Below are 72,089 nucleotides of genomic sequence, written 5' to 3'. Positions count from 1 at the left end.
CTACTAGATGCTCATACACTTGTGACACCAGGTCATAGTACACACTGTCACAACCCAAATTAACCCTCCGTAAGGTGTCGTGATGGCACCTAGTTTTTACGACTAGGTAAGCCTAATATTACGAAAAATATAAAGAAAACACAACATTTTAAAGATAAACCGCATATTGTGAATAGCCAAGAGTAGTACCACTCGGCATATACAAAATAATTTTCCAAGACCCGGAATATCACTAAGTCACAAGCTGCTATAATCTATGTAGCTCTATACAAAAGTCTAAAGGTAATAAAGAAAGCCTCTAGGCGAGGGAGTAGAAGGGGACTTCGAAGATCTGCGGACGCAAGCAGTAGTACCTTGAAGTCTCCTAGAATCAGCAACACGCACTAACCCCAAGGCTGATAGCTCGCACCTGGATCTGCACACTAAAACATGTGCAGGGAAGGGCATGAGTACACCACAATGGTACCCAGTAAGTGCCAAGCCTAACCTCGGTCGAGTAGTGACGAGGTCAGGTCAAGGCCCTACCGGAGTAAATATAATAAATTAAACAGTAAAAGATATACATAAAATTTACGTTAACACAGTTAAAGAAATTCTCAAAAATTTAACAGTTAAGGGAATCCTCGGCTCATAACAAGTTAAACACGGTGGGGAATCTCCCGGGATACCGTCCCGTAGTTCCAAATGAATATCCAGTACATGGGGATCTTCTGGAATACGTCCGTAGTCCCAAAGTAAATATGCAGTGATGGGGGATCTCCCGGAATACGTCCGTAGTCCCGAAGTAAATATACAGTGCTGGGGGATCTCCCGGAATACGTCCGTAGTCCCAAAATAAATATGCAAGACAGGGGGATCGCCTGAAATACGTCCGTAGTCCCAATTTAAATATGCAACGCAAGATGAAATGACAGGTATGGCATCGAGTTATACAGCTTATACTGAGCACAGATAAGGAAATTAGGGACTTAACAAAGCATGGCGCACAGAATGTCAAATAGGCAGTTAGAACACGTAAGCATGCTTCTCAAGTTTAAGCTTAACAATTAAATGTATTAGTGCAATTTAATAAGGAAAAACAGTTTATGATTTAGAAAGGAAAAGCAGGATTTTTGCAATAATAGCCCGTGTACGTACTCGACACCTCACGTACACGACGCCCACATATAAATTAATATCAAACATTCTAAGGGAAAGTCCCCAACACAAGATTAGACAAGCCACTTACCTCGAACCGCTCAAATAAACACGATATCACATTCTTGCCGCGAGTATCCGACTCCAAATGGCCCGAATCTATTCAAATTAATTGCATAATATAAATATAACTACAAGTAACTAATTTAGCTAATTAATTCAAAGCTAAAGCGTGAAATTAGGAAAAGCGCCCAAAAAGTCTCCCCGGGCCCACGTCTCGGAATCGGATAAAAATTATAAATTTTGAACACCCATTGACTCACGAGTTCACTCGAACAAAAATCATCTAAATCCGACGTCAAATTCCCATTCAAATCTCAGATTTTCAATAGGGGAACCTTTTCCCCCATTTCCAAACTTCTACCCTCAAATTCCTTAATTAGACGAGGAAAACAATAATAGATTAATGTATTATGATCAAAATAGAGTTAGAATTAGTTACCCAATAGTTCTCCTTCAAAATCCCTCGAGAAGTCGTCTCCCACCGAGCTCTAAATCGAATTGGTGAAAAATGAGGAATGAACCCTCGAAGCTGCCTCTTCAACCCAGCGATTTTCGCACCTGCGCTCATGGGGCCGCATCTGCAGTCACGCACCTGCGGAAAAATCATCGCAGGTGCGAAGGTCACTTATCCGGGCTGGGGCCGCATCTGCAGGCAATTTCTCGCACCTGCGGTCCAAATTGGCGCATCTGCGCATTTCACTAAGGCAGCTAGGCTCCGCACCTGCGCCCACGCTACGCACCTGCGGGCTCGCAGGTGCGGTCAAACTTGCGCACCTGCGCTCCATCACCAGCCCCACTAGTTCCGCATCTGTGCACTCCCTCTGCACCTGCGGCTCTCGCACTTGTGGCCTCCCTTCCGCAGGTGCGAAACACCAGAACCAGCAAAGGCACCAGATTTTTTTAAAGTCCAAATTCATTCCGTTAAGCATCTGAAACACACCCGAGGCCCCCAGGACCTCAACCAAACATACCAACCAATCCTAAAACACCATACGAACTTAGTCGAGCCTTCAAACCACATCGAACAACACCAAAATCATGAATTAAGCACGGATTCAAGCCTAAGAATTTAAAATTTTCCAAATTCTACAAACGACGCCGAACCACATCAAATCTAATCTGAATGACCTCAAAATTTACACACAAGTCACAAATGACACTACGAACCTACAACCACTTTCAGAATTCCATTCCGAGCTCGATATCAAAATTTTCACTATCGGCCAAAATCGCCGAAAAACTAACTTTCGCCAATTCAAGCCTAAATCTACTACAGACCTCCAAAACACATTCCGGACACGCTTCTAACCCCAAAATCACTCAACGGAGCTAACGGAGTTGACGAAATTCTATTCCGGATCCGTCTTCACATAGTTCCAACTACGGTCCAAACTCTAAGGCTTAAACTCATAACTAGGGACTAAGTGTCCCAAAACTCTCTGAATTCCATAACCAATCACTCCGGCAAGTATCAATAGCGGAAACAAACGTGGGGAAAATAGTTATTAGGGGATCGGGGCTCTAATTCTCAAAACGGTCGGCCGGGTCGTTACACACACATTGGTAGAATTTGGTGTCTTATTATTTTTCTTGGATTTAAATTTTATCGATATATGTCTAATTTATTAGTTGGCTTGCCTAGATATAGTGTTGGGCACCATCATAACCTATAGTAAAATTGAGTCATGACAACATGGTATCAAAGCACTAAGTTCACGTAGGTCTCACAAGTTATGAGCAGGCTTAATAGAGTCTTGCGGATCGCTACAGAGACGTCTGTACTTATCTTCGAGAGGCTATGGGGTGTTAGGAAACTACCTTTCTACATATTCCATCGTGCAATTAATGTAGTACTAAATATCCTTCTCTTATTCTCTCACAGATGGTGAGAACGCGCTCTAATGAGGTTCCAGATCAGGGAAGAGCTACTCCCCCAGTTGCTAGAGGCCGAGGCAGAGGCCTACGGAGGGCTCATGCCCGTGGTAGAGGGAGAGGACGTCCCAGGACTGTTCTAGTTATGCCACCAGTGGGTCCAGCAGAGAACTCCATTGTTGAGGAACAGGATGAAGTGCATGTGGCAAAGCCAGCTCCGGTGGATTTCACATCTGCACCGGAATTTCAGGATGTCATGGGTCGTATGCTGTGGTTCATGGACAATATGACTCAGGCCGGTTTATTTCCGGCAGACCCAGCCACATCTCAGGCGGGCGAGGGAGCACAGACCCCTACCGCACATGCTCATGGACAGGCAGCTGATGTATATCAGACCCAGGGTGCACTACCCGTGGGTGGAGCCCAGCCAGTGGCAACAGCTACACCTGAGCCCAGGCTAGCTATAGCCGTTGATCCGCAGAAACTATTGGATAGATGGACTAGACTACATCCTCCTATTTTTGGGGGTGAGCAACATGAAGATCCCCAGGATTTCATTGATCGGTGCAAGGAAAGACTATACAACATGAGGATATTGGAGACTCATGGGGTAGACTTTGCAACTTTTTAGCTAGAGGGCAGAGCACGTAAATGGTGGCAGTCTTATGTTCTTAGCAGACCAACAAATTCTCCTCCCATAACTTGGGACGTGTTAACCCGTATCTTCCTGGATAAGTATTGTCACGACCCGAAATTTCCACCTTCGGACCGTGATGGCGCCTAACATTTCACTTGCTAGGCAAGCCAACGTTAGAATAATATTATCTATTTTTTTAAAACAATTTTTAAATTTATTAATAACAAAGAACAAATGCGGAAGTAAAGTCTAAAATATAGTGAATAATCCATAAAAACAACGGTGTCTAAATACTATCCCAGAATTGATGTCACAAGTGCACGAGCTTCTAACATAATACAAATAAGGGTCTGAATAAAATAAAGATGTCTGAAAATAAACACACAGCTAAAGTAAAGTAAATGGGGACTTCAGAAACTGCGGACGCCGTGCAGTTATACCTCAAGTCTCCTCTAGTAGCTGAAATTCGAGCAAGTCTATGGTACGCCGCTGGGACCAACTCCGTAATCTGCACAAGAAGTGCAGAGTGTAGTATCAGTACAACCGACCCTATGTACTGGTAAGTGTTGAGCCTAACCTCGACGAAGTAGTGACGAGGCTAAGGCGGGTCACTTACATTAACATGTACGCAATATTAGTAACAACAACAAATAATAGAAATAAATCAGATAACTCATTTATAATAATTGAAGCCAACCCAGCAGTCATAACCGATTATCATTTCCATCAATTTCCGTTGCAACGTGCAACCCACTCTCACAATATATTTATATTCAATTCTGTTGCGGCGTGCAACCCGCTCCCACAATATATATTCATTTTCAATCCTCTCATATAATTATTTTTAATCAAGTATATATATTGACTTTTAAATAAGTCTATTGCGGCGTGCAATCCGATCCCCCAAATATTGACTTTTAATAAGTCTGTTGCGGCGTGCAACCCGATCCTCCAATATGGACTTTTTAATAAGTCTGTTACGACGTGCAACCCGATCCCCCAATATATATATATATATATATATATATATATATATATATATATATATATATATATATATATATATATATTCCTTTTCATGTTTCGGCGTGCAACCCATTCCCCCAATATAACTTTAACAACTCATAAATGTAATAAAAATTACTCCAATAAATACCACGTCCAATGAAAAACTATTAAGCATCAAGGCACACAATAATTATAATTTATCTATGAGCAAACAATGGCAATTATCAATTAATTGTGAAAATCATGGAGAAAATAGGCAGTTAATATTTAGTATGCTAAATGTCAAATAACAATTAAGACACATAAATCAAATAGCATGTAACAATTATTGCAGGAATTCAAGAATTAATATTTGACAAAGAATATGAGAGAAACAATTATTATAACAATTAATTCATGATTTAAAACGATTTATGATTTTTCAAATAATTATGCAAATAATTAATTTGACGACGTATAGACACTCGTCACATCGCCTATACGTCGTTCACATGCATTTCACATAACAAATAGTTTAAGGGTCTTATTCCCTCAAGTCAAGGTTAACCACGACACTTATCTCGCTTTGTAAATTCCAATCAATTACTCGACCACAGCTTTTCCTTTTAAATTTGTCCCCAAAAGCTTCAAATTTATTCATAAACAATTCAATATACTCAATACGAATCATAGGAATTAATTCCATATGAATTTATTAATTTTTCGGATAAAAATCTAAAATTTATTAAAATATTTGACAGTGGGACCCACGTCTAAAATCCCAAAAAAACTTGTGAAATCCGAACACCCGTTCCGCTACGAGTTCAACCATACAAAAATTATCTAATTCCGATATCAAATAGACCTTCAAATCTTAAATTTTTATTTTTGGAAGATTTTAGAAAAATCTAATTTTTCTTCCATAAATTCACGAATTCATGATATAAACGAGTATGGAATCATGAAATATAATCAATATAGGATAAGAAATACTTACCCCAATGTTTCCCGTGAAAATCGCCCAAATATTCGCCTTAGCCGAGCTCAAAACGAGCAAAATGTGAAAATTTTATCGGACTCTTCGATATATATACTGCCCAGGCATTTCCGCACCTGCGGTGCCTGGACTCGCACATGCGAGCTCGCATCTGCGAGAAAAATCTTGTATCTGCGAAATTGGGCTGCCAGGCGAGGCCTCGCACCTGCGGAGGAAAAATGTGCACCTGCGCTGACCTCCGCTTTTGCGATTATTGTGTCCGCTTCTGCGGACGCGCGGGTGTGTGCAGGTTTTCGCACCTGCAGACTTTTGCCCAGCCACGCCCGAGCGCATCTGCAATCGAAGTCTCGCTTCTTCGAGCTCGCACCTGCGGTCAAAAATCCGCAGGTGCGATTACACTAGAAGGCCAAATTTCAGATTTTTTGCTTAAGTCACATTCTTGTTCCAATTTCGGTTCGAATCACACTCGGGGTACTCGAGACCCCGTACGAATATACCAACAAGTCCCGTAACATAATACGAACTTACTCGGGGTCTAAAATCACATCAAATAACATCGAAATTGCAATTCACACCTCGATTCGAACTTTGAATTTTAAACTTTTCCATTTACAAATCTCGTGCCAAAACATATTAAATGAATCCAGAATGACTTCAAATTTGGCACACAAGTCCTAAATGACATAACAGAGCTATTCAAATTTCTAGAATCGGATTCCGGCTCCGATATCAAAAAGTCAACCCCGTAGTCAAACTTGAAAATCTTTAGCCTTTAAATTACTAGTTTCCGTTAAATGGTCATAACTTGAGCTAGGGACCTCCAAAGTAAATTCCGGGCATACGCTCAAGTCCCAAATCACGATACAAAGCTACCGGAACTGTCAAAATACTGATCCGGATCCGTTTGCTAAAAATGTTGACCAAAGTCAACTCAATTGAGTTTTAAGGCTCTATTTCACATTTTAATCCATTTTTCACATAAAAACTTTCTGAAAAATTTTATGGACTGCGCACGCAAGTTGAGGAATGATAATTAGTGCTTTTCAAGGTCTTAGAATACAGAATTACTTATTAAATTTAAAGATGACATTCTGGGTCATCACATTCTCCACCTCTAAAACAAAAGTTCGTCCTCGAACGGAGTTAGAAAAAGTACCTGAGCTGGAGAAAAGGTCTGGATATTTACTCAGCATGTACGACTCAGACTCCCAGGTAGATGCCTCTACAGGCTGACCTCTTCATTGCACTCGAACTGAAGGATAACTCTTAGACCTCAATTGTCGGACCTGTCGGGCTAGAATAGCCACCGGCTCCTCCTCGGAAGTCAAATCTTTGTCCAATTGGACTGAGCTGAAATCTAACACATGGTATGGATCATCACGATATTTTCGGAGCATAGACACATGGAACACCGGATGAACCGCTAATAAACTAGGTGGTAATGCAAGGCTGTAGGCTACTTCACCCACCCTTTCAAGAATTTCAAAGGGCCCGATATACCTAGGGCTCAACTTGCCCTTCTTTCCGAACTTCATTACACCTTTCATAGGTGAAACCCGGAGCAATATTCTTTCTCCAACCATGAATGTAATATCATGAACTTTACGGTCGGCATAAATCTTTTGCCTAGACTGAGCTGTGCGAAGTCGATCCTGAATAATCTTGACCTTATCCAAGGCATCCTGTACCAAATCGGTACCCAACAACGGAGCCTCTCCCTGTTCAAACCAGCCAACTGGCGAACGGCATCGCCTTCCGTATAATGCCTCATATGGAGCCATCTGAATGCTCGACCGGTAGCTATTATTATAAGCAAGCTTTGCAAGTGGCAAAAACTGATCCCAAGAACCTCCAAAGTCTATAACACAAGTGCGAAACATATCTTCCAATATCTGAATGGTGCGCTCTGACTGTCCGTCTGTCTGTGGATGAAATGTTGTACTCAAATAAACTAGCGTGCCTAACTCACGTTGTACAGCCCTCCCGAAGTGTGAGGTAAATTGCGTACCTCAATCTGAAATAATAGACATGGGCACACTGTGTAGGCGGACAATCTCACGAATGTAAATTTCAGCTAATCTCTCTGAAGAATAGGTAACTGCCACTGGAATGAAATGTGCTGACTTGGTCAACCTGTCCACAATGACCCAAACTGCGTCAAATTTTCTCTGAGTCCGTGGGAGCCCAACAACAAAATCCATAGTGATACTCTCCCACTTCCACTCAGGAATTTCTAACTTCTGAAACAAACCACCAGGTCTCTAATGCTTGTACTTAACTTGCTGACAATTCAGACACCGAGCTACATATGCAACTATATCCTTTTTCATTCTCCTCCACCAGTAATGTTGCCGCAAATCTTGATACATTTTGGCGGTACCTGGATGAATAGAATACCTGGAACTGTGTGCCTCTTCAAGAATTAATTCACGAAGCCCATCCACATTAGGCACACAAATACGACCCTGCATTTGCAGAACTCCATCTTCCCCCACAGCAACCTGTTTGGAATCACCCTGCCGCACCGTGTCCTTAAGGACAAGTAAATTAGGATCATCATACTGCCTCTCTCTTATGCGCTCATATAAAGAAGACCGAGCGACTGTACAAGCTAGAACCCGACTGGGTTCTGAAATATCTAACCTCACGATCTGATTAGCCAAAGTTTGAACATCTGCAGCTAATGGCCTCTCACAAACCGAAATATACGCAAGACTGATCATACTCACAGCCTTTCTACTCAAAGCATCGGCCACCACATTGGCCTTTCCGGGGTGATACAAAATGGTGATATCATAGTCTTTCAACAACTCCAACCATCTTCTATGCCTCAAATTAATATCCTTTTGTTTGAATAGATACTGAAGGCTACGATGATCAGTAAATACCTCACACGAGACACCATAGAGGTAATGCCTCCAAATCTTCAGCGCATGAACAATGGCTGCTAATTCTAAGTCATGAACAAGATAATTTTTCTCATGAACTTTCAACTGTCGGGACGCATATGCAATTACCTTGCCATCTTGCATTAATACTGCACCAAGCCCAATATGAGATGCGTCATAATATACCGTATACGATCCTGAACTTATGGGTAACACCAACACTGGCGCCGTAGTCAAAGCGGTCTTGAGATTCTGAAAGCTCAACTCACACTCGTCTGACCATCTGAATGGGACACCTTTCTGGGTCAGTCTAGTCAAGGGGTTTGCTATAGATGAAAACCTTTCCACGAATCGACGATAATAATCTGTAACCCCAAGAAACTATGGATCTCTGTAACTGAAGTAGGTCAAGGCCAATTCTGAACAACCTCAATCTTCTTAGGATCCACCTTTATGCCTTCTGCCGATATAACATGCCCCAAAAAGGCAACTGAGTCTAACCAAAACTCACATTTTGAAAATTTGGAATATAACTGATTATTCTTCAAAGTATGAAGCACACTCCGAAGATGTTGCTCATGCTCCTCTCGACTGCTGGAGTAAATCAAGATATCATCAATGAATACAACCACAAAAGAATCCAAATAAGGCTTGAACACCAGATTCATCAAATCCATAAATGCTGCTGGGGCATTTGTCAACCCAAATGACATCACTAGGAATTCGTAATGCCCATACCGAGTCTGAAAAGCTGTCTTAGGGACATCAGATGCCCTAATCTTCAACTGATGGTAACCAGACCTTAAATCAATCTTCGAAAATACCTTGGCACCCTGAAGTTGATCAAATAAATCATCAATTCTTGGCAGCAGATATTTGTTTTTGATAGTGGCCTTGTTCAACTACCGATAGTCTATACACATCTGCATATAGCCATCTTTCTTCTTTACAAATAATACTGGTGCACCCAGGACGAGACACTGGGTCTAATGAATCCCTGATCAAGCAAGTCTTGTAACTGCTCTTTCAATTCTTTCAACTCCGGTAGGTCCATACGGTATGGTGGAATAGAAATGGGTTGAGTGCCCGGAGCCAAATCAATACAGAAGTCAATATCTCTGTCGGGTGGCATCCCCGACAGATCTGCAGGAAATACTTCTGGAAATTCACGAACAAGTGGTACTGAGTCCATAGAAGGAACATCCGCACTGGAATCGCGAATATAAGCCAAATAGGCTAGACACCCTTTCTCTACTATACGCCGAGCTTTCATATAAGAAATAACCCTGCTGGCAGAATGACCAGGAGTTCCTTTCCACTCTAACAGAGGTAACCCTGGCATAGCTAGGGTCACTGTCTTGGCATGACAATCCAATATAGCATGATAAGGGGATAGCCAATCCATACCCAAGATGACATCAAAATCTACCATATCAAGAAGTAGAAGATCCACACTAGTCTCAAGATTACCAATAGTAACCACACACGAACGATAGACATGATTTACTACAACAGAGTCTCCCACCGGTGTAGATACAAAAATAGAAGCACTCAGAGAATCACAAGGCACAACCAAATATGAAGCAAAATAGGAGGACACATAGGAATAAGTAGATCCTGGATCAAATAGAACTGAAGCATATCTATGGCAAACTAGAATAATACCTATGATCACAACATCAAATGACTCGGCCTCAGGCCTAGCTGGAAAAGTATAAAATCAGGGCTGCGACCCACCACTCTGAACTGCGTCCCTGGGACGGCCTCTAACTAGCTGGCCTCCACCTCTAACGGTATGACCTGCACATCTAATGGCCTGACCTCCACCTCTAATGGCCTGACCTCTACCTCTAGCTTCCTGATCCCTACCGCTAACTGGCTGAGCAGGCGATGAAGCAACCAGTGCCGGTATGATGGCACGAGAATCTTGCTAAAATCTGTTACTCACCAATCTAGGGCAATACCTCCTAATGTGACCAATGTTCCCACACTCGTAACACCCATCCTGATGCCGTGGCTGCTGAAGCTGAAGCTGAACCAAATGGGCTGGATAACCGATGTAGTAACTCTGGAGTGGCAGTGCACTGATAGGAGCTGAATGTGCACTAAATGTTAGTTGTCCATAGTAAGGCACAATAGGACCGTGACTCCCTGAAGCACCGGGAGATGCATGAACTGCTGAATGAAACGATTTGGGAGGATGACCCCTACCAAAATTACCCCTGCCTCTAGACGAGGCACCATCGAAGCCACCGAACTGACGAGGCCTCTTATCAGACCTCTGCCCTCTCTCTTGTGCAAGAACTATCCCGATCCTCCTCGCGACATTAGCAGCCGCCTGAAAAGAAATTTCACTTCCGGTCTCCTTGGCCATCTGAAGCCTGATAGGGTGAGTGAGTCCCTCAATAAACCTCCTCACTCTCTCTCCCTCAGTAGGTAGTAAAAGGAGAGCATGACGGGCCAAATCCACAAAACGGGACTCATACTGAGTAACAGTCATACTGCCCTGCTGTAGACGCTCAAATTGCTTGCGAAATTTCTCTCTCAGTATGATAGAGAAGAACTTCTCTAGAAATAGCTGAGAGAACTGCTCCCAGGTAAGTGCAGGCGATCCAACTGGTCGGGTCAATGTATAATCTTTCTACCACCTCTTGGCGAAATTCGTCATCTGAAATACAGCAAAATTGACCTCATTGGTCTCAACTATACCCATGTTCTACAACGCCTCGTAACAGTGTTCAAGATAATCCTGTGGGTCTTCAGAAGGTGTACCACTGAAGTGAACTGGAAAGAGCTTAGTAAATTTATCCAGTCTCAATAAGGCCTCAAAAGACATGGCGGGCCTATCACCGGTCTGTGCCGCAACAACTGGCTGAACTACCCCAACTAGCGGGGCTGCTGGAGCCTGATTCTAGGGAGCCATCTTCTCTGGAGCGGGAGTAGTGGGAGTTTGTGCTCCTCCCCCAGCATGTGAGATGGTTGGTGCCACTAGAAATGTACCATTCTGGGCCACACCCTCCATAAGACTTACCAAACGGACTAGAGCATCCTGAAGTACTGGAGTGGCTATAAATTCTTCCAGGACCTGAACTGGTCCAACTGGTACATTCTGAATTGGAACCTCCTCCTAAAGGTCCACCTGAGGTTCTACAACAGGTGCAGCTGCTCGAGCTCTGGACTGAGCTCTACCTCGGCCTCTGTCTCGGCCTCTAGCACGACCTCTACCCCTGGCCATAGTTGCCACCGGGGGTTCTGGTCCCTTGTCCATCAGTAGAGGTATTATATGTTCTCACCATCTACGAGAGAATAAGAGTAGAATGGTTCAATCATCGATGATAGAATAAATTTGCACGACAGAATAAGAAAGAAGTGATATTGTTCCTAAACTTCATAGCCTCTGAGAGATAAGTACAGACGTCTCCATACCGATCCTTCAGACTCTACTAAGCTTGCTCGTGACTCGTGAGACCTATGTAACCTAGTGCTCTGATACCAACTATCACGGCCCGAAATTCCTACCTTCGGACTGTGATTGCGCCTAACATTTCACTTTCTAGGCAAGCCAACGTTAGAATAATATTATTTATTTTTTTCAAACAATTTTAAAATTTATTAATAACAAAGAATAAATGCGGAAGTAAAGTCTAAAATATAGTGAATAATCCATAAAAACAACGGTGTCTAAATACCATCCTAGAATTGGTGTCACAAGTGCACGAGCTTCTAGAATAATACAAATAAGGGTTTGAATAAAATAAAGATATTTGAAAATAAACACACAGCTAAAGTAAAGTAGATGGGAACTTCAGATTCTGCGGACGTCGTGCAGTTATACCTAAAGTCTCCTTTAGTAGCTGAAATACGAGTAAGGCTATGGTACGCCGCTGGGACCAACTCCGAAATCTGCACAAGAAGTGCAGAGTGTAGTATCATTACAACCGACCCCATGTACTGGTAAGTGCTGAGCCTAATCTCGACGAAGTAGTGACGAGGCTAAGGTGGGTCACTTACATTAACATGTACGCAATATTAGTAACAACAAAAAATAATAGAAATAAATTAGATAACTCATTTATAATAATTGAAGCCAACCCAACAGTCATAACCAATTATCATTTCCATCAATTTCCATTGCAGCGTGCAACCCGCTCTCACAATATATTCATATTCAATTCTGTTGCGGCGTGCAACCCGCTCCCACAATATATATTCATTTTCAATCCTCTCATATAATTATTTTTAATCAAGTATATATATTGACTTTTAAATAAGTCTATTGCGATGTGCAATCTGATCCCCCAAATATTGACTTTTAACAAGTCTGTTGCGGCGTGCAACCCGATCCTCCAATTTGGACTTTTTAATAAGTCTGTTGCGGCGAGTAACCCGATCCCCCAATATATATATATATATATATATATATATATATATATATATATATATATATATATATATATATTCCTGTTCATGTTGTGGCATGCAACTCGTTCCCCCAATATAACTTTAACAACTCATAAATGTAATAAAAATTACTCCAATAAATACCACGTCCAATGAGAAACTATTAAGCATCAAGGCACACAATAATTTTAATTTATCTATGAGCAAACAATGGCAATTATCAATTAATTGTGAAAATCGTGGAGAAAATAGGCAGTTAATATTTAGTATGCTAAATGCCAAATAACAATTAAAACACATAAATGAAATAGCATGTAACAATTATTGCAGGAATTCAAGAATTAATATTTGACAAAGAATAGGAGAGAAACAATTATTATAACAACTAATTCATGATTTAAAACGATTTATGATTTTTCAAATAATTATGCAAACAATTAATTTGACGACGTATAGACACTCTTCACCTCGCCTATACGTCGTTCACATGCATTTCACATTACAAATAGTTTAAGGGTCCTATTCCCTCAAGTCAAGGTTAACCAAGACACTTACCTCGCTTTGTAAATTTCAATCAATTACTCGACCACAACTTTTCCTTTTAAATTTGTCTCCAAAAGCTTCAAATTTATTCATAAATAATTCAATATACTCAATACAAATCATAGGAATTAATTCCATATGAATTTACTAATTTTCCAGATAAAAATCCAAAATTCGTTAAAATATTTGATAGTGGGACCCACGTCTCAAATCCCGAAAAACTCACAAAATCTGAACACTCGTTCCGCTACAAGTTCAACCATACAAAAATTATCCAATTCCGATATCAAATGGACCTTCAATTCTTAAATTTTCGTTTTTGGAAGATTTTAAAAAACTCTAGTTGTTCTTCCATAAATTCACGGATTCATGATATAAATGAATATGGAATCATGAAATATAATCAATATAGGATAAGGAACACTTACCCCAATGTTTTCCGTGAAAATCGCCCAAATATTCACCTTAACCGAGCTCAAAACGACCAAAATATGAAAATAATATCGGACTCTTCGATATATACACTGCCCAGGCATTTCCGCACCTACGGTTCCTGGGCTCGCACATGCGAGCTCGCATCTGTGAGAAAAATCTCGCTCTGCAAAATGGGGCTGCCAGGCGAGGTCTCGCACCTACGGAGAAAAAATGTGCACCTGCGCTGACCACCGCTTCTGCGATTATTGCGTCCGCTTCTGCGGACGCGCGGATGCGTGCAGGTTTCCGCACCTACGGACTTTTGCCCAGCCATGCCCGAGCGCATCTGCGATCGAAGGCTCGCTTCTATGAGTTCGCACCTGCGGTCAAATATCCGCAAGTGCGATTACACCAGAAGGCCAAATTTCAGATTTTTTGCTTAAGTCAAATTCTTGTTCCGATTTCGATTCGAATCACACTCGGGGTACTCGGAACCCCGTCTGAATATACCAACAAGTCCCGTAACATAATACGTACTCACTCGGGGTCTAAAATCACGTCAAATAACATCGAAATTGCAATTCACACCTCGATTCGAACTTTGAGTTATAAATCTTTCCATTTGCAAATCTCATGCCAAAACATATTAAATGAATCTGGAGTGACTTCAAATTCTTCACACAAGTCCTAAATGACATAACAAAGCTATTCCAATTTCCAGAATCAGATTCCGGCTCCGATATCAAAAAGTCAACCCCATGGTCAAACTTGGAAATCTTTAGCCTTTAAATTACTAGTTTCCGTTAAATGGTCATAACTTGAGCTAGGGACCTCCAAATTAAATTCTGGGCATACGCTCAAGTCCCAAATCACGATATGGAGCTACCAGAACTATCAAAACACTGATCCGGGTCCGTTTGCTAAAACTGTTAACCAAAGTCAACTCAATTGAGTTTTAAGGCTCTATTTCATATTTTAATCCATTTTTCACATAAAAACTTTACGAAAAATTTTACGGATTGTGCACGCAAGTCGAGGAATGATAATTAGTGTTTTTTGAGGTCTTAGAACAGAGAATTACTTATTAAATTTAAATATGACATTTTGGGTCATCACAGGTATATTCCACCCTCCTGGAGGGAAGAGTTGAGGTTTCAGTTTGAGCAGCTCCAGCAGGGTCAGATTTCAGTGACCGTTTATGAGGCGAGGTTTTTTGAGTTATATCGCCATGCACTTATGATACTCCCTACTGAGGCGGAGAGAGTGCGGAGGTTTGTTGCGGGTTTACATACTGGCATTCAGGCCACTATGGCTCGAGAGGTTGAAATGGGTACTTCTTATGAGCTATTTGTGGAGATATCCCGCAGGATTGAGGGTGTACGTCGTCGAAGCCGAGAGAAGGGTATGAGAGATAAGCGGTTTAGGTATTCTGGAGAGTTCAGAGATGCTCAGTCTGGGGGCAGAGGTCAGTTCGTGAGAGGTAGTCCAGCAGGCCCCCATATCCAGCACCACCGCCTCCTCAGGGTGCTCCAGTGCGACCTTATCTCAGTGTTATACCAGAGAGTTCTTATCGCCCACCAGCTATTTAGGGTCCTTCCCGTGGGTATTCAGGTCCCTAGGGCCAAGCACTTAGTCAGCAGCCCATCGCACCGAAGAGTTATTACGAGTGCGGGGACCCCAGTCACATGCGGAGATTCTACCCCAGACTGCGAGGTAGACCAGTGCAGCAGGGGTCAACAGCCTAAGATTATCGCACCAGTTGCTCCACCAGTAGTCCGACCACCAAGAGGTGGAGGACAGGTGGGTAGGGGCCGGCTTAGAGGTGGAGGTCAATCAGGTGGAGGCCAGCCAGTTGGCGCTCCAGCTCGGTTCTATGCTTTTTCGGCTAGACCAGATACAGAAGCCTCAGATACCGTGATTACAGGTATTATTTCTGTTTGCGGCAAAGATGCCTCAGTATGATTTGATCCAGGATCTACGTATTCATATGTGTCATCTCTATTTGCTCTATTCCTGGGTATTTCCTGTGAGTCCTTGAGTACTCCTATTTATATGTCCAATCCTGTGGGCGATTCTGTGGTTGTGAACCGGATCTACCGGTCCTATATTATTACATTCTGTGTTTATGAAACTAGAGCAGATCTCCTATTACTTGAGATGACTGATTTTAAAATTATTCTGGGCATGGACTGGTTATCTCCATATCATGTTATTCTGGATTGTCATGCCAAGACTGTTACCTTGGCTATTCCAGCATTGCCTAAGCTGGAGTGGAAGGGTTCGTTTGTTAGTTCATTTAATCGAGTTATTTCTTTTATAAAGGCTCAACTCATGGTTGAGAAGGGTTGCTTGGCTTATCTAGCCTATGTTTGGGATACTACTGCAAAGACTCCGACTATTGATTCAGTGCCTGCAGTTCGGGAGTTCTCCGATGTATTTGCTTCAGATCTTCTAGATACCCAGCCTATATCTATCCCACCATATCGCATGGCTCCGAAAAAGTTGAAAGAATATCTTGAGGAGTTACTAGCCAAAGGTTTCGTCAGACCGAGTGTATCGCCTTAGGGTGCACCGGTATTATTTGTGAAGAAGAAGGATGGAACAATGCGGATGTGTATTGATTATCGTCAACTGAACAAAGTCACTATTAAGAACAAGTACCTGTTGCCGCGTATTGATGATCTATTTTACCAGTTACAGGGTGCTAGGGTATTCTCTAAGATCGACTTGAGGTCGGGGTACCATCAGTTGAAGATTCGGGATTCGGATGTTCCGAAGACTACTTTTCGGACTAGATATGGTCATTATGAGTTTCTGATGATGTCTTTCGGTTTAACTAACGCCCCGACAACGTTTATAGATCTGATGAACAAGGTATTCAGGCCATATATTGATTCGTTTGTCATTGTCTTTATTGATAACATTTTTATCTACTCACGCAGTAAGGAGGAGCATGGGCATCATATGAGAGTAGTGCTTCAGACATTGCGGGAACAAAAGCTATATGCTAAGTTCTCCAAATGTGAGTTCTGGCTAGAGTCTGTAGCATTTTTGGGGCATATTGTGTCGGGCGAGGGTATTAAGGTTGATCCCAAAAAGATTGAGGCAGTTCAGAATTGGCATCGTCCCACTTTGGCGACTGAGATCAGGAGTTTTCTAGGTTTAACAGGTTATTATCGACGATTCGTGGAAGGTTTTTCATCTATTGCAGCACCTTTGACCAAATTAACCCAGAAGTGTGCTCCGTTCCGATGGTCCGATGATTGTGAGGTGAGCTTTCAGAAGCTCAAGACAGCATTGACTATAGCACCAGTGTTAGTGTTGCCTTCCGGTTCGGGTATGTATACAGTGTATTGTGACGCTTCACGCGTCGGCTTGGGTTGTGTATTGATGCAGGAATGGCAAGTTATTGTATATGCTTCACGTCAGTTAAAGCCACACGATAAGAATTATCCGGTACATAATTTGGAGTTAGCTGCGATTGTTCACGCTCTTAAGATTTTGAGGCATTATCTTTATGGGGTGTCTTGTGAAGTTTACACTGATCATCGCAGTTTGCAGCATTTTTTCAAGCAGAGGGACCTAAATTTGAGGCAGCGCAGATGGTTGGAATTACTAAAAGATTATGATATTACTATTCTGTATCATCCAGGAAAAAAAGCAAATGTGGTTGCAGACGCCTTGAGTAGAAAGGCAGAGAGTATGGGTAGTTTGGCTTTCATTTCAGCAGAGGAGAGGCCATTAGCTTTGGATATTCAGTCCTTGGCCAACAGACTTGTGCGGCTGGATATTTCAAAGCCCAGCCGAGTTCTTGCATGTGTTGTAGCTCAGTCTTCACTATTTGAGCAGATCAAGGCTCGCCAGTATGATGATCCACACTTGATGGTTCTTCGAGAAACGGTACTACGGGGTGGTGCCAAGGAAGTTACTATTGGCGCAGATGGTGTTATGCAACTCCAGGATCGTCTATGTGTTCCTAATATAGATGGACTGAGGAAGAAGATCCTAGAGGAGGCACACAGTTCTCGGTATTCTATTCATCTAGGTGCTACGAAGATGTATCGTGATTTGAGGCAACATAATTGGTGGAGGCGAATGAAAAAGGACATAATTGAGTATGTAGCTAGGTGTCTAAATTGCCAGCAAGTTAAATATGAGCACCAAAGGCCAGGTCGCCTACTTCAGCAGATGACTATACCAGAGTGGAAATGGGAACGCATCACTATGGACTTTGTAGTTGGGTTGCCGTGGACCTTGCGGAAGTTTGATGCAGTTTGGGTCATTGTTGACAGGCTGACCAAGTCAGCACATTTTATTCCTGTTGTGACTACGTATATATAACGACCCGGTCGGTCGTTCCGAGAGTTGTAGCCCTGTTTTTCCCATTTCTGCTTATTTATGTGTTGTTCAGTTGTGTTGAGTTGTATCGAGTTGGTAGGTTTGGGTTCAGAGTAGTTTTGGAGTGAAATGAGACACTTAGTCTCTTAGTTAGAAAGCTAAGTTAGAAAAGTCAACCGGAAGTTGACTTATGAGTAAACGAGTTCGGACTTGGATTTTATGATTCGGTTAGCTTTGTTGAGTGATTTTAGACTTAGGAGTGTGTCTGGATTATTATTTGGAGGTCCATGGTAGAATTAGGCTTGAATTGGCGAAAGTTAGAAATTTGGTGATTTTGGTCGGCAATGGAAAAATTAGGTATCAGGGTCGGAATGGAATTTCGGAAGTTGGAGTAGGTTCGTAGTGTCATTTGTGATGTGTGTGCAAAATTTGAGGTCATTCGGACGTGGTTTGATAGGTTTCGGCGGCGTTGGTGAATTTTGGAAGTTTAGAAGTTCTTAGGCTTGAACCGAGGTTGAATTGGTGTTTTGGTGCTTTTTTGGGTGTTCCGAATGTTTGACTAAGTTCGGGTAGTGATATATGACTTGTGGGAAATATTGGTTGAGGTCCCGAGGAGCTCGGGATGATTTCGGATGGTTAACGAGAAGTTTGGAAGTTGGAAATTTCATAAGACTAAAGTTTCAAGTGAGTTCGCACAAGACCTAACTTCAAATGAGCATAAATCTCATGATACGAAGTGTTATATGGTTTGTTACCTATCAAACGAAAGGTCTATGTGTCTAGTTTCCAACACTTCAAACCGTTCGTCATTTGGACATTCCTACAAGAAGTTATGACCAAATTACCAAAGTCTAGAAAAGTGCGATTCTGCGACCACTTCTGCGATCTCAGAATCATTATGCGATCGCAGAAGTAGTTATGCGACCGCAAAATGGTCGCAAACCTGTCCAGTGAAGCCCATTTCTGGGCATCGATTTTGCGGTACATTTTGCGACCCGCATACCCATTCTGCGGTCTATTATTCTACCGAAGACCTGCTTTCTGAGGGTTAATTTTTCTATTTTCATAACCCGAACCCATTTTGATAAATAGGCTTTAGGACTCATTTTGGAAAAAAAATCTGACATTTTTTAGAGAGAAAGGAGAGTGTTCTAGAGAGAGGAAGAAGCTCAAGTGCTTTGTTCATCAAAATCTTGTTCAAGCTTTGAAATCCAACAAGAAAATATCACAAGATCTTCACCCAAGAGGTAAGGTTCTAACCCCTAGTCTTCAATTTCGAGTTTGGGTAAAGATGGGTGATTAAGAGTATGATTCTTGGGTGTAATAGTATCATTTATGCATATCAATAAGGTTTATGGAAAGATTGTTGAGTTCAAATGGGTATAGATTAGGTTGAAAATGATAGAAATCTTTAAGACTTTAATTGAAGATTTGAGGGTCGAGTTAATGTCGGAATTTGGTGAAATTTGTATGGTTAGACTCGAGTGAGGACGAGGTTTGTTATTATTCCATTTTTGACTGGTTTCGAGACATGGGCCCTGGGGCCGGGTTTTGGCCGATTTCGAATTTTTGGCCTAGTTATGTAATTTTTATTGTGGAATTCGATTCTTTAGCCTATGTTGATATTAGTATTCTGATTTTGGTTAGATTTGGAGCTTTTGGAGACCGAGTCCAGAGACGAGGGCATCCCGGAGTAGGATTTTACGCTGTTAAGGTAAGTAACAGTTTTAACTATGGATTTGAGGGTATAAACCCGTAGATTTGACATCACGTGATTATTTGGAAGTGATACCCACGCAAGGTGACGGGAGTGTGGGTGTGCATCGCGAAGGATTGAGACTTGGTCCGTCCCGTGAGGCCTAATGGCTATTATCTGTGGTTATGCGTTCATTTGTTGTTGAACTTGTTTGCCTTCATGTTAGAGATCATACTTAGGCTTTATTCATGCTCACATTATTTGCACTCAGTCATAGATATTATTGTACATGTTTACCTCAGTCCCTATTATTTTGCTGATATGTTGTGATACTTGACGTGGGATGTGTTTCCCTTAATTGTTGATGATGTTGAGGCTAGAGAGGTACATGACTGAGTGAGGCCGAGGGCCTGTTGTGAGGTATTTGATTGAGGCACGTGAGTTATCCGTGCAGCACGTGAGTTGTCCGTGCGGATCCAGGTATTGATACCATAGCGCGTGAGTTGTCCGCGTAGCATGTGAGTTGTCCGCGTAGCACGTGAGTTGACCGTGCAGATCCAGGGATTGATATTATGGCACGCGAGTTGTCTGTGCTTAGAGCTTGGGCTTTGGGAGCCCCTCCGGAGTCTGTACACACCTTCAGTGAGCGCAGGTACCTATTGAGTATTGAGTGTATTAAGTGTTGAGTACAAGTGTTGAGTGCCGAGTGCTGAGTGATGGAGTGACATTCTTGTGAGGTTGCATTTACTTTTGTTGTTGCTGCATTTACCTATTAATTTCTTTGTGTCATTTGTTGGTTTTATGGAATTTACCTGTTTATTCATGTTTATTGTAAATTGTGAAAATAAATAATTGGACTATTTTGCTTAGCTCGTCACTATTACTCAGTTCCTTAGTTATTTCTGTTACTACTGAGCCGGTTGTACTCATACTATACCCTGCACTTTATGTGCAGATCTAGGTGAGTTAGAGCGCGGCGATCGTTGAGTTCAGACCGGCTATCGTTGGAGACTGCAAGGTAGCTGCTAGCGTCCGCAGGACCTTGTTACTCCTTTTATCATTTCTTTTTTTGGACTGTATTGACAGTTAGATAGTTTTATTTCTTAGTTCATAGATTTAGACGCTCATGACTTAGTGACACCCAGATGTTTGGGGCTCGTTTCCGTATTTTCTATAATTATATTTAGAGTTGATTTAGTTTATGAAAAATTTAAATGTTGGAAATGTTTTATTAAATTATTATAATCGATTTAGTAATAATATTTTGGGAAATAGGCTTGTCTTGTAACACGATAGGCGTCATCACGACCATGGTTAGATTTTGGGTTATGACAGTATACTTCAGAGAGGTTGGCCTAGATATATATCCAGGAGATAGTTTGGTTGCACGGTGTGATATATATCCAGGAGATAGTTTGGTTGCACGGTGTGACAATTTCTATCATATCAGATAAAGGTCATCAGTTTACTTCACATTTCTAGAGAGCAGTACAGAGTGAGTTGGGGACCCGTGTAGAGCTCAGCACAACCTTTCATCCGCAGACCGACGGGCAGTCAGAGCGGACAATTCAGATTTTGGAGGATATGCTCAGGGCATGTGTGATTGACTTTGGAGGTCAGTGAGATCATTTCTTGCCTTTGGTGGAGTTCGCTTATAATAACAGTTACCAATCCAGCATCGAGATGGCTCCATTTGAGGCTTTATATGGTCGGCGATGTCGTTCGCCCATCGGGTGGTTTGAGCCCGGTGAGGCTAAATTATATGGTACTGATTTGGTGAAAGATACCTTGGAAAATGTAAAGTTGATTCAGGAGCGACTTCGTACAGCACAGTCCAGACATAAGAGTTACGCGGATCAGAAAGCGCGTGATTTATCATTTATGGTGGGTGAAAAAGTTCTTTTGAAAGTTTTGCCGATGAAGGGAATCATGAGATTCGGGAATAAAGGCAAGTTGAGCCCAAGGTTTATAGGCCCATTTGAGGTGTTGAGACGAGTTGGGGAGGTTGCTTATGAGCTTGCATTGCCTCCCAGCCTATCGGGAGTTCATCCGGTTTTCCATGTATCTATACTCCGGAAGTATTATGCTGACCTATCACATGTGTTAGACTTCAGCACAGTTCAACTAGACAATAGCTTAGGTTATGAAGATGAGCCAGTTGCCATTGTTGATAAACAGGTTCGACAGTTGAGGTCCAAGAGGATTTCTGCAGTAGAAGTCCAGTGAAGGGGCCAACCAGTCGAGGAAGCGACTTGGGAGGCCGAGGAAAACATGCGGAGCACATATCCACACTTATTCAGCACTTCAGGTATAATTCTAAACCCGTTCGAGGACGAACGTTTGTTTTAGAGGTGGAGAATGTGATGACCCAAAATATCATCTTTAAATTTAATAATTAATTATGTATTCTAAGACCTTAAAAAATACTATTTATCATTCCTCGACTTGCGTGCACAGACCGTAAAAATTTTTGGAAAGTTTTTATGTGAAAAATGGATTAAAATGTGAATTAGAGCTTTAAAACTCAACTGAGTTGACTTTGGTCAAAATTTTGAGAAAACGGACTCGGAACAGTGTTTTGACAGTTCCGGTAGGTCCGTATTGTGATTTGGGACTTGGGCGTATGCCCGAAATCAAATTCCGAGGTCCTTAGCCCGAGATATGGAATTTTGATGAAAAATTAAAAGTTTAAGTTCAAATAGTGATCGGATGTCGAATTATGTGCAAACGACCCCGGAATAGAATTTTGATGATTCCAACAGCTCCGTATGGTGATTTTGGACTTAGGAGCGTGTTTGGAATTTTATTTGGAAGTCCGTAGTTAAATTAGGCTTGAAATGGCTAAAAACAAGAATTTAAGTTTGAAAGTTTGACCGGGGAGTTGACCTTTTGATATCGGGGTCGGAATCCAGTTCTGAAAATTTTTTACAGCTCCGTTATGTCATTTATGACTTGTGTGCAAAATTTGAGGTCAATCAGACTTGATTTGATAGTTCCGGCATCGAATGTAGAAGTTAAAAATTCTTAGTTTCATTAAGCTTGAATCGGGGTATGATTCGTGGTTTTAGCGTTGTTTGATGTGATTTAGAGGTTCGACTAAGTTTGTATAATATTTTAGGACTTGTTGGTATGTTTGGTTGAGGTCCCGAGGGCCTCGGGTGAGTTTCAGATGGTTAACGGATCAAAAATTAGACTTAAACAGCTGCTGCAATTTTTCTCTTCTGTAGGAAATTCTGGGCTGTGATCGAGCCCAAGATCGAGCCCAAAAATCGAGGCCCAAGATCGAGCTCCCATGATCGAGCTCCCTGATCGGACTTCCTGACCGAGCTCCCTGATCGGACTCCCTGATCGGACTCCCTGATCGAGCTCCCTAATCGGACTCCCTGATCGAGCTCCCTAATCGTACTCCCTGATCGAGCTCCCTAATCAGACTGGACAAATCTGTAAGTTATAAAAACAGAGGCATTCGACCCATTTGCCATTTTTGACAAACTTGAGCTTGAGCAGAGGCGATTTTTGATAGATTTTCAAGGAAAGATATTGGGGTAAGTGATTCTAACTCGGATTTGGTCTATATACACAAATATATCATTGTTTTCACCATTTAATTAGTGTTTTGAGATTGAAATTTGGAAAAAATTTAGAAATCTCATAGAAGTGAATTTTTGAGATTTCGGTATCGATTCGGAGTCGGATTTGAGTGAAACTGGTATGGTTGGACTCGTAATTGAATGGGTTGTCGGATTTCGAGATGTGAGCCCCACAGACAAAATTTTAATTAATTTCGGGATTTTTATTGAAAATGTAATATTTTCTTTTAGAATTGATTCCTATAAATTTTAGTGATTGTATCGAATTATTGTTGGTTAGATTCGAGCCAATCGAAGTTGGATAATCGAGGAAAAGGCCTATTAGTGGATTAAATTGGAGCAAGACGAGTTAAGTCTCTTGTCTAATCTTGTGAGGGGGAAATTACCCCATAGGTGATTAAATTAAGTAATTATTGCTAATTGTGGGGGCTACGTACGCACGAGGTGACGAGAGTCCGTGCGTAGCTACTATTAATGCTAAAGTCCGGGTAGTTTAGGACTCAAAAGCATGAATTACTTGTATAAATTGTATTCTTTGTTTAATTAATATTTTTTGATATATATATATTGTGAACTGTTAGATAAAAATATATATATATATATATATATATATATATAGTGAATTGTTAGATAAAAATATTAAAGGATGGAAATCTTATATACTTGATTTTCTGTTTAAATTAATTAATTGTTAAGAGAAATTGTTCTTCCTCGTGAATTTATCTTATAATAAATATACTCTCATTCCGGAGGTACATAAGAAAATGTCCTCCTTTTCTTGTGGAGCAGGCCGAACGCCTCGGCAGGATAGATGCATTTATGGATCGTGTCGCTCGTCCCTCGGCAGTGTACACGGCATTCTGGATCGGGCCGAACGACCTCGGCAGAAATCGTGCTTAATAATAATAATTACACGATACTTTGATAGTTTATTGTAGCTTGTGAAGTTAATTGATAAATTAAAAATCTTTGAAATTTAAGAATTATTATCCCTGCTTGCTAAGGAATTATTGTTATTTCTGTAAATGAGATTAATTGATAAATTAAAAATTTATTAGAATTGAAGGAATTTAGTTAATATATTGAGAATTGTTGCATTTGAAGGAATTTAATTATTTCTGTTGGTTAAATAAATTATTGTTATATTCTGTGAATCATGCTGAATTATATATTCTAGTTTTATTTCAATTATTATTATTGACCCGTAGTGAGTGTCAAAGTCGGCCATCTCGTCTCTGCCGCTTCGAGATTAGGCTTGATACTTACTGGGTACACGTTGTTTACGTACTCATGCTACACTTGCTGCACTTTTTGTGCAGGATCTGAGACAGATACTAGTGGAGGACCTATCATAGCACATCCTCGTTATCCAGGGGCGTAGTGGTGAGTTGCCTTTCTGAGCCGTCCTGCAGCTACCAGTGCCTCTTCTTGTATTTTTAATTCTGTCTATTTTCATTTCAGACAGTATTTGAATTTTTGTATAATTTACTAGATACTCATACACTTGTGACACCAGATCTTGGCACACACATTGGTAGAATTTGGTTTCTTATTATTTTTCTTGGATTTAAATTTTATCGATATATGTCTAATTTATTAATTGATTTGTCTAGCTATAGTATTGTGCGTTATCACGACCTATATGTGAAATTGGGTCGTGACAAATTTGGTGTAAATATGAGAATATAATTTTCACAATCAATGCTAGTGTATAGCTGTATATTGCTTAGGAAAGTAAATTTAGGTCTCTGAAATATTTTTTGGCAGTACCTTAAGGTCCATATTAGAGGAAGACGTTGTGTCACACTTGTCTCGGACGTAAGCTGATACTTTACTGGGGCCCAATTGACATGAAAGTATTCCTAATGTTTCCGCCACGTGTCAGAAAATCCAGTAGTGGACCCCACAGTTAATTGCTGCAAAATTTCAGTATATGTACCTTCCTTCTTCCTCACGAGACGGTCGTGTTCCTTCCTCTGTCTCTCTCAACAAATTCTCCATAATTTGCTTTTTAAATAAGAATATCAATTCTTTTTCTCTTTTCTCCATTCTAATTTCGCAAATAATTTAAAACCTCTATTTTAATCTCTTAAGATTTAATAACTAAAATAAAAAGAGTTAGGTATATTCCAATATTAAATTTTTAAATATATCTGAAACTTAATTACTCTGTGTCGAGGACCAGATATTTTGATGGTCGTTCACAATCTTAGGGCTTTCTCAGATCCGAAAATCACTCTATTTGTAGCTTCGAACTAACCCATTTTGAAATTTTTGTTTTTTTTTTCTTTCCGGTTATATTTCTTGTTGCATTTACTGTGTGATTTGAATTGAAATCATTGGCTTTTGCATCAAGATTCTAACTTTTTGAATCATCTTATCTGTACATTTTCTCTAGTTGAAAATATAAAATTGTACAGTATTTGGTTTGTTATTCTCTTTTTAAATTACATTAATTTCACTTACATTCTTGATTTTATCTTGCAATGTGGGTTGGTGTTAGGTGAAGGTCCTTAGATTCTGGGATCTGGGGTTGGTGAGATTCTTGTTTTACATTGTTCTTGCAAATTTTTCTGACCCCTTTTGGATCCTAAAACGTACTAGTCTCTCTTTGAGTTATTGGGGTTCCGATCCATTCATTGTTTGTCAAGAAATCTAGTATAATAATTTTATACTGATTGGCATTTAAGAGAAATGCTGATTGGAATTCAGCTAAATGTCAGAGACATTGAGTGAAAATGGATTGGATTTTGTGTTAAAAATAGGATCTTGTGGGGAGTCCATAGAATCCTATTTAGGAAGAGGAGGAGCTTTAAATTTAGGATACCATGGGCTGTGTTTGCTCAAAGGGGGTTTCTATTAAAAGGCATGGCAAGAATCGAACTAAGGATAAAGAAAAAAAGAAATCTTCTTCCGAAAGGCTTATTGCATCAACCAAGGAGGATGTTTTAGTGGAGGTTGATAATGGTGGCATTGATGCGAGGACGAGGCTTATATCAACAGAGCCAATTGAGAAAAGTGCAGGTTCCACCCCACCAGCTTGGGATGAGGGAGAGAAGAAGCCTATAGTTTTTGAGAAACCTGAAGTGCCACAGGTGCAAAGACGGGCAGCAACAGATGCCGCTGAGGTTGGAGGACAACCTCAGATCAATAGAATATTCAGTGTTAGGAATGGAGTTGACGGTGCACAAGTCGTTGCTGGATGGCCATCATGGTTGACAACTGTGGCAGGTGAAGCTATTAAAGGCTGGGTTCCTCGGAAGGCAGATTCATTTGAGAAGCTGGATAAGGTGAATTTTAAGCAAGCAATAGCAATTTCATTTTGCTTCCAAATAAGAATTATTGATACTCATTAGTATACCTGCTTTTTGTTCCTGCAATTTCTTTCCGTTCCAATTGATTCTTATCTATAAAAATATCAATGCAGATTGGCCAAGGTACATACAGCAGTGTATATCGAGCCCGAGACCTGGAAACTGGAAAGATTGTTGCATTGAAGAAAGTACGATTTATCAACATGGATCCAGAAAGTGTTCGCTTTATGGCTAGGGAAATTTTAATACTTCGCAGGCTAGATCATCCAAATGTTATGAAGCTTGAAAGTCTTGTGACCTCTCGCGTCTCAGGCAATCTGTATCTTGTCTTTGAATACATGGAACATGACCTTGCAGGTCTTGCGGCATCACCAGCTGTCAAATTTACTGAATCTCAGGTGTGTTCTTTAATTTGCAGTCTGAGTCACTTAGATATCTTACCACAGGAGGCAATGCTGGATGTTACACACCCACACACACAAATACATATATGTATATCTTTGTGTATGTATATATTAACATCACATGCAATTAAATAGAATTACTTGAAATTTCAACGATGAACCGAAATAGAGATGCATGAACTTAAGGATATTAGATCTGATCTCGCTGGTACAAATAGCCAAATAATCTATTGTGCTTGAGTTCTACCTTGGTTAAATTTTTTTTTTTCCGACTCCCATCATCCCTTTTTGTTCAAGGGAAAGTATGTTCAATTTTCTGGCAGTGTGTTGTAATGATTGATAATTCAAATTTGGAGAGAGGCAGCTAGATACTTGTCCATGAATAACTTAAAAGGATCAGTTATGCACGACATTCATCCTGGTAATAAAGTTGCTAAGGTTAGACCTGATGGAATAATGAAAAGTTTTCACTTTCTTTCTTATCACCTTTTCATTTTTATATATATCTCAGATGAAAAATTAAGGGATGAAAAAGGGGAAACACATCACTTTTTGGACAGTTGGAAATATGCACGATTCGAGTAATTTGGCATCTGCCTGACAGTTGTATAATTAATTTTTTAGAAGTTTTATTTATTTTTAACCCTCTATGTAAAGACTCCTTGTTTTAAGTATAGGTGAGAAGCTATTTATTTTGTGTAAAATGGTGAAATCTCGGTAGTCGTGGAAGGCATGTTAGATGGCTATAATTTTGAGTCTATAGACTAAATGCAGAAAGTCCTGAGAGAAGTGGCTTGACCTTGCTCCTTCCTCTCTCGTCATTTGAGGAATAAATGGTAAAGGGAAAAGGGTCAAATTTACCCCTCTACTTTTAAATATTGTTTATATTTGTCCTCCGTTATACTTTGGGAACAAAAATACCCCTACCGTTACAATTCTTATCAAATATGCCCCTATCTCTAACAGAGGTCCAATGTGACAATGACTCAGCGATTAAAATTCCATGTCGGTTGACATTCGAGTGAGGTGGATGCCACGTGACATGCCACCTCACCACCCTAACCTTATTTTACCCCCTTTCCCAGTAGGACAATACTTTCTCTAGATCTTCCCATTTTTCCTTTTTTTTTTTTTTTTTTTTTTCCTGGCATCTTCTCTTCCCCACCCAAAGCTACAAACAACCACTAACAATTGCGTTGGGGAAATAATCGTTTTAGGTAGCCTCTAATTTCTTATGGTGATTTTAGTTTCCATTTTTTAAGCCGAAAACTTTACAACTACAACAACAACATACCCAGTATAATCCCACATAGTGGGGTCTGGGGGTAGTGTGTACGCAGACCTTACTCCTACCTTGTGGAGGTAGAGAGGCTGTTTTCAATAGACCCTCGGCTCAGGCAAGCATAGGTACCCCAATAATAACAAGAAAATAAGACGGGACAACACCGAAAAACCATGTAAAAGCAGCATACATAACAAGATAGTAAGATGATCGAAATGCCAAAAAATAAAAAACGACAGGTATTCAAATAAGCCTACTACCAACCAAATGTGAGAGTACATACTAACACTACCGATATGAATAATCTAGACTACCTAACCTAATATCCTAATCTTCAACCTCCACACCTTTCTATCACGGGTCATGCCCTCGGTCAGCTGTAGCTGCGCCATGTCATGCCTAATCACCTCACCCCAACTCTCCTTCAGTCTACCTCTACCTCTCCTAAGGCCGTCTAATGCCAACTTCTCACACCTCCTTACCGGGGTGTGTGCTTCTCCTCCTCACATCCTATCTAATCTGGTGTGCCCACACGTCCATCTCAACATCTTAATCTCTGTTTCCTTCATCTTCTGGACGTAGGAGCTCTTGACTGGCCACCACTCAGCCTCATACAACATAGCCGGTCTGACCACCGCTCTATAAAACATACCTTTCAATTTTCAAATTCGAAATCTGAAAACTGAGTTTGTTGGTTACCATTGTTAGAATCGTTTGGAAAAATCATTTGTTGTGCTTAAGTTTAGATTCACTTACTGATTTGGCAAAATGTAGTTGAAGAGAAACTAAAATCACCATTGAACTATTTGGAAAAGCTTGAAGAACACCCAAATGGGTCTGTTGTGAATCCGTGATTGCTTAAATCTGCCTTTGCCATGGACCCAACTTCTCCAACTTGATTCACTTAAAATTCTAACATATAACGTTTGCAAGATTGAATATTTTGATAAACTAAGATAATAGGTGTGCTTCAAATGAGGAGTTCTCTTAATTTGGAACATGAATCCTAGCCAGCATATGAAGATTTCATCGTTCTTCCATTGTTTGCTCTATTCTTTTCCACAGGCAGATTTTTGCGCGATATATCTGTTTTTGGGATACTTTTGTTTTTAATTTTTGTTTTGGTAGCTTTTATGAAATTAGCTCATATGATTCAGTCTTGAAACTTTTTGATATTTGGGATTTTTTGGATTGTCTTTAGATGGGTTTTTGTTAGTTTTGCTGATTCTTTAATGGATGGATCCGAATGTCAGTTGGGGGAGTGGGCAAAATAAGGTTAGAGTGGCGTGGTGGCATGCCACATGGCATCTACCTCATCCAAATGTTAGCCCACGTGGAATTTTAATAGCTGAGTCATTGCCACAATGGGATTACACTGGGTTTTTTGTTGTTGTTGTTGTAGTCATTGCCACAGTGGATCTCTGTTAGAGATAGGGGCATATTTGATAAGGATTGTAACGGCAGAGGTATTTTTGCTCCCAAAGTATAACGGAGGTCAAATGTAACAATATTTAAAAGTAGAAGGGTATATCTGGCCCTTTTCCCAATGCGGTTGGGTCTGGGGCAAGAAATATTGGAGATGTATGTTGCTCACCAAAATTGTCTTAGTTTGTCTGATTTTTTTGTCTACATGTTTCTGGTTACATATGGTGGTTGCAAATCTGCTGCCCTCTTTGGTTTCAAAAAATGCTTCCTGTAATTTTGCAGATTAAATGTTACATGCGGCAGCTGCTTCGTGGACTTGAACACTGCCATAGTCGTGGTGTCCTGCACCGAGATATTAAGGGTTCGAATCTTCTGATTGACAATAATGGGAACCTCAAGATTGGCGATTTTGGGCTTGCAACTTTATATCAAAACAATCAAAGGCAGCCTCTAACAAGTCGTGTAGTTACTTTGTGGTATCGACCTCCTGAACTTTTGCTTGGTGCTACAGATTATGGAGTGGCTGTAGATTTGTGGAGTTCTGGTTGCATCCTTGCTGAATTGTTTGCAGGGAAGCCTATAATGCCAGGAAGAACTGAGGTATGGCTAAAGTCACTGATTTGTTTTGTGTATTTGGTTATAAATAAGAATAGACTGATATATCTTTTCTTGTTAATAACTGACTAAGAACCTACCAATCAAAAAGAAAAAAGAGAACGAAGAACCTAAGCACATATTAGGGCGAGCCGGCGAGCGAAGTTCATACTGCACCTTTCATCTATCATATCTCTTGATTGAAGTGATACTTCTGAAGAACATCAACCTAGTATTTTTTACCCATATTAGGAATATGTTTCCATGTGTGATCTTGATTGTCAAGTTTCTAATGCCACATGCTACTGTATTGCTGATGAACAATAAGGAATTTTCTTAACTTTTGCTCTTTAGGTCCAGCCACTTGAGCGCACCATATAATTGTTAGTCTAGCAACAATTTCTTTTAGATGAACATTGTTTTCGCCTTTGAGCACTTTTGGACTTAGGATGGTAATAGTGATGGATCTCCAAGGCTACTCTTTCTAGACCTTCCCCAAAAAAGCGTTATCACCTTTTCTATCAAAATCTCTTATATCAAAACAATATGAATTATAATACGCTTGCAAGTTACTCATACAAAATGCACTAGTCTCACTTTACCAAAGAAAGAAATGTATTAGTCGCTTCTGCATTTTGCTAACTGCATTGTACACCATTCTACATTTAAACACACAAAAAGTGCATTTCTCTGTATTATAGCTTATCATTTCTCTTGGTGCATCTATTCTCATTGTGTGCCTATCCGATGTGCATCTGTAAATGTGTTTTAGAAAAGGGGGTGTGCGTGGGCTTGTGATTGTCTCCTGGTCAGCATCCCTTGTGGGTCAGGAAATGAATGACTCATTGTATAAGCTGTTGCAGGTGGAACAGCTGCATAAGATCTTTAAACTTTGCGGTTCACCATCCGAAGAATACTGGAAGAAATCAAAATTGCCACATGCAACGATCTTTAAACCTCAACAGCCATATAAGCGCTGCCTTGCCAACACGTTCAAGGACTTCCCTGTATCAGCTTTAGCACTTTTGGATTCTCTCCTGGCTTTTGAACCTGAGTATCGGGGTTCTGCTACTTTGGCACTTCAAAGTGAGGTAAAGCTTAGTTTCTGAACGATCAATAACTTGTTTTATCAGTTCAGAAAGCTTTTTACACCCTCAAATCAGGAAGTCAACTCATTCAGACTTTTCTTGCCATATTAGCAATCTTTTCCCCTTTCTGGGAACTCACGGTCTTGTCTTCGTTATATCGGATTGTTTCTATGCATAGCGCTAGTAAAATGTTGTATGATGTAGTTTTGGTTACGAAATATGTATATACAGTTATCTGACTGCTAAGCACAGTGAAGAATGTTCTCTTATTGCTTTGATTTTCTGCTTATGGTTTTTTGCCTCTTCTTTATTTCGTTGACGCTGTTTATATAATTATATTGTTTGGGTTCTCTGTTCCAGTTCTTCACAACGAAGCCTCTTCCTTGTGATCCGTCATCTTTACCCAAGTATCCTCCAAGCAAGGAATTTGACGCTAAGATGAGAGAAGAGGAAGCAAGAAGGTACTCATTATCTATTTTTTCCTTTTCGTAAAACTAGTAGATTTATTGACATACAATATCTTTTAACTACATATGCTTTATTTAATCTGATCTTGTCCTTAAGGATGTTTTGTAGATGATGATTCTCTACTTTTTGTATAAATTTGCATGTGGTGGTTTTCCCAATTCAACCAATAAAATTTATTTCTTCATCGAGAAAAAAAAGTAGAATGCCTTGTTGTATTTTCATTTTTCTGTGTATTGGCGATTTGACATCTCTAAGTTCTTACTATAAAACCAGGTCTAGTAACTTTTTCTTTGCCCAAGCAAAGGTGTCCAGATTGCATTTTGCTATTCTGCAGGCGTTCAGGTTTCCTGCCTGGTTTTCAACCATAATTTACCAAAATCATCGAACTGTTTTTTTTCCCCTAGGGATAAAGAACCAAATCAAAGAGTTTATATTGCTGCAGTTGACTCAAAAGGACTTTTACCACTTGTTGCTGATAGCCAATATTTATTCAATACACTTGCTTGAACTGTAGAGCATTTTTTGTTCTCATTGGACTGACCATTTGCTACATTTCTCCTAATTAGCTAATATTCTGTTTTCAGGCAGCGAGGAGGAGGTATCAAAGGATCTGGTGTTGAATCTAATAGAAAGGGCGCAAAACAGTCAAAAGCAGTACCAGCGCCTGATGCTAATGCTGAGTTACCAGCATCCATACAGGTTTTTTCCCCTAAATACCAATAGCATATTTTACCATGTATGCTCACCTTTAAGCTGTGTAAGATTTGCATATAACCTGTATTTCTGTGGCATGTAGAAGTGGAAACAGCTGTCAAATCCCACAAGCATTAGTGAGAAGTACAGTCGTGAAGAGGATGGCGGTTCTGGTTTCCCTATTGATCCCAGCAGAGGATCTCTATATAACGGCCATTCATCACAAGTCAGTGATTCTGGAAATTCCATAAACACAAATATTAATGGACTTGGCCCTCTTATGAGTTCTCAACGAGGATTTGATTCTTCAAGATTTGGAGAATTAAGTGCACGTGGGTCCTTCAGACCTCACGGTGCAGCAGCTCAATTGTCCAGGTTCTCCAATTCAGTTGCAGCTCATGGTAGTTCAAGATTTGATATGAGCAGGGATTCACAGTGGCCTGAAGAGCACATGACTGGAAAGTATAACCAGCTTAATGATTCTTCCTACTCTCTTTTGGGGAAAGACTCTTCCAGTAAGAAGGACAAGCATTCAACAGGAAAGGAGTCTACAGCGGTAAGGAACTTTAAATTTGCTTTACGTCTTGGTTATTTTGACCCATGGCTAGTAGTGGATTAAGGTTGAAATCCTGCACCTCATCAAAAACTTAAGAAAGAAAAAGAAAGATGAAAAATACTATGAAGGAGAAATACTCATAGAAAGGAAGCTTCCGTTTTCCCCTTTGGCTGAAGAAGAAAAAGGAGAGAGACAGAGAGGCATACTGTAATGGGGAAGGGCGGTTGTAAAGTTCTATCCAGATAGAATGCCTTATTGTTTTTATTTTTTTGCCGTAGGGTTATATTCCCAAGAAGAATCGAATCCACTACTCTGGACCATTGATGCCACCCGGTGGAAACATTGACGAAATGCTCAAAGAGCATGAGAAACAGATACAGCAAGCTGTCCGGAAAGCTCGTCTTGACAAAAATAAGATGAAAAAGGAACACAATGGCAATGGGCAAACAGAATCGCTCTTACACTATACAAGCAATGGTCGGTGATTTGTACAGGAGGAAAAAGGATATAACCTTTTGATGAAGTTCAGAACACTAGCCAATGCTAGAGTTTCATGAATCAAGGAAGCAAAAACCAATCCTTCACTAAGAAAATCTCAGAGGCAAGAGAAACAAATGCTTTACTCACATGCAGAATGCACATTATACAGTTCCAGAATCATATCCTAACCTTCTCCTGTAACGGCCCTTAGAATGAAAAAAGAGAGCAGTTTTTTTGATGTTGTATTATGGGGGGAATTCTTTTGGTGGTGTATGTCTTGGGAAGGATTCTTGTACAGTTATACATTGGTCAGTTCATGTAAAGGATAACCTTTTTTCCCAAATTTGTAGGAACTTTACGCCTCAAGCCAGTATCTGGCCTTGGAATACAGATCTACATTAAATGCTCAAGCCTGTAAGATACATTAATTTGATGGTAGGATCTAACATTAAGTATCAACGCATCAAATTATCTGTTCTATAGATTCTTCTCTTGCTTCATGTGACTGCTGTTTCCGCAGCAAGTCTGGAATGTACCCGGAACTTGGTCATTTTCTCTTCTTGCATCCCGGCCATTAAGTGTAATCTCTCTCTCTTTCCCTCTCTCACTTTTTTTTTTTTTTGGGGCTTAAACGCGGATTATCATCACCATGCTAAGTTCTCTTCAATAGAAATGCTCCACTCCTCCCAAAGGGAAGTAAACCAACAAACAAGAGAGAGAGAGAGAGAACATTTTCCTAGAGTAACTGGTGTACTACAAAAGTTCTATGCAGATATAGAGTCGCTTTCCACTGATGAAACATAGCAAATTGTGATTAGTTTGTGATTATTAGTTGGTGAAAGGATGCTACCATTATTGTCTTCAATAAAGCCCCGTTACAAATTGACATGCATTCTCTTAATATCAACAATTCCATCACAATCAAGTAGGGGTAACAGCACTACTCCCCACCCTCACTTTTAGAAACTCTCCACCAAACCCTCTTTAGATCTACCAGCAGAAACTACATTGCTTCATCCAAAATTTTCTTAGTTCTCTTGTCTTCATCAAAATCTTCAGTATATATCTCTCTAGCTTCAAACATAACTTGTATCACTCCCAACTCAAGCATGAGACCTAAAACACAGAGTTCACTTAGCCTAAAGCTTCTTCTCATATGTGTTTTCATAGCTTTCTTACTTCTATTTGTGTTGAGATCAAGATTAGTATCTTCCAACGAAAGTACAACTTCATCTTCTGTTTCTTCAATTTCTCATGCTCTTTTACCAAGATCCTCATCTTCGTCCGAAGACAAGAAAACAAGAACTTGCTCATCACCACAATGTAATAAAATCCCATCTTCAGTAGCCAAATCCCTCATTCACTACACAACCTCAACCATCACCCCTCAACAAACACTCAAAGAGATATCAGTAACATCCAAGATTTTAGACAAGAAATCTCCTTGCAATTTCCTTGTCTTCGGTCTTGGCCATGACAGCCTAATGTGGCACACACTCAACTTTGGAGGGCGAACCATCTTCCTCGAAGAAGATGAAACTTGGATAGAGCAAATCAAGAAGAGATTTCCCATGTTAGAGTCTTATCATGTTACATATGATAGTAAAGTGAATGAAGCAAATGTTTTAATAGAAGCAGGGAAAGGACCAGAGTGTACAGCTATAGCTGATCCTAGATATTCGATGTGCCAACTTGCCTTAAAAGGATTGCCTAGTGAAATTTATGATATGAAGTGGGATTTAATAATGGTGGATGCTCCAACAGGCTATTATGAGGATGCACCAGGGAGAATGACTGCGATATATACAGCAGGAATGATGGCAAGGAATAGAGAAAATGGAGAAACTCATGTGTTTGTGCATGATGTCAATAGGAATATAGAGGACAAGTTTTCTAGGGAATTTTTGTGTGATGGATATATGAAGAAACAAGTTGGGAGATTAAGGCATTTTACTATCCCTAGTCATAAGAGCAACTTAGATATGCCCTTCTGCCCTTAGGTTTTCTTGAAAATATCTTCTTTATTCTTTTATTTTTAATTTCAGTTTTCTTTCTTTATTCTTTTCTTTTGGGTGATTGAGCTGATACTCCTGATGGATCTGATGAGGATATTATTTCTTTACTCCAATACTAAGTCATATATTTGTCATCTAGGTGTAAACTTACACTTAACGAAATTCACTTGAGTTGTTGAAGATTCAATTATAATGGATAGATAATGAGGTAACTATGTGGCTCTTACCTCAATTCAGCAGTTACATTGGCCAGGTACCGATGGTGTTCAAGAGTACCAAAGAAGACAATTTAGTGGTAAAAATGTCACAATTAGATTATGGTGTCTTACGAGTTCTAGTCCCCCTTAGTTTTTGAGAAAAAGAAGGGTGTGATTCGAACGCGTGATCCTAGCTCTGGTGAGTTCTTTCTCTTCTCTTGGCTACTGGAATAGCCAACAACATAGCATCCAAATAGTTTGCTAAACCAGAAGTAGGAGAGACTAAAACTTTCTCCCCCTGCTTCGGCTTGCACACCTGAAAGAATCTACCATATGTTGTAAATCCACTGTATGAATTAAAGGAAGAAAGGGAAAAAAAAGGGAAAAAAACAGACTGCATAAATAGGATATAAACAGTAAAGAGCACGTTTAACAAGAAATAACAAACATTAGCTTAGTCATTGAATGGGAAATAAATACATATATTTTCCTTCCTTTTGAGTTCTGTCCATGTTCAATTAATTGTTGAGAACATGTATTTGAGGCTTAACAAATTGCCATCATTAACCTCTTCAGATCTACCAGCAACTTCATCCAAAATTTTCTTATTAGTTCTCGTCTTTATCAAAATCTTCAATATATATCTCTTTACCTCTGAGCTTTAACCAAAACTTGTATACCTCCCACGTCAAGCATGAAAACTAAAACACAGAGTTCACTTAGCCTAAAGCTTCTTGTCATAAGCGTTTTCATCGCTTTCTTACTTTTATTTGTGTTGAGATCAAGATTAACATCTTCTGGTGAAAATACATCATTATTATTATCTGCTTCTTCAATTTCCCATGCTTTTTTACCAACAAGTTGTTCATCAACAAAATGTAACAACAAGATCCCATCTTCAGTAGCCAAATCTCTCATTCACTACGCAACCTCAAACACCACCCCTCAACAAAAACTCGACGAGATATCAATAACATCCAACATTTTAGACAAGAAATCTCCTTGCAATTTCCTTGTCTTTGGTCTTGGCCATGACAGTCTAATGTGGCACACACTCAACTTTGGAGGACGAACTATCTTCCTCGACGAAGATGTGATTTGGATTGAAAAAATCAAGAAGAAATTTCCCATGTTAGAGTCTTATCATGTTACATATGATAGTAAAGTGAAAGAAGCAAATGTCTTAATGGAAGCAGGGAAAAAACCAGACTGCACAGCTATAGCTGATCCTAGATATTCTAAGTGTCAACTTGCTTTAAAAGGGTTGCCTAATGAAATTTATGATATAAAATGGGATTTAATAATGGTTGATGCTCCAACAGGTTTTCATGAGAATGCACCAGGGAGAATGACTGCAATTTATACAGCAGGAATGATGGCAAGGAATAAAGAAAATGGAGAAACTCATGTGTTTGTGCATGATGTGCATAGGAATATAGAGGACAAGTTTTCTAAAGCATTTTTGTGTGATGGATATATGAAGAAACAAGTGGGGAAGTTGAGGCATTTCACTATCCCTAGTCATAAGAACAACTTGGATATGCCCTTTTGCCCCTAGATTTTCTTGAAAATGTTTTTTTTTCTTTTTCAGTTTATCTCTCTTTAATTTTTCTTCTTCTTTTTTTTTTTAGGGGTGAGGAGGTAGTTTGAGGGTTGGGATTGGGAAATGATGGACCAATGAGGATATTGTTTGTGAGAGAGGCATTTGAGATTGAGGCTACTTTTTCACCTATTGTATTTTGAATTTTGGTACGACGAAAGTCATTATCCATTGGTTATTATTGCTTCTTTTTTTTGGCTTATGAGTTTCATGTCAGCTATACGTGCTTAGAGGGAGGGACTCACCTTGCAAAATCACCAACCAATAATCATTCCTTAGGTGCATTTGTTGGAGCTTGAGCCATTCTTTAGATGCATTTAGTTTAGCTTGACTTGAATGCTTCTATGTCCAGTAAAGTTGATAATTGAATTGAAACCCCTTTTGCTTGGGTCGAAAAACGAAAATAAAAAATCTTAGTTTCAAACTTTTAATAGAGAGATGAGAAAAAGAAATGAGAAAAAGTTATTTCTTGGGTTTATACCGTATCACTAAATGTGAAGAAAAAGTATGCGCGCAAATATTTTTTTCTTCGCATCAAGGGAACAATTAGACTTCCTTTTTGTCTCTCGTTCGTTTCCCTTTCTTACACTTTCCTTCCCTTAATATGTTACTTTTCAAATACCACTTGTCATAACTCAAAAACAAGAAAGATGTCACTTATCTTAAATATTAAAAGAAGGATTTTTTTAAAAGAAAAAGGAAAGGAAAGGAAAGGAGGTAATACAGCAAAACTCGGGGTTTATGAACATTAATCCACTTGAAGCAGCAAGAGAAATCCAAGACTCAAACGTATACACAGTTGGAATATTACAGATACATTTCCAATTAACATCCATGCAAATTAATTTGAATCGCATGGATATACGTGCATAACTCTCTGTATTTAAATTACTTAATAAGTCTTTGATTCAGTGGTAAAAACATCATACATGATGTATTAATTAGACACATATTACGAGTAGCAAATTTTGGTACATATTTAAGTAGTGTAGCAAGAGGAGCACACTCATTACCCATCACTTCGAGCCATGCGTCAGCTTAAAAAATACAGAGAGTTATGTGCATTTAAATTATATATTTTAGAAAAAGCAAATTCTTTGTGAAAAAATATATAAATAAGTGCTTCTAATAAAACTCTAAATCCAGATCTCTTTCTTCAAACACACCATAACACAGCTAATGCATTGATAAGATTTTATCAAGTAGTCGTTGCGAATTAGGAAAGAGATTGAGTTTGGTCATTCCAATTAATATTTGGAGGAGGAATATTGATTGTTGGATATAGTTGGTGCGATGAATGATTGTCCCAACTGAGTAGCTTAGCCTTAGAGTACAAGACAATTTTTCTCTTTTAAGTGACTGCTTTAATATTGACAAGGCACCAAAATTTAAAAATAGTATAATAGTTAAAAAAAAAACTATCAAATCATTTCTTGAAAAATATAATTTAATTATTGTAGCAAAAAATTGGACATGCAGTAGTCATGGCCACCCTATCCACTGCCAATTGAGTAGAAAAATCATTTTCTCATCACATGGAAGACCAAACAAAGATATGGTGTTCGGATTTGGTTTTTGGTCTCTCTCTTTTTTACGCGGGGGGGGGGGGGGGGGGGGGGGGGGGTCGATTAGGTTTGGAAAAACGTTTGGCAAAATTGTTATTTGAATTACCTTTTGAACAATTATTTTGATAATATTTGTGCTATTTCATGTGAAATAATATTATTTTTTTCAAAAGGTATTATGATTTAAAATTCGAGAAATAGTGCGTTTAAAAAAAAAAAAACACACACAATGTTGTCAAAATTTTCGAAAAACTTTCAATCCAAAGCTGATAGTCGATCATTCCTTATGAAAAGTGCAACAACAACAACGACGATCCAGTAAAATCTCACAAATGAGGTCTGGAGATGACAGAGTGTACGCAGACCTTACCCCTACCCTGAGGGAGTAGAGAGACTGTTTCCGGAAAACCCTCGGCTCAAGAAGACGAAAAGAGAGACAATATATCAGTACTATCGAGAATAGATGCAAAGTACTAACAATAATCAGTAGATAAGGTCCGGCACAAAGAAAAACAGTAGAATAGTGTGAACACAACATGAACCACTAACAGTCTAAGACCAAAACCCTATCAGACTAGCCTCACACCTGTACAAAGAAGAACAATGCTCAACTACCTCCTAACCTACAACCCTAATGCTCGACCTCCACACCTTCCTATCAATGGCCATGTCCTCAGAAATCTGAAGCCACGCCATGTCCTGTCTGATCATCTCTCCCCAATACTTCTTAAGTCACCCTATACCTTTCCTCGTACCCGCCAAAACTAACCGCTCGCATCTCCTTAACGGAGCATCTGGGCTTCTCCTCTGTACGTGCCCGAACCATTTGAACCTCGCTTCCCATATCTTATCGTCCATATGTGCTACGCCCACCTTCTCCAGAATATCTTCGTTCCTAATCTTATCCGTCCTAGTATACCCGCACATCCACCTCAACATCCTCATTTCTGCTACTTTCATCTTCTGGATGTGTGAGTGCTTAACTGGCCAACACTCAGCCCCATACAACATGACCAGACTAACCACCGCTCTATAAAACTTACCTTTGAGTGACAAATGTACTTTTTTGTCACACAGTACTCCAGAAGCTAGTCTCCATTTCAACCACCCCACCCCTATATGGTATGTAACATCCTCGTCTATCTCCCCATCCCCTGAATAACCGACTCAAGGTACTTGAAACTACCTCACTTCTGTGCCCGTTTCCCCCGGCTCCATGCCGAACTTGCATTCTAGGTATTCCCTCTTAGTCCTGTTCAACTTGAAACCCTTAGACTCGAGGGCTTGTCTCCAAACCTCCAACCTCTCGTTAACGCCGCCTCGTGTCTCATCGATCAGAACTATGTCATCAGCGAATAACATACACCATGGCACCTCCCCTTGAATGTGGCATGTCAGTGTGTTCATAACCAATGCAAATAAGAATGGGCTGAGCGTGGATCCTTGGTGTAACCCCATAACAACCGAAAAATACTCTGAGTCGCCTCCGTGAAAAGTAATGTAACATAAATAGCTCAAGCTTTATACTTTGTACAAATATGTTCAGTACAAGTTGTGATTAGTAATAGGAATTAAGCAATGCGTTATTTTATCTAAGTTGAATATTTACACTTATGTTCATATTGTATTAACCTAAAGTAATAACCTCTACATTTATTTGCATATATGATAAATACCCACTCGTATCCGGTATTTATACCAAATAACTTAGTTTTACCCGTTAAAATTTAAAATAGTAATAAATCTATATATGAAATACACATATCTTGTATTATTTGTTTGATATATTTTGAGTGCGAGTAATTTTTATGTTGTTAATTATTGGGACTACTTTCCCAATTCTCAAAACAACATTTTTCCTTTTTCTTCCCAAACTATGACTTTTATATAATGTTTGGACACTTTTTATATTTAATTTCTAACTTAAAAATAATAATTAAATTTGAGGATAGATAGAATAGACTCCATTGAGGCTATAAATGCTTTGGAACAAAAGCACCTTACTTATCAAAGTGTTATTGATAGCTTCCGACAAGGAAAAAAGTAGCTCATGTTCTGGCTAAGGAAGGAATCAAGCAAGCCACAAGTGATTATCTGTCTGTCATGGCATCTCCCTCAGAGTATGTGTTATCAACGGTTCAAGCACACAAAGAGGGTTTAACCTCTAATAGAATAGTTTTAGTGTCTATGTGTGATATGCTGGCAAGTCTTGGAAACCTTTGTGTACTCGCTATCTATGATAGTGACTATGTAGCTAATAGTTCTACCGTCACGCTTTAGTGTTATCAATAAAATGTTTTCCTTTAACCAAAAAAACAAAAGAGAAAGAATTATTATCTATCGTAATGCTAAAAAAATTAATGATTTGTATTAGATAAAAATAAAAAGGCAAAATGGTATTGGAGGATCTCAAGAGTTTTTTTAATTTTTAAACTTTTTAACAATTTAATATTAGAAATTTACTAGTCCTATTATTTTATATTTGTTAGTCCCGCCAATATTGCTGTATTTGTAAATAATAATTCTGGAAAATATAAGTTATCGTAATGAAATAGTAATTAATTCGAGCCCACTGAATTCACAGTGTTTTCTTAAGGAATTTAATTCCCTCCTAGTACCCAAGGTTATGGATTATTTCCTCCCAGGATAGAACGAATCACACACTGGTGTACCGGTACTTCAAACCCCAGTGTTTCAGCGAACACAAAGTTCGGTAGCAAATCACACTTACAGCTGCTTTGTTTGAAGTTAAAACAATGCAGAACAAAAGAGTAGAAACTCAGAAAATCGTATGAAAATGCTGAGAGGAAGGAGTGCAATGTATAGCCAAAGTTGAGCGTTTTCAGTTTTGTGTTTGTATGTCTTTCTTCAACAGCTGCTGCACATATTTATAGCAGTCAGCTTTGAAGATGAACGACCCTCCACCCTCCATGGTGGAGCATGCACTAGCTTGTTTGTGGAGCAAGCACTTGGCCATGGTGGGAAGAGCATTAGGCGGCTGCTATTGCAGCTGGTGGTCAATACACGGATTGGAACATATCCGTTACAAATGCGGATAATCTTACGTTAATATTTACTATTAACAAATAAATTTGGTCCAAAAAATTAATCAATCAATCGATCATTTGACCAAATCCGAATCCGAATCCGAAGCCGAGCCGAGAGAGCGACGACGACGACGGCGCGAGGCTTGCTTTCTTCTTAACTCTTTAAGAGCTACAAGAAGAGCAATTATATATATACCCACCAAAAATCTTTTCCTTTTCCAATATGGGACAATGTCTCATTGTCAAGAGGGGAAAACTTAAAATTTTACTCAAAAATTTCATTTTCCCTCCATTTCCCATTCACCCTCATTTTAAGACTATTTCATCTTAAATAACAAAAACCTCAACAATCCCCCACATGAATGGGGAATGGCTATATCATGGAAGTATGCATGGAAAAACTGTGTGATTTACAAGCAAGGATTAATCGCATCTGGATAAGTAGGTTTCCCTTTGAACTTTCCGTAGTAAACTTATGTCGGATATACTCGGTCAATCGGTAGATTTGATATCTTTGAACCGTCGATCTTTGGTGTATACCTAGACAACCATAAGTCACACAATCAACCCTTAACCGTCTTTGGTTCTCATTGTTGTGTTCGTTTCAGCCATGAACACCGCCTGGTTTCATAAGTGCGTAGAGAACTGGCCTTACAAAGTTCTCCTTGAAGCGGCTAACACTTCACACTTACATAGGTGATTCCTAAACGTGTCATCCTGTAGATACACTATTTGATATACCCCGTATCAAATTTAAAAATCATTAAAAAGCCTTAATGCTTTATCCTTGGTACTGAACATTGTCTCATCACGAGAACAGACTAAAATTTTATTTGACAATGTTGAACTGTCATTAATGACTTTGTTTGATATCCTTGAACCTAGATCTTGGGATCTCCAGTCTTCTAGGTAGAGTTACTGCCACAATGACTTGTTCTCGGCCATAGCCCCATTCCCCTTAATGATTTCTCAACTACCTCTCTAGTTAGGCCTTTTGTAAGTGGATCCGACACATTATCACTCAACTTTACATGGTCAATCGTGATAATTCCTCTAGAGAGTAATTGCCTAACGGTTTATGTCTTCATCGTATATGACGAGATTTACCGTTATACATAACGCTCCCAGCCCTTCCAATTGCCGCTTGACTATCATAATTTATGCATATTGGTGCCAATGGTTTGGGCCAAAATGGAATGTCTTCCAAGAAATTCCGGAGCCATTCAGCTTCTTCACCGGCTTTATCTAAGGCTATGAATTCAGCCTCCATTGTAGAGCGGGCAATACATGTTTGTTTGGACGACTTCCAAGATACCGCTCCTCCACTAATAGTGAATACATATCCACTCGTGGACTTAGAATCAGTTGAACCGGTGATCCAATTTGCATCACAGTATCCCTCAATCACCACAGGGAATTTACTATAGTGCAAGTCAAAGTTCTGAGTATGTTCTAAATATCCCAAAACTCGTTTCATTGCCATCCAATGAGATTGGCCTGGATTGCTCGTATATCGACTCAGTTTACTTATAGCACAAGTTATATCTGGTCGTGTACAATTCATGATATACATTAAGCATCCCAACACACGAGCATAATCCAATTGTGATATGCTTTGGCCTTTATTCTTTGCTAATGCAAGATTCACGTCAATTGGAGTCTTCGCAACTTTAATGCCCAAGTGCTTGAATTTTTCAAGTGCTGTCTTAATATAATGAGATTGTGACAATGCCAGACCTTGAGGAGTCTTGTGGATCTTAATTCCCAGAATTAAATCAGCAACTCCCAGGTCTTTCATATCAAACTTGCTATTGAGCATACACTTAGTAGCATTTATGTTGGCAATGTCATTACTCATTATCAACATATCATCCACATATAGGCAAACAATGACTATGTGATTTGGAACATTTTTAATGTACACACATTTATCACATTCATTTATCTTAAAACCATTTGACAATATTATTTGGTCAAATTTCGCATGCCATTGTTTGGGTGCTTGTTTTAGTCCGTAAAGAGACTTAACAAGTCTACATACCTTCTTTTCTTTACCTAGAACCACAAACCCTTCAGGTTGTTTCATGTAAATTTCTTCCTCCAACTCTCCATTTAAGAAGGTCGTCTTAACATCCATTTGATGAATTTCAAGACCATACACTGCAGCTAATGCTACTAACATCCGCATGGACGTAATTCTTGTAACTGGAGAGTATGTATCAAAGTAGTCTAGACCTTCTCGTTGTCTATACCCTTTGACTACGAGTCTTGCCTTGAATTTATCAATAGTGCCATCATTTTTTATTTTTCTCTTAAAAATCCATTTAGAACCCAAAGGTTTATTTCCAGGAGGAAGATCAACCAATTCCCATGTATGGTTGTTCAATATGGATTATATTTCATTATTGACTGCCTCTTTCCAAAACAATGATTCCGAAGAAGTCATAGCTTCTTTAAATGTTTGAGGCTGATTCTCCAATAAGAAAGTCACAAAATCTGGTCCAAATGAAGTAGACGTTCTTTGACGTTTACTACGTCTTGGATCCTCCTGATTACATGTACTTTCTTTTGTTTCTTCCCGAGGTCGTTTAGATCCTTCACCAAACGACTCACATTTCTTTTTATACGGATATATATTTTCAAAGAACTCAGCATTATCTGATTCTATAACCGTATTATTATGAATGTCAGGATTTTCTGATTTATGAACCAGAAATCGATATGCTTTACTATTTGTCGCATATCCTATGAAAATACAACAATGGTTTTCGGTCCTATCTTTACCCTTTTGGGTTTAGGAACTTGCACTTTTGCCAAACACCCCCACACTTTAAAATAATTCAAGTTGGGCTTCCTTCCTTTTCATTTTTCATATGGAATGGATTGTGTTTTGCTATGGGGCACTCGATTTAATATTCGATTAGCCGTAAGAATGGCTTCCCCTCACAAGTTCTGTGGCAAAACCAGAACGTATCAACAACACGTTCATCATCTCCTTTAATGTGCGATTCTTTCTTTCCGCAGTCTCATTAGATTGGGGCGTGTAAGGGGCTGTTGTTTGATGAATAATTCTATATTCTAAACATATTTCTTCAAAAGGAGATTCATATTCACCACCCCTATCACTTCTTATCATTTTTACTTTCTTGTTAAGTTGCGTTTCAACTTTATTTTTGTATTGCCTGAATGCGTCTATTGCTTCATCTTTACTATTTAGTAAGTAAACATAGCAATATCGAGTACCATCGTCAATAAAAGTTATGAAATACTTCTTTCCACCGCGAGATGGTATTGACTTCATGTCACAAATATCTGTGTGAATTAAGTCTAAAGAATTTGAATTCCTTTCAACTGACTTATAAGGATGTTTAACATATTTAGATTCCACACATGTTTGACATTTTAATTTTTCGCATTCAAACTTAGGCAGTACTTCCAAGTTAATCATTTTCCGCAAGGTTTTATAATTGACATGACCCAAACGTATATGCCATAAATCATTTGACTCAAGTAAGTAAGAAGAAGCTGAAATATTATTATTGTTTTCCACAACCATTACATTCAGATTGAAAAGGCCCTCGGTGAGGTAACCTTTTCCTACAAATATTTCATTCTTACTTATGACAACCTTGTCGGACACAAAAACGCACTTAAAACCGTACTTAACAAGAAGTCCAGTAGAGACTAAATTCTTTCTCATTTCGGGAACATGAAGGACATTGTTCAAAGTCATGACCTTACCATAAGTCATTTTCAGGAATATCTTCCCATATCCTTCAACTTTTGCTATTGAAGCATTTCCCATATAAACTGTCTCTCCGGGTCCAGCAGGAGGATAAGTAGCAAAAGCTTCTCTAACTGCACAAACATGGCGAGTGGCTCCAAAATCAAACCACCACTGTTTAGGATTTTTCACCAAGTTACATTCAGAAAGCATGACACACAAGTTATCAACATCATCATGCTTTACTACCATGTTTGCTTGAATCCTTTTCTTGTCTTTCTTCGGAGCACGACACTCCGTAGATTTGTGTCCGATTTTCTCACAGTTGTAGCAGTTTCCACTGAACCGCTTCTTACTTGGGTTGTATTTCGGAACAGAAGCTTTCTTCCTCTTTTTATTATTTTCAACAATATTTACTCCCATTATTGTTGAATTTCCACGGCCTCTTCTTTCATCAGTTTTATTGTCCTCTTCGATTCTCAACCGAACAATGAGATCTTCAAGGGACATTTCCTTTCGTTTGTGTTTCAAATAATTTTTGAAGTCCTTCCACAATGGAGGCAACTTCTCAATCATTGCTGCTACTTGGAATGCTTCATTGATGACAAGACCTTCAGCAAGTAGATCATGAATAATCACTTGCAATTCCTGGACTTGGGTAATAACAGACTTGCTATCTACCATTTTGTAGTCCAAAAATTTTGCGGCAACGAATTTCTTCATCCCGGCATCTTCAGTTTTATATTTCTTTTCAAGCGCATTCCACAATTCTTTTGACGTCTCCACGCCACTGTATACATTATACAGATTATCATCCAGTCCGCTAAGAATATAATTCTTGCATAAAAAATCAGAATGCTTTCACGCTTCAATCACGAGAAAGCGTTCATTCTCTAGAGTTTTATCTAGTAGATCAGGAACATCTTCCTTGATGAACTTCTGTAGACATAACGTAGTTAAGTAGAAGAACATCTTCTGCTGCCAGCGCTTGAAATCAATCCCGGAAAATTTTTCGGGTTTTTCTGCCGGTGCCAACGCCGGTGTTCGGCTTGTCGATGCGTTGGCAGTCACCGTCGGAAGTCGGAACAGCTTGGTTTTCGCTTTCAGTCGTCATTTTTTTCTGTAAAAGAATGACACAAACAAACGTTTAATAAACGTTTTCAAACTGGAGTAAAAATCACGTAGATTTTAATCTCCAACAAAATGCCACAAAGGCTTTACTCTCCAAAACGGGAGTACACAAAACCACAAAGGTTTTAGTTTGCAGAATAATAAGAATAACACAAATACAGAAATAAATATTAAATTTCTTAAGCTTGTTAGTCCCGCCAATATTGCTGTATTTATAAATAATAATTCTGGAAAATATAAGTTATCGTAATGAAACAGTAATTAATTCGAGCCCACTGAATTCACAGTGTTTCCTTAAGGAATTTAATCCCCTCCTAGTACCCAAGGTTATGGATTATTTCCTCCCAGGATAGAACGAATCACACACTGGTGTACCGGTACTTCAAACCCCAGTGTTTCAGCGAACACAAAGTTCGGTAGCAAATCACACTTACAGCTGCTTTGTTTGAAGTTAAAACAATGCAGAACAAAAGAGTAGAAACTCAGAAAATCGTATGGAAATGCTGAGAGGAAGGAGTGCAATGTATAGCCAAAGTTGAGCGTTTTCAGTTTTGTGTTTGTATGTCTTTCTTCAACAGCTGTTGCACATATTTATAGCAGTCAACTTTGAAGATGAACAACCCTCCACCCTCCATGGTGGAACATGCACTAGCTTGTTTGCGGAGCAAGCACTTGGCCATGGTGGGAAGAGCATTAGGCGGCTGCTATTGCAGCTGGTGGTCAATACACGGATTGGAATATATCCGTTACAAAAATTAATCAATCAATCGACCGAAGCCGAAGCCGAAGCCGAGCGAGCGACGACGACGGCGCGAGGCTTGCTTTCTTCTTAACTCTTTAAGAGCTACAAGAAGAGCAATTATATATATATCCACCAAAAATCTTTTCTTCTTCCAATATGGGACAATGTCTCATTGTCAAGAGGGAAACTTAAAATTTTACTCAAAAATTTCATTTTCCCTCCATTTCCCATTCACCCTCATTTTAAGACTATTTCATCTTAAATAACAAAACCTCAACAATATTTATGTTGAGTTTTTCTATTGGATTCGAACACACTCACTAAAGAATTAAAGTGCTGGGGATTTGAGGTATTAAACTAGGTAAATATTTATTCATATACGGTATTTATATCAAACTAATTATACTTATCATAGCTAAATGTTTTAATGAAGTAAAAATATGTATTAATTAATCATAATTAAGTGATAAAATTCTATGTGCAAATAAATATCATGATTATGTTGGTTTGATAGTTAAAGTTTTACCTTCTAATTAAAGACGAAAAGATTCCAAATACCATATCCACTCTGTGATTATCTTAATTGAATTAGTAAGATAGATGTTTAGTTTAGATTTTAATAAAGAATGGAAAAGTGGCGTAAGTGAATGAATTGACAGGTGAGTAAGAATTTTCCTCATTCTTTAACATTTTGTTTCATTATTTTCTTTTATTTTCTTTTTTGGTTTTTTATACAAACAAAACCCCAAGAGTCAAATAAAAACATAGAAATCCTCGCAGAAGAAAAAACCTTTTTTCTCCATTAGCCAAAAAGGAAGAACAAAACATGAGCAACGAATAGTACGGGATTCTGCAATCTACTGTTTCTTACATTCATTCATTTGATTCTTCTCCAATTTCTTTTAATTTTTGTACTAATTTCGTTGTTTTTTGGTTGCAGCGATTACTTGTTCAAGCTGTTATTAATCGGCGATTCTTCTGTCGGCAAATCGTGTCTTCTTCTCAGATTCGCCGTATGTTCACCTCTTTTACTTTGATTTTCTCTGTTGAATAGTCCTTTTGTTTAAAATGCGTATGATATTGTTTGATTTTCTTCGTTAGGGTATGAAATGCGTGTTTTTTAAGGATAATGATTTTTAATTTGGGGATATGATTATCTGGAGATTATGTTATTTTTTTCATTTATAAAAGGAAAAGACAAATGATGTCTGTTTTGGTTTATGTTTTAGGATGATTCGTATGTGGACAGTTACATTAGCACCATCGGTGTTGATTTCGTAAGAATCTCCATCTCTCTCATTGCTTATGTTTCGTGTTGTTTGGGAGCATTTTAAATTTGAATTTTTGGATTGTTATTTTGTAGAAAATTAGAACGGTGGAGCTGGATGGAAAGACAATCAAGCTGCAAATTGTAAGTATAGTCGCGTGTTGCATGCTAGTTTGCATGAATGCTTTCAAGTCTAAGTTATAGTATTGAGCTTATGTTGAAGCTCCTTGGTCATTTTACAAGTCATTTGAACTATGCACTTTATCTTTATCGTTTGAATTCCATAGATCTCAAATCATCCATTTCTGGGCTTCGAGCCGTGCAAGCTTACAAAGTAATGTGAGCATGTGATCGCTTTAAGTCACCAAAATGCATCTTTGATGCAGTGTTTTTTAATTCTTGGTAGTTAGCATATTGGCAAGTTTCAGACCAGCGCAATAAAATCAGGAGTTACAGTTATTTAATTAATTGGCATTGTGTGCTAAAACATTGAATATATCCACTTTAACCTCTCCTTTTTTATCAAGTAATAAATTTTCTTTAACAGTGAGCATATCCACACTACCCTCTTATTAATGATATCAGTGTTGGGAAGCTGGCATTTCCTCAAAAGCATAATGACTAGATTGATCAACTACTCCGTTGATGCTTGCTCTAATCCTGATTTACATGTTATAATACCAGCTTCCTTTTTTTTTTGCAGTGGGATACTGCAGGCCAGGAGCGGTTCCGCACTATAACAAGTAGTTACTATCGGGGAGCACATGGGATTATTGTGAGATATTATATACATTGATTAGAAATTTCTCTGGCCATAAAAAATTAGAAAAAATAGTTTAGATTTGAATTTCATCACCTCCCTAGCCTCTCATTCTGTCTGCAGCTTTTGCTAATCATGTATTGCGTATGATACTTTTTCTTGCATCCTAATGCCTAAGGTTGTAGAATCTTTTGAAAATACAACAATACATGCTTATCTTTCTCTAACTATACCTTTATAAGTTTAAGACGTACTGTCAATCACCCACTCTATGGTTCTGTTGTGTCAATACTGAACCATAGCTGGTTAAATTTCAAGTTTTACTGAAGGTAACTGGTAGGCTAGTGTTGGTTTCGAGGTGTAGTTGATTGACATTTACTATTATTTCCTAGTTAATATTGACTTTGATATTACTCCCTCCATCCATATCATGTCACAGAGTTTGACCTTCCCAGACATGACCAACTGTGAGAAGACTAGCACATCAGAAAAACAAATATTGCTTGCAACATTTTGTCTCTGGACCGATTCTATACCCTTTTTGGCTTTTTGGTTCTCCTTTATCCTGACAACTTTTTAATAGTCCTTTCTCTCACCTCTTCTTGTTATGGCCGTGCGTCATAAGACTTACAAGTCCTTAAATCACTTTTAAATACATGATGATGGAATTTTTGAAGAGGGAAACATTGGATAAGAAGAAAAGCCTAGTTTCTCAAAAATAAAGATTTCAAACTTCTCGTGATGGGCCAAAAAAGAAAAGAGTGTCATGTAAATGAAATGGAGGAGTGATAGATTCTATTTCGTCCCATTATTGTTTTTCAAAGGCACAGAATGTAAAAAATGAGGTATAAAAATATTAATATTGACTGCATATATTTTCTCCTTTTTTGGGGTTGGGGGATTGGGGTAGGAGATGATCTGGTTTTATAGTATAGTTATATTTTCCTAGTTTGCGTACCAATCTGTAATACACGACATCCTCAAATAAGCGCGCCATCGATTTCCTGACAGTTGGTGGATGTTAGAGATTCAGGGCACCCCCAGTTGTAAAGCTTCTTAGCTTTCTTTTCTTGTACCCTCTAGCTTAGTGTCATGGTCTTTTGAACATACTGGTTAAAGAAAAATGGTCTTCTTATTGTGGTTGTATTATGGTAGATTGTTTATGATGTAACGGAAATGGAGAGCTTCAACAATGTCAAGCAATGGTTGAATGAAATTGACAGATACGCAAATGAGAGTGTTTGCAAGCTTCTGGTGGGAAACAAATGTGATTTGGTAGAAAACAAGGTTGTGGACACACAGACGGGAAAGGTATTTTATGTTGCCTCTTTATCAGATAAACCTTTGTTTCATTTGCATTTGTATTGATCAGGCTTAGTTTAGTCATACTATCAGCCCATTGAACTTGGCTTGCTGACAAATGCTGAAAATCATCTCATTTTGCTGTAGTTATTCTAACAATGCTCTCATGTTCTTTTCATTTGATTCCTCGCTTAAACTCACGCTATGTGCCACAATCGTGTTGATTCTTTACTATACTCGATTAGGATTTTTGTTTTCAGGATATACATTTAGACCATAGTGTCTTTTGGAGTGGAAATGGTATCTTCCTGTTTTGGTGTTTGTCTTCTGAATGAAGTTGTTGGACATATCTTCGAGAAAAATTGATCAAGTTGAAAAAGTAAAAACTTTTAATTTGCTTTTGCTACTAATTATAGTGGGCTTATGTTTGGAGTACTTTCTTTAACCATTATCTTTAGTTTCTGTGTCCTCGGTGGAAATTGAAGAGGAACATACTTTAGATGCTACAATTGGCTGGCTCATTATTAGCAGTCATTGTGACTTTGCATCAAACCATCGTTTAGACTTGCCTGCGGACACCATCATCAGTCTGAAACAATTTATACTTGTGACACCAGTGATCCACCAGCAGTTATTCTATCCTCCGTTCTTGTGTCTTACTCGTTTGCCTCATGAAACCGAAGTGTCACTGGAGTTAGCTCTTCATCTCAGAACTTCCTGATTCAGTCACTCTAGCCACACTTTTGTTCGATCTGTGTCCCCTCAATGTACCTGAGTATATGAAGTCTCTGGCTAGGTGCACAAAGTTGTGGTTTTCCTGGTGTCCATGATTGCTCAAGGTATTTGGGCAGTGACTCCAGTTAGGTGTAAATTATATGCTATTATTTTCGGGGTTGAGCAGAAGGGTGGGAGGGAGCACTATAACTTAGTTCACGTGTGCAAATAAACAGCCTAGAAGGTTGTCATAAGTTATTCTTTGTGAACCTTGAGAGCGTAGGCTTTCTGGAGGTGATGTGTGGTCTATAATCAGGTTGTTACATGTGACTATATTATAATTGGTGGTGTTTGATTAGTGTTTGGCTTTTTGCTGTTAAAGATAAATTATTCTGGAAGTTCTTCATTTCCGTGTGCTCTGGGTTCAATTGAATACCTCTGAGTCTCATGATGATAGATAGCACATGAAAATTGTTGTTAATATGTAAAAGTAACCCTCTAGTAAATCTAAACAACTTTAGATCTTTTTAAACATGTTAAAATAGCTTTGGTATATTGAACTTGATGATGCAATTTTTTTGAAATGCCTTTCTTTTGATTATTCTGTATTTCTTGGTTTAGGAAATAGTGACAAACGGAATATGTGATTCTAATAGTTTCCAAATCAGTCTATCAAAGATTGAAACTACCTCGTCTTGATCGATGTATGAACATATGATATATAAGCAGCTTAATTGTCAGTTATGATTTTATTCCCAGTTCAAGCAATTTTGCATTTGTAACATCACTTTAAATTTATTCAGGCTTTGGCAGATGAGCTAGGTATCCCTTTCCTTGAGACGAGTGCAAAAGACTCCATTAACGTGGAGCAGGCTTTCTTAACGATGGCGGGAGAGATCAAGAAAAAGTAAGTGGGCTAATATTTCCTTCCAGGTTTTATTTCTGCAAAAGTCTAGTTCCACTTTCTTCTCCCCATAATTTGTTGATTCTATTTCCGATACATTTCAACATTAGTGATACATTTCAACATATTTATAGCTTACTAAGATATATTGCATTAGTGGGGATAAAATTGTCAATATACGTAGCTATTGTACATAGTCAGACTGCTACTGCTGCTAGTTTTTCTACGAACTAGTTTATATATTACTGAATTCAACATGATGCGAGAAATGTTGGCAACAAGTAAAAGTTCTTTACCACCCTGAACCACTTCTCTTAGTAATTTGTAGTTAGTCTTTTCGTGGTTCCATTTAAGAATTGAACCAAATATTTTATTTTGCAGAATGGGTAATCAACCAGCTGGAGCCAAGAAGACAGGTAGTACTGTTCAAATCAAAGGACAACCAATTGAGCAGAAGAGCAACTGCTGTGGCTAACTGCTGACGCTGTGCTTCTGTATCCCTCTGTTCCAATAGCAAAATGTCGAACAGCTTGTAACTAAACATAAGTTTACTAGAACTAGAATATCCTGTGAATCTTCCGTTAGTTGAAATGTATTTCCAACTTTGCTCATGGTGTTATGTGAACATTGCCTGCCTGGAATGATAAGTAGTCGCTGAGAGGCAAATCTGATATGAGTTTAACTTCGGTGTGATTGTAGCTGACAATTGTAGCTGTTTGACACAAAATAGAGTGACTAAGATTTACACTGTTTGTAAGATGGATCCATCTGGCGATAACCAAGTGAAGAATGATCAACTTGGCGTAGCAAATATCATGTTCCCTATGCAGCCTCGGCTTATAGGATGAACTTGCAATTTATCATTCATTGTTTCAGTAAGTAGTTGAGAAAAGTCGTGTTATTTTCCTCTTGATAATCTCTAGGGTCAATGCCATTAGTACGCCAAGTTTACTTGCAGGTGATTAGTTATAACAGTAACGTCGTATGTTGGGGAGAAAACAAGTAGTATTATTAAAATACATAGTTGGACCGACACTTATGAGAGGACCTTTGCGAGAGATCAGAGAGTAAGGATTACTTCGGTTCTTACGTGAAGAAGAATAAGAGAGATCCTAATAAGTCATTTGGATATTAGATTCTCTAAATTTTAGAGAACCTCATTCACCGGATGAAAAAGAACTCTAGAAATTGCCATCTTTAGACTTCTTGCTATATGGTGGCAAATCATAGTCTTTAGTTATAATATCACACCATACATATTAAATAATTGCTGTCATTTGAAATAACGCTGAAGCATTGAAATAATTGGTTTAATTCTTAAAGAGCCATACTATAACAAGATTTTAACATGTATTGCACATTTCCTTCCTAATGTTGAAAAAGGGTATAATATCTTACCGAGAATATAGAAGGCAAAAAATGATTACTAATTAAAACTAACAAAAGGAACAATATAGGGGCTTCAAAATCTAATGACCATCAAGATGAAGAGCAACATGCCTTCTTGGGGGCAGGCTCCTCTGCCCCAACAACAAGAGTCTTCCCTTCTTTGATGTTAGCAGTTGCTGGTTCCTCGGAAGAAAGTGGCTTCTTACTTATTATCCGATAGATTTCTGAAAGAATCGTCTGGAAAGCCTTCTCTACATTCGTTGCCTCCAATGCAGATGTTTCAATGAAAGAAAGGCCTTCTTTTTCAGCAAAGCTTTGAGCATCCTCTGTATCAACAGCTCGAAGATGCTTAAGATCCGTTTTGTTTCCAATGAGCATAATCACAATGTTCGAATCTGCATGATCCCTCAGTTCCTTCAACCACCGACTAACATTCTCGAAGGTAGTTGGTTTTGTCCCATCATATACCAGAAGAGCCCCAAGAGCACCCCTATAGTAAGCACTTGTAATGGCTCTGTATCTTTCCTGTCCAGCTGTGTCCCAGATCTGAGCCTTGACGGTTCTTCCCTCGACCTAGACACATATCAGAATTAAGCAAACAAAGATTTTTATAACATATACATTTTGCAATTACCAAAAATTGTAGAAGCACGCACAGCAACAAGAACACAAGTGTTATTCAATGGAGTGACAGCAAGGCGAATCTTACAGATAGAATGCACTTAGAGAGTGGTTTCCCAGAATCATGTGTGACCTCATTGAACTTACAAGTTACCTCTTACTCCTTATCTTAAAGATAGAATGCACTTAGAGTGGTTTTCCAGAATCATGTGTGACCTCATTGAACTTACAAGTTGCCTGTTACACCTCATTTTGGATATCCTCGCAACCCCATTAAAGGTAGCTTCTGTGCCACTGCACCAGTTGTGCAGTCAACTAGATCCTTCCAAACTTTGAATGTTAGTAGAATGCCCCTCTTTATTTGTTTCATGAGAAACATTCAACAGGTAATAGAGATAAATGATACAACAACAACAACCCAGTGGAATCCTACAAGTGGGGTCTGGGGAGGGTAATATGTACACAGACCTTACCCCTACCCCGAGGAGATAGAGAGGATGTTTCCGAAAGACCCTCGGCTCGAGAGGAAGGATAGAAACAAGTAAATATCAACAATAAGGCCGGGAAAATGATACTAGCAATGAGTGAAACAGATGGAAGAAAGCAGTAGCAATAGCAACAAGCAGTAACAACGACAAGATACTACAAAACCGAAGCAGAGGATAGTACTAAAAACAACCCTAATACTAGCACTCTGAAAATCAATGACAAGGTACTAGCAGGCTAGCCCTAATAAAACCAGAACGGATTAGAAAAACACACTACGACCTATTACCCTTCTACCCTAATATTCGACCTCCATACCTTCCTATTGAGGGTCATGTCCTCGGTAAGCTACAGTCGCGCCATGCCTGCCTGTTCACTTCTCCCCAATACTTCTTACGCCACCATTTGCCTCTTCTCCTACCTGCTAGCGCCAACCGTTCACACCTCCTCACTGGGGAATCTAGGCTCCTCCGTCTCACATGCCCGAACCATCTACGCATCGTTTCTCGCAACTTATACTCCATAGGGGTCACGTCCACTTTCTCCCGAATATTTTCATTCATAATCTTATCCATCCTAGTGTGCCCGCACATCTATCACAACATCCTCATTTCAGCTACGTTCATCTTCTGCATATGGGAGTTCTTGACTGGCCAACATTCTGCCACATACAACATAGTCGGTCTAACCACCGCCTTGTAGAACTAACCTTTAAGTTTTGGTGGCACATTCATACAACATAGTCGATCTAACCACCGCCTTGTAGAACTGACCTTTAAGTTTTGGTGGCACATTCTTATCATACAGTACGCCGGATGCTAACCTCCATTTCATCCCCCCGCCCCTATACGGTGTGTGACATCCTCGTCAATCTCCCCGTCCCCTTAGATAACTGACCCAAGATACTTGAAACTTCCTCTCGGGGATGACTTGCGAATCAAGCCTCACATCTATATTCGCTCCCCCCGTCATGTCGCTAAACTTGCACTCTAAATACTCCGTCTTAGTCCTTCTCAACTTGAAACCTTTAGACTCTAAGGTCTGTCTCCAAACCTCCAACTTCTCGTTGACATCGCCTCACGTCTCATCAATCAGTACTATATCGTCAACCAATAACATACACTTTGGTACCTCCCCTTGCATATGACGCATCAGTGCATCCATAGCCAAAGCAAATAAGAACGGGCTAAGCGCAGATCCTTGGTGCAACCCCATCCCAACCGGAAAATGTTCCGAGTCTCCTCCCACAGTCCTCAATAGAGATAAATGATAGCTGGGCAGTAAAGGCAGTTGAACACATACTAGAAAAAGGCAGGATTAAAAGATGACATGCAAATAGTAGAAGGTAGCTGTTTGATAAAGAGGTTAAAACTTTTTTGTTCTTGAAATAAGAACCCCAAAACTTCTTTTTACCAGTAAAAAAGCCTTGTGGCATAATAACTTTAGGTTTCCCACCGTTTGAAACTTGTAATACATAGCTGGCATCAAAATCAAGCAAGTGATCCTGCAACAACATTTGCTTTAACCATAATGGCTTTTTTCCCCTTCACTGTTTGTCATTATCTTTCCCCATCAAATGGTCACAAATAGGAGCTTCCATTACAGTAGAAACTCAATCAGATCATGATATGTTTTTAAAACAATTTCAACACCTAGCCTTTTTGCTCATCTTTGTTAAACAGAGAGTAGCTAGCCTTGATGGGGAGGAGGGGGAAATTGAGGTTGTCCATCCTTTAGAACAAGCACACAATTTGATAAGAGTCATAAGACTTGTTTCGCTAAGTGAGAAGGACAACTAGAAGTACTTCTGGCCAGATTGAGCTTTCTGTCTCTTTTACCTCTTGTAACAGTTCATGTCTTTTTTACTAACAAGGAGAATACAGTTCACAAAGATTAAGACCGCAGCACAGATGAGGAACATATCTCAATCAGTTGAATGTCTGAATTGAGAATTTTCAAGACAATGGAACCATTCACAACTTTGATAAAAATGGACAGACACAAGATATTCATTTCATTTCAGCATGAAAGATGCTCTCTTCGTCTTCCCTTTCATTGCACTTACTTCCAACCAAAGCTACACAAATCCCAAAGGGCCACATAAGAAAATCGTACCATGCTAGAAACTGCGGCATGCTCAACGGGGTCAGCATAAGTTTTAGATTATATCGTTCACTCTAAAAGGGACAGCTAAAATTATACTATTTGTGTGGCTATAAATCATTGCATAAAGGTAAATTGTTTACAAATAGGGAAAGTGATCATTCTTTTTGGTATGGACTAAAAAGGAAATAAGTTCACATAAATTGAAACAGAGGGAGTAATAAATAGTACACATATTTTATACTGTCAATAAATAAAAGTTAAACCCCAATAACAATGAAAAGAGTGTATCTTTCCTTTCTTAGAAGTACAGAGAAATAAAAAACCTAGCAGCGCAAGGGTTTCACAGATCTCGAAAGAAGGTCATCTAACCCTGGTCTCATATCACAGCCCATACCCTAACTCCATGCCACCAAGCAAGGAACGAAGTCAGTTCTGGAAACAAAGCAATAAATGTTAAGCAACCTAACGCGTCATTCATTAACATGACAAAAAATAAAATATAAGATCCACGCGACCACAATAAAGAATACTGGCACTCTCCATTAAACTCAATAAACAAGCACATTTACTCTTTGGTAACTTATTTTTAATATGGAGCCCATTTCTCGTAGAAAATAAACTATACACAGATATATCTACATGTACATCTCTAGATCTTAACCACATAGTACTTGAAAACGTAAAATAATTTAAATTTGCATCAAACCCATAACATGTGTCTTTTACATATACTTCTGACACTTAATATACATCGAATTTGCCAATTAATGCAAACACCGGGTAAATTAACACGCAAACACACAAATGCATTTTCTAAATCAAGCAGTCGAGGCAGTGAAAAAAGGACTAATAAGCGAAGCGGACCTGGAGAGTACGAGTGGCGAATTCAACGCCGATAGTGGATTTGGACTCTAAAAGGAACTCATTTCTGGTGAATCGAGAAAGCAAGTTGGATTTGCCAACTCCTGAATCGCCGATTAATACAATTTTAAACAAGTAATCGTACTCCTCTTCCGTTCTTCTCGCCATTTCCTCTCCCTTTTGAATCGCTCCTTCTTCTGATTCAGATTTATGTTAAGCCTTCGATTGATGATCGTTTGATGGTCAGATGAACTTTTATGACGCAAATGCCCCTGATTCTCGGGAGTTTGATTACGAATCTGCCCTTCAGAGACGGATGTGCGTTTCAAATTTGACTTCGGAAATTGTACTTTTATTAACGAAATAATCGCATTTTTGAATTCCCAATTCTTCGAACCGCCAAAGGAAAACCGTTGACGTCTTTTCGAACAAAAAGACTTCCCGTCTACGAAAAACAAAGTGAAAATGTCTCCATACATTTAATTGAAATTCAGACACTAAAAGCCCGTAACTAGTTGAAAACTACTGTATCAAATTAGTGTTGGAAGAAATTTTACTGCAACTTTATTTTAACTTTCTAAATATTTACACGGTCATTCTTTTTGACAGAAGAAGTAATTCTCAAAGGTTTTTTTTTGGAAGTTTCTTTTTTAACTATTTTAAAAGGAAGAAGTATTACTTATTTTTAGAAAGAGACTTTAACGTTAATTATAGGTTTCAATGATGAAAAATAATATATCACATTTGGTGCATGATCAAGAAGGAAACCGAAGGAATCAAGAAGCAATACCAACCAAGAATAAATTAAGGAAATAATCTATTAACGGGAACTCTAAAAGCAACATAAGGAAAAGAATCAATGATTAGCGATGAAAAAGGAAGGAGCAGCGAAGATCCGGAAGAAGAATCAATCAGTAGTTCTATAAAATGATTGACAGAAGTTATTACTAGAAGGTCCCAAATCAAAGGGAAACAAGATCACAAAAGGATGCGTTGGAGATCATTGAAGCCAGAAATCAAGGGATCTAGCGGATATGCCTCAAGTAACGAAGAGATATGCCTAGCGGATGAAAAGCTCGTCAAGACAATAAATCAAGGAAGATCAACGGAAACTTGACCTTATTCTTGGAAAGAATCAATCTATGATTCCTTTCAAGGATCAACTCAATTGGGTTTGCAATCTCTCAAGATCCACGTCATTCAAGAATCAAGAAGGTCTCATGAAGTGTATATATACATATGTTCCAGACTTGAAGAAGGTATACTTTGAACGAACCATTTTCACTCCTTTTGTTCTACTCCAAACAAGCATTGTAGTTCTTATAGATTTGCTGTGTAATTAGTGAGAGAAGAAAAAGAGATAAACACTGGTGAGGCATTGTATCAAGAAGAGAAAAGTGACATAGAGATCAAACTGTTGGTGTAAAGCTACATCGACCATTCTGTACTCAAGAAACTTCGATCACTGAAAGAGAACACCCTTGCAACCCAAGGGTACTGGAGTAAGATTCATATTGAATCCGAGCTAGTATAAAATTCTGGTGTCTTTAATTCATGTACTTTATTTCTGCATTGCTATTATCCTGTTCTTATCTCTAGTCGACTAATTGGCAAACTAGTCAAACTGCTTACAGTACAATTTTTAAATAGGCATTTCACCCTCCCTCTTGTACTTTCAATTGATATCTGAGCTAGTCTCACATTTTTTGCTTAACAGCTTGTGAGAAAAGATCATGGCAAATCAATTAATTGTTGGAGCACTCTTTCAAGAAAGAACATCGCAGGTTAGTCCACCATATTTTAATGGACACCACTTTTTTCATTGGAAAGTGCGTATGTAATATATATGCAAAATCCTATGATGTCAAAGTATGACGCGTTATAAAAAAAAGAAAAACTATCCACTACCAGCAACTACTCAACCACCTGCTGATCCAAAAGATATAGATGAGTACATAGACGAGCAAATGGCAATTGTTCAGGTCAATGCTAAAGCACGAAATTTACTCTATAATCCTATAAGTGGAGAGGAATATGAGAAAATATCAAGTTGTGATACAACCAAAGAAATATGGGATAAACTGGAAGTTACTTATGAAGAAACCAGCAAAGTGAAAGAAACTCATATTAACATGTTGGTTCACGACTATGAACTCTTCCAGATGAAAGAAGGAGAATCCATTGAGGAAATATTTGCAAGGTTCAACAAAATCATTAGCGATCTAAAAGCTTTTGGTAAACCATACTCAAGTGGTGATCAAGTTCGGAAAATTCTGAGGAGTCTACCTACCACTTGGTAGACAAAAGTAGTTGCACTTGAATCACAAGATCTATAACATTCGAGAAAACTCACCGCAAGAAAACAAACCAGGAAGAAAAGAAGAAAACAGTTGCCTTCAAAGCCACAACTGAAAGGCCAGAAAATGATATTGATGATGACCTTGAAGCTCTTGAAGAAGAGATTGCCATGGTATCAAGGAACATGAATGGTTTAACGAGAAGATACTAAAGCACAAGAAGAGAAAGGATACCCCCAGGCGAACCAAGCAATATAATGAACAAGACAAGAATGATGGAAAATATTATGAGTGTGGAAGATATGGGCATGTTCAAGCTGAATGCCTAGATCTTAAAAGAATGGTTTCTTTAGGATTCAATAAAAATAAATCTTTTGGAAGCTGGAGTGATGAAGACATCTCAGAACATGAGGAAATAGAAAATCTATGCTTCATGACAATCCTGAAAAACGACATGAATAAACTCTCCGTCTGCTGGACCGATGAAGATGCATGCGACGATGAATGCAAAGATGATAATGAAAATTGTTTCATGGCATGAGGTGAAACAAGAGAGGTAAGATCTTATAATTGTGATAGATGTAATGAATTACAGGATATTCTTGACCTTACTCTAAAAGAGCCTCAAAAAATGTTGAATGAACTAAGAAGACTCAATATGGAAAAGAAAGATTGGGAACTCAAGATTGAAATATGTGAAATTGAAAAGGAGGTACTTCAAGAAGAAGTTCAGGAATTGCAAATGCAACTTAATGGCATGCACAAATCCACCAGTCACAGTTCTTTCAAGTCTAACCAGGCGACTTACAAGTCAGCTGGAAAATGACCAGTTAGAACTGAGTCCACAAGTACTAACACAAGTGGAAGATCAAAAAAAGGATCAGCACCTATGCGTCACTACTGTAATAAAAGTGGATATAAATACTCTTTTTGTTGATTTCGTAAATCTAATAATTCAGGATGGATTTGGAAACCCCCCAAAAAATCTAATCTTAGTAAAACTAACCAACAAGGACCCAAGCAAGCTTGGGTACCTAAAAGAAAGTGATAATTCTATTTTGCAGGAACACCACATGAAGAGCCGCAAAGGAAAATGGTACTCAGATAGTGCATGTTCCAGTCACATGACAGGTGACAAAAACCTGTTCAAAGAAGTTACAAAGATAAATGGAGGAAGTGTGAAATTTGGGGATGCCTCAAAAGCAAAGATTGTTGGCACTGACACAGTTCTATTCAATAACAATTGTGATATTACTGAAGTGTATCTTGTAGATGGACTCAACTACAATCTCCTGAGTATAATTCAGCTATGTGATTCAGGGTACGAAGTTAAATTCAAGAAAACTAGTTGTGCCATTGAAGATGAGAGAGGTAAAATAATACTGCCAGGAAAAAGGTATGGAAATATTTATATTCTTGATGATTTTGAAAATCTAGATAGTCATATCTGCTTAGCATCTATATATGATGATCCATGGTTGCGGCATAAGAAACTTGGTCATGCAAGCATGCATCTTATTGAGAAACTCTCCAAGCATGATTTAGTTATTGGTCTCCCTAAACTCAACTTTTCTAGAAATCATGTATGTGATGCATGTCAAATTGGTAAACAAACCAGAAACTCCTTCAAAAACAAAGACATTGTGTCTACCACCAAGCCTTTATAATTGTTTCATATGGACTTGTTTGGACCCACCAGAACTGTTAGCATAGGAGGAAACCGATATGCTTTTTTTATTGTTAATGACTACTCATGTTTTACATGGGTGATCTTTTTATCTCACAAAGATGAAGCTTTGAAAAACTTTGAGATTTTCTGTAAGAGAGTTGAAAGATAAAAAGAGTATCTTATTACAACTATTCAAAGTGATCATGGAGGAGAATTCAAAAGCAGCGCATTTGAAGATTTCTGCAATGATCAAGGATATACTCACAACTTCTCAGCTCCAAGATCACCTCAATAGAATGGAGTAGTTGAGTGGAAAAATAGAACTCTACAAGACATGGCCAGAACATGATATTGGAATATTCCTTGCCAAACCATTTTTGGGCAGAAGCAGTAAGCCTGCCACATTCTCAGCAGATGTCTTATAAGACCCATCTTGAAGAAGACTCCATATGAACTATGTAAAGGTAATCAGCCCAACATAGGTTATTTCCATCCCTTTGGTAGCAAATGTTTTATCCACAACAACGGTAAGGATACTCTTGGAAAATTTAATCCAAGAAGTGATGAAGGTATTTTTCTGGGTTATTCCATTAACAATAGATCTTTTAGAGTTTATAATAAACACACTTTATCTGTAGAAGAATCAATGCATATCATATTTGATGAAAATAACACTACTGTCGAGAAAGGAATTATTGCAGGTGATGAAGATATCAGTCAAGAAACACCACAGTCAAGCAAACTTCAAGAGTCGACTGATAGGCTAGACGGGGTCACGGAATCAACTAATGAACCTGTCAACAGTCAACCAGAATCATAAAAGGAGTCAGCTACTCATACGAGTGCAACACGTCCAAATGAGTGGATAAGTGAACCAAAATACCCTCAAAAGTTTATCATAGGAGATCCAAGTGAAAGAATGAAAACCAAGGGAGCTCTCAAGAAAAAGGCAAACGTAGCACTCATCTCCTAGATTGAACCAAAGGAAGTTGAGGAAGCCCTAAAAGACTCCAACTGTGTACAAGCAATGCAGGAAGAACTCGATTAATTTGACAAGAACCAAGTTTGGAAACTGTTGCCTAAACCTGCATATGCTACTGTAATTGGAACAAAATCGGTTTTCAGAAATAAGCTCAACGAAGATGGAAAGGTTGTGAGAAACAAAGCCAAATTAGTAGCTCAAGGCTACTCACAGCAGGAAGGAGTCGACTACGATGAAACCTTTGCACTAGTAGCTCGACTAGAGTCTATACAGATTCTTCTTGCATACGTATCCTTCAAATGGTTTAAACTTTTTCAGATGGATGTCAAAAGTGCCTTTTTAAATGGCTTTATTGATGGGGAGGTATATGTTAAACAACCTCGTGGTTTTGAAGACTCAAAATAGGAACGTGTGTGTGCCAGACGAAATATACAAAACAGCTAATTCAGAAGTTTGGTATGAGCAATGCTAAAACAAGTAGTACACCAATGAGCCCGTCAACAAGACTTGACAAGGATGAAAAGGGAAATCCGGTCGACGAAACCAAATATCGTTGAATGATTAACTCTTTGTTTTACTTAATTGCCAGTCGACCAGATATTATGTTTAGTGTATGTAAATGTGCCAGGTTTCAGTCAGCTCCTAAGGAGTCACATCTGACTGTAGTAAAGAGAATAATTCGTTATCTCATCAAAATTATTTCTTATGGACTATGGTATCCACGCTCTAACAATTTTAAATTGGAAGGTTTTTCAGATGATGATCTTGCAGGTGATAAGGAAGACAGAAAAGGCACTAGTGGAACATATCAATTACTCGAAAAGGCATTAATATCATGGAATAGTAAGAAACAAGTCTCAGTTGTATTATCCACAACGGAGGCAGAATATATTGCCATTGGACAATGTTGTGCACAATCACTATGGATGTCTCATCAGTTGTGTGACTATGAACTATTTTTCAAACCTATTCAAATATTTTGTGATAACTCTAGTGCTATATGTCTCTCAAAGAATCCTGTGCATCATTCAAGGGCTAAGCATATAGACATCAAACATCATTCAATTAGAGATCATGTCCTCAAGGGAGATATAGAATTATCATTTGTTGGCACCACTGATCAATTAGCAAACATTTTCACTAAGCCCTTACTTGAAGATAGATTTTGCTCCCTAAGAGAACTACTTGGTATTATTTCTCTTGATCATAAAGATTAGGACCTATATGTTGGTTTTAATTCTTGTGTGCCTAATGTTTTAAATTTTGTTTTTTTGTGTAAGTACACATTAATTTAGCGCCTCCGATTTTCTTCTCTTTTCCCATCAGTTACAACTTTCAAGAAAGGAAATCAATCATCATGAATAACACCCTTTCCTTTCCTGCACTCAACCGTCATAATCCCGTACTTTTAATCATCTGAACCACTCTTCTATGTCTTCATTGTTCCTATCGCTCAGAAACCCTTCTAAACAATTCTTCAAACTCCTTCTCAAAACTTTTCCATGGCTAAACACTCCAAGAATCTGTTTGCCTCCACTAGAAAAAGTACTCGTTCCAAGGAAAAACCCTCTTCTCAGCCCTCAGAACAAGTAGACCTAGGGACTGACCACTCAGAAGGGTTTGCCTCTTCTCAAGCAGAACTATCCGACCACTCTCACCAAATAGGAGAAAAAGCCCTTGGAAAAGGCCTATGGAAGACCCCCATGAATCTCTTACCCCCAAGAATCCAAAGTAGACCTCTCGAGTTCTCTAGAATCCGACCTCAATTTCTGGGATACTCCAAATAAGGATTTCTTTGTTGCTCTGAAAGTCAAGCCTATAACTCATGGAAGAGTAGTCGACCTTGATGATATGAAGGCCCTCAATTGTAATGTAAAGGATCTGTTTGTTTTTCAAGGATGGTCTAAATTCCTCTTTGTACCCCCTCCCAAAGTCTATGAACCTTTAGCGAGAATATTTTATGCAAATCTTCGCTCTAGCAAGCCTGATAAGTTGGAATCCCTAGTTTTAGGTAAATGCATTGTTCTTGATTGTTCCATGTTTGACTCAATCTTTCAATGTAAGTGCTCCGGTTTTCCTATGCTTTTCAAGAATACTTGGCCTGATAACTTTGAAATTTCTTTTGATCAAGCAAAATATTGTATTGCTGAATGTCCATCTAATTTCCTTCCTAACTAGTTAGGTCCCGGTGATGTTAGTTTTGAAACCCGAGTTCTAGCCCACATTGTTGCAACCACTCTTCTTTCTCGTACTGGATCATTCTCCACCTTCTTTAACGAGATACCTTTCTTGTCTACCGTCTTGTGACCAAACTCAAAGTTAAACTATCTACTTGAGTCATAAATTTCATGATTGAGAGTGCAAAATGATCCCACCAGCTTGCCTTATTGTATGGCTATCAACCACATTGTAGAAGCCCACAACATCCCTATCTCAGAATACCCTTTTATCTCTATTTCAAAATTTTACAACTCTAAATCTTTCGCCAGTATGGGGTATGTATGTGCTAAAGGTTTCTGGGTGAAGAAACAGGAAGGTGAAGTCAAGAACGTTCAATCTGTTTCACATCATAGTGTAAATGATCCCGATCTTATAGAGAAACTAACTATCATTGACAACAAGTTGATCATCATCAGGGACCTTCTTTCTGCAACTCAATCCACTGTTGGGGACATCCATGCGATCTCCAAGGAGACTGAGTCTGATGTTTCAAAGATGAGGGTTAAAATTCTCAAACTTGGAGAGAATGCAGTCAAAGCTTTCAAAGAAGTACATGACAAAATTGATGGGGTGACAGTTTCAGCCAATGCAAGGCGATTTGCAACACTCTTACTTATTTCTTGCATCGTTAGTTGTGGAAGAATCAAATAATTTTTTGCTATTTTGTTGTTTTGGGCTGTATAACCAGTCGCTGGATACTTTTCTTTATTTTTGATAAACTCTACATGCCTATAATGTTTGTCTATGATGTGTCTGCCTCTACTTTGTTTACTATGTATGAATATCCCCTCTTTGCTGATGTCAAAAGGGGAGAGAAAGGAGTTGTACATTGCAGGACTATTGGCAACTCTTGTTAAGGGGAGTCGACTGAAGTATATGCAGCACCTGTTGAGGGGGAGTCGACTAACTATGCAACACCTATTGAGGGGGAGTTGACTAAAAGGATGTAACGACCCGGCCGGTCGTTTCGAGAGTTATAGCCCCGTTTCATCCATTTCTATTTCTTTATGTGTCATTTAGCTATATTGTATTATACCAGGTTAGTTGGTTCGGGTCCGGAGTGATTTCGAAGTGGAATAAGACACTTAGTCTCTTATTTAGAACCTTAAGTTGGAAAAGTTAACCGGATGTTGACCTATATGTAAACGATCTCGGATTTGAATTCTGATGGTTCCATTAGCTCTATTAGGTGATTTTGGACTTAGGAGTGCGTCCGGAATGTGATTTGGAGGTCCATGGTAGAATTAGGCTTGGATTGGCAAAATTAGAAATTTGGCGATGTTTGGTCGCCAGTGGAAAATTTGGTATTGGGGTCGGAATGGAATTCCGGAAGTTGGAGTAGGTTCATAGTGTTATTTGTGACGTGTGTGCAAAATTTGAGGTCATTCAGACGTGGTCTGGTTGGTTTCAGCATCAGATGTCGAATTTGGAAGTTTAGAAGTTCTTAGGCTTGAATCTGAGGGTAATTTGGTGATTTGATGTTGTTTTGAGTGATTCAAAGGTTCGACTAAGTTTGTATGTTGATATATGACTTATTGGTATTTTTGGTTGAGGTCCCGAGGACCTCAAGGTGATTTCGGGTGATTAACGAAACAAGTTTGGATATTGGAGGATTGCTGAAGCTGGAACTCAAATGTCATAATCACACATGCGGATGTCTCATCGTAGGTGCGAGCCCGCAGAAGCGAGCGGGATGTCGCAGATGCGAGGTTGGAGGAACTGGGCAGAAGGCGCAGGTGCGATAAAGTTCCCGCACCTGCAAGGCCACAGAAGCGCACAAGAGGTCGCAGGTGCGAACAATGTCGAGGTAGGCTGGGTCCGCAGGTGTGATGACCCAAAATGTCATCTTTAAAGTTAATAATTAATTTTGTGTTCTAAGACCTCGAAAAGCACTATTTATCATTACTCGACTTACGTGCGCAGTCAGTAAAAATTTTCGGAAAGTATTTATGTAAAAAATAGATTAAAATGTGAATTAGAGCTTTAAAACTCAACTGAGTTGACTTTGGTCAACATTTTGAGCAAACGGACTCGGATCAGTGCTTTGACAGGTCCGATAGGTCCGTATCGTGGTTTAGGACTTGGGCGTATGTCCGGAATCAAATTTTGAGGTCCCTAGCCCAAGATATGATTCCAATAGCTCCGTATGGTGATTTTGGACTTAGGAACATGATCGAAATTTCATTTGGAAGTCCATAGTGGAATTAGGCTTGAAATGGCTAAAATAGGAATTTAAATTTTGAAAGTTTGACCGGGGAGTTGACTTTTTGATATCGGGGTCAGAATCCAGTTCCAAAAATTTTCATAGCTCCATTATGTCATTTATGACTTACGTGCAAAATTTGAGGTCAATCGGACTTGATTTGATAGGTTTCGACATCGAATGTAGAAGTTGGAAATTCTAAGTTTCATTAAGCTTGAATTGGAGCATGATTCGTGATTTTGGCGTTGTTTGATGTGATTTGAGGTTTCAAATAAGTTCATATGATATTTTAGGACTTGTTGGTGTATTTAGTTGAGGTCCCGAGGGCCTCGGGTGAGTTTCGGATGGTTAACAGATAAAAAATGGGACTTAAACAGCTGCAGCAAAAAGCACCTGCAATTTTTCTTTTGTTGAGCAATCGAGCCCAGAAGTCGAGCCCAAAAATCAAACGCCAGAAATCGAGCCCAGAAATCGAGCCGAGGATCGAAGGCAGGCTCGAGAGCCATGATCAAAGACAGGCTCGGGAGCCATGATCGAAGGCAGGCTCGAGGGCCATGATCGAGGCCTTGATCGAAGGCCCAAGCTCGATGCCATGATCGATGCCATGACCGAAGGCCTAGACTCGAGCCTGTGATCGACGCCATGATCGAAAGCCCAGGCTCGATGCCATGATCGAAGGCCTCGGCTCGAGCTTGTGATCGAAGCCACGATCGAGGCCTAAACTCGAGGGCCATGATCGAAGCCACGATCGAGGCCCAGTTCCGAAGGCTGCCTGGGCAACTTTATAAAATAGGGGATTTCGTCCCATTTGCCATTTTTGACGAACTTGAGCTTGAGCAGAAGTAATTTTTGACAGATTTTCAAGGAAAAACATTTGGGTAAGTGATTCTAACTCGGATTTGGTCTATTTACACGAATATATCATTGTTTTCACCATTTAATTAGTGTATTGAGATGGAAATTTGGGAAAATTTTAGAAATCTCATAAAAACAAATTTTTGAGATTTCTGTGTCGATTCGGAGTCGGATTTGAGTAAAACTGGTATGGTTGGACTCGTAATTGAATGGGTTGTCAGATTTTATAAGTTTCGCCGGATTCCGAGATGTGGGCCCCACAGACGATTTTTGAGCTAATTTAAAATTTTATTGAAAATGTAGTATATTCTTATGAAATTGATTTCTAGAATTTTTGTTGACTGTATCGAATTAATTATGACTATACGAGCCGATCGAAGTCGAAAAATCGAGAAAAAGGCATATTACTTGGTTAAATTGGAGCAAGTCGAGGTAAGTGACTTGTCTAACCTTGTGTGGGAGAAATTTTCCCTAGGATTGGTATTGATGTGATAATTGAAATATGTTGAAAGTCGTGTACACGAGGTGACGTGTGTGTACACGGGCTAAATATGAAAGATTATATTTTTAAATTGTGTAGATCACTGTTGCGCATTTATTTAATTATTTTATCTTGTTATATTCTTCATCATTGATCTGAAATATATACCTTAAATTTGTTTGACCTTTTCCTGCTAATTGTTTTACCTGTTTAGTTGAAACTTGGTTTCTTTTATTCTGTGCATTATTTGAAGGTTGATTTTCTTAAAAATAAATATTATTAATATGAAGTATTTGACATTTTTAAATTTGATATTTAAGCAACGTATTAAAGATTTTTAAATATTATTTTCCTGAATTATTTATTCCTGAATATTTTTGTAAAATTTTCGTACTCATTGTGATGGAGCCGTGAGCTCTTTATTGTGGAAAAATATTATTGATGATTTATTTTGGCATGAGTCGTGAGCTCTTTATTGTGAAAAAATATTATTGTTGAATTATTTTGGCAAGTTAAATTATTTGAGCACTTGAGGTGCAAATTGTGATATATTGTGATATTTATATGCATGCTGTGGTATAAGGTCTGGGTATTGAAACACATGCGGTGAGATAAGGGTGGCTTGATATGCGCGGCTAGTAGGGGGAACTACTAGAAGTCATGCGGTGTGATAAGGATGGCTAAAACGCGGGATGCTATTTCGGAAAAAATATTTTCTTTCAAATAAATTGTGAAGGCTCCCGCGGTGAGATAAGAAAATGAGATATTGTGAATTTATTTATGATTTGGGACTACGAGGCGGTACTTCGGGAGTGCCCTTGTTGATATTGATTTATGGCTGCAGTTGCCTTGATTATTTGTTGTGATTTTCTTGAAGTTGAAAGGAAATTTTGCTTTGTTTCCACTAGATATTGATTGCCATTATTTGGTGTAATTAAATGTGACATATTACTTGATTCAATTTCTATTGTCACTTTATTTTATTATATTGTGAAATATTTTACCATGCCATTTATTAATATTTTCCAGTAGAGTCTGACCTGACCTCGTCACTACTCTACTGAGGTTAAGCTTGGCACTTACTGGGAACCGCTGTGGTGTACTCATACTATGCTTCTGCACATCATTTTGTGCAGATCCAGGTACATTTTATCAGACTAGGCATCATAAAACTAGTTGTACGAGGAGACTTTGAGGTATATCTGCCAGCGTCCGCAAACTCCGGAGTCCCTCTCTATCTTATTATGTTGCTTCCTTAATTTCTTTAGACCTTGATATATATAGAGACATTGAGGATAAAATCCTTAGAAGGTTGTGACTTATTTCTACCGGGTTTTGGGAGTTGAAATTGTTTGAATTGTAATTTATTTAATTCATATATTTATTATTATTCCGCATTGATAGGCTTACCTAGTCTTAAATACTAGGTGCCATCACGACATCCTACAGAGGGGATTTGGGATCGTGACAGCAGGTGCGTAGGATAGGTCACATCTGCAAATCCGTAGATGCGGATAGGTGACGCAGAAGCGGAAGTGAGGAAGTCAGGAAGTGGCCGCAGGAGCGAGGTATTTTCCGCACCTGCGTGGCCACAGATGCAGAAATGGAGCGCAGGTGCGGAGTTTGGGCGTCTAAGTGACTTGTGCAGGTGCGGTTGTTTGGACCGCAGGTGCGGTGGCGCAAAAGCGAGAAATTGTCCGCAGGTGCGAAAAGCTTGGGCAGAAACCATAAATTGAACCCTTCGCGAATTTGGTTCATTTTCACCATTTTCAAGTCGGTTTTTGGAGTTTTTGGAGTGATATTTGAAGGGTGATTCAAGGGCTATCAGTGAGGTAAGTTTCTTGAGCCTTAATACTCGTATGTATGGTGATTTTACGTTGTTTAATCATGTAATTAGTGAAAATGAGGGGTTAGAGATTTGGATTTTGGAGAGTTTAATTTAAGGATTTGAGGGACCAAACGATGTCGTATTTTGATAAATTTTGTATGCATGGACTCATGAGTGGATGAGCTTCCTATTTTTGTAAATTTTGTCGGATTTTGAGACGTGGGCTCGGGGGCCGGGTTGAGCTAATTTTAGGTTTTGGGCTAATTTTATAGTTTTTCTTGTGGAATTCATTCCATTAGCGTATATTGATGGTATTGTACTGATTGTGAATAGATTAGGAGTATTTGGAGGCCGAGTCGAGAGGCAAGAGCACAGCGGGGTAGATATTTGACCGGTTTGAGGTAAGTAACGATTGTAAATCTAGTCCTTAGGGTATGAAAACCCGGATTTCGTATCATTCTACTATTTTGAGGTGACGCACATGCTAGGTGACAGGCGTATGTGCATGCACTGTTGGGATTGTGACATGGTCTGTCTCGTAGCAACTGTAAAGTTGCATATTTTGTTGAAATTATATGATACTTATATGTTTTAGAAAGAATTTCTGTAAATTGGGCTGAATGCCATATTTGGGCCTTGTGCCAGTGCTGTTTGGACCCTTAAGGGCCTTTTCTTACTATCCTCTCACTGTTTTCGATTGAAAATCTATACTCAGTTATGGTTATACTTGTTTACTGCATAACTCAGTTTTATGACTCTATTTTGATGCATATAAATGTTTTTTTGGGCTGAATGCCCTAGTTTTACTGAAATGTCCGAGCGGCTTGAGAGGTTTATGACTGAGTGAGGCCGATGGCCTGATTTGTGAGTATATTTATGGGATCGGGCTACACGCCACAGCATGTTCGACATAGACCGAGGGCCTGAGTGATTTATGCCATGATTTGGCTTGATATAGCGCTTGGGCTGAAGGAGCCCCTCCGGAGTCTGTATGCACCCCCAGTGAGCGCAGGTACCTACTGAGTGCGAGTACCGAGTGCCGAGTGCTGAGTGACTGGGAGGCATGAGTGATTGCGAGGTATTCTCGAGTGGCATGAGTGATTGTGAGGTATGCCCGAGTGGCATGAGTGACTTTGAGGTATGCCCGAGAGGCATGAGTGACTGTGAGGTTTGCTCGAGGGGTTGTATATGAGTGATGTTTTGTCCGAGGGGCTATTTATGATTTCATCATTTTTTTCTCACCTTTGCATTTAGCC

At 38.9% G+C, this 72,089-nt stretch overlaps 5 protein-coding genes across 5 annotated transcripts; 4 read left to right on the top strand and 1 right to left on the bottom strand.

Annotated features, from left to right (window-relative positions):
• Positions 1-25,533: 25,533 nt before the first annotated feature.
• Positions 25,534-34,277, top strand: LOC104104747 (probable serine/threonine-protein kinase At1g09600). Its single transcript, XM_009612899.4, has 8 exons — positions 25,534-26,853; positions 26,991-27,275; positions 30,271-30,588; positions 31,446-31,673; positions 32,031-32,131; positions 32,723-32,837; positions 32,935-33,387; positions 33,666-34,277. Exons 1-8 carry the CDS (start codon positions 26,392-26,394, stop codon positions 33,870-33,872), a joined length of 2,169 nt encoding a protein of 722 aa, XP_009611194.1. The 5' UTR covers positions 25,534-26,391; the 3' UTR covers positions 33,873-34,277.
• Positions 34,278-34,801: 524 nt separating this feature from the next.
• On the top strand, positions 34,802-36,069 carry LOC104104749 (glucuronoxylan 4-O-methyltransferase 1). The gene has a single exon (XM_018773638.3). It carries the CDS (start codon positions 34,977-34,979, stop codon positions 35,865-35,867), a length of 891 nt encoding a protein of 296 aa, XP_018629154.1. The 5' UTR covers positions 34,802-34,976; the 3' UTR covers positions 35,868-36,069.
• A 482-nt stretch (positions 36,070-36,551) lies between these two features.
• On the top strand, positions 36,552-37,860 carry LOC104104746 (glucuronoxylan 4-O-methyltransferase 1-like). Its single transcript, XM_070179025.1, has one exon. It carries the CDS (start codon positions 36,774-36,776, stop codon positions 37,635-37,637), a length of 864 nt encoding a protein of 287 aa, XP_070035126.1. The 5' UTR covers positions 36,552-36,773; the 3' UTR covers positions 37,638-37,860.
• A 10,727-nt stretch (positions 37,861-48,587) lies between these two features.
• Positions 48,588-53,446, top strand: LOC104104745 (ras-related protein RABD1). Its single transcript, XM_009612897.4, has 8 exons — positions 48,588-48,728; positions 48,829-48,901; positions 49,118-49,165; positions 49,252-49,299; positions 49,859-49,930; positions 51,071-51,226; positions 52,735-52,838; positions 53,217-53,446. The coding sequence occupies exons 1-8, from the start codon at positions 48,715-48,717 to the stop codon at positions 53,308-53,310; spliced, it is 609 nt and encodes a 202-aa protein (XP_009611192.1). The 5' UTR covers positions 48,588-48,714; the 3' UTR covers positions 53,311-53,446.
• A 665-nt stretch (positions 53,447-54,111) lies between these two features.
• Positions 54,112-58,767, bottom strand: LOC104104744 (ras-related protein RABA2a-like). The gene is made up of 2 exons (XM_009612896.4): positions 58,302-58,767; positions 54,112-54,797 (listed from the first exon to the last, which is right to left on the bottom strand). Exons 1-2 carry the CDS (start codon positions 58,464-58,466, stop codon positions 54,315-54,317), a joined length of 648 nt encoding a protein of 215 aa, XP_009611191.1. The 5' UTR covers positions 58,467-58,767; the 3' UTR covers positions 54,112-54,314.
• Between the last annotated feature and the right edge of the window lie 13,322 nt (positions 58,768-72,089).

Source organism: Nicotiana tomentosiformis, chromosome 1 (assembly GCF_000390325.3).
Source record: "Nicotiana tomentosiformis chromosome 1, ASM39032v3, whole genome shotgun sequence".
NCBI classification, from domain to species: Eukaryota; Viridiplantae; Streptophyta; class Magnoliopsida; order Solanales; family Solanaceae; genus Nicotiana; species Nicotiana tomentosiformis.
This window is presented reverse-complemented; position numbering and strand designations above follow the sequence as displayed.

Coding starts and splice junctions, on each gene's coding strand:
- LOC104104744 (XM_009612896.4), bottom strand. CDS start 58,466: ATGGCGAGAAGAACGGAAGAGGAGTACGATTACTTGTTTAAAATTGTA. Junction 54,798..58,301: donor TCGCCACTCGTACTCTCCAG/GTCCGCTTCGCT, acceptor ATATGTGTCTAG/GTCGAGGGAAGAACCGTCAA.
- LOC104104747 (XM_009612899.4), top strand. CDS start 26,392: ATGGGCTGTGTTTGCTCAAAGGGGGTTTCTATTAAAAGGCATGGCAAG. Junction 27,276..30,270: donor TCAAATTTACTGAATCTCAG/GTGTGTTCTTTA, acceptor GTAATTTTGCAG/ATTAAATGTTACATGCGGCA. Junction 32,838..32,934: donor AGTTACCAGCATCCATACAG/GTTTTTTCCCCT, acceptor TGTGGCATGTAG/AAGTGGAAACAGCTGTCAAA.
- LOC104104746 (XM_070179025.1), top strand. CDS start 36,774: ATGAAAACTAAAACACAGAGTTCACTTAGCCTAAAGCTTCTTGTCATA.
- LOC104104745 (XM_009612897.4), top strand. Junction 49,300..49,858: donor AGACAATCAAGCTGCAAATT/GTAAGTATAGTC, acceptor TTTTTTTTGCAG/TGGGATACTGCAGGCCAGGA. Junction 51,227..52,734: donor TGGACACACAGACGGGAAAG/GTATTTTATGTT, acceptor AAATTTATTCAG/GCTTTGGCAGATGAGCTAGG.
- LOC104104749 (XM_018773638.3), top strand. CDS start 34,977: ATGAGACCTAAAACACAGAGTTCACTTAGCCTAAAGCTTCTTCTCATA.